Raw genomic sequence first — 72,089 nt, 5'->3', positions numbered from 1 at the left:
ATCAGTATTCTGCTGGTCACAGAGTGTGCAACAACAAAGTCTGTTTACTAAGAGCGATCTAGTTCCCTTTCAATACTTCACTCGTACTGCGTCGAAGACGCATATGGGAAAAACCCCTTTTTTCTCCTGAACTGAAGCCTTATTCAATCACGCAGTGAAACTGCACAGCCATTGGATCGTGCAGTGCTATTAAAACAAACCAATGGCTTGGCAGCGGTGCTGCACGAACCTATGGCAGAGAAGCCCGCCAAAGCCCACCAATATGGGCGGGGCATCTGGCTATATATTGGCCGCTTCGCCACAGGAATTCAGATTATTTCTCCTTCAGCGACGACGTCACATCGCTTCGCTGATCTCCGCTGAACTGCTCGCCGTTGACACGCCTCGCACTGGAACGCGACTGCCGGTCCCCACCGCAGATTCATCGCTTCCCTGCGGCCATCCGGTGAGATATATTGAAAGAGCAAATTTCTCTAAAAGAGCCTTTTTCTACGGCGTTGTTGCAAATGCCGTCTCGTCATTGCAGCTCGTGCAGAGCCCCTCTGCACGCTGATGACGGGCACAGCGAGTGTGTCGCGTGCTTGGGGAAACCCCACGCTGACACAGCAATCGCGGGGAATTCATTTTCTCATTGCGAGAACATGAATATCGCCTCTCTGCGCTCGCGAATCGCTTTCTTTTCAGAGAGCGATCTCGCTCCTCGCGCCCTCCCTTTTTCTTCATCCCGCGAGCCGGCGAGGAAGAAAAGGCGGGGCAGAGGATTAAAGCAGCAGGATGAAAGCGAGCTCACGCCGGCTCAGCCCCCGCGTGCCTCGTTTTCTCCGCCCAGAGGGGATTCCCCAGTCCTCTTTGTACAGCCAGACCAGTGTCCCTCTGCTGCCGCGAGTGATCTGGTTTTGTTTGGAGGGACTGAGGAGGAACTGCTAGAGGACAGCATGTCTCTAGCCGCTTCAGATGCTGAGGAGCTGTCGGGCTCGCCGGACCCCGCCCCCTCGATGTCATCTGAACTTCATCTTCATCTGTCCTCACCTCAATTGACGGCGCTGATGAAAGAGGATACGAACGGCTGCCGCCGCTGGACGAGTCTGTGGCCGTGCATCTCTGCCCGCCAGCAGCTATTGGATGGAAAGCCAAGGCCAACCATCCATCCAAACCCTGCCGTACGACGTCGGCGCTCGCCGGGCGTGCCTACTCATCGGCAGGGCAAGCAGCCGTGGCGCTCCACTCTATGGCGGTGCTTCAAGTCTTCCAGGCCAAACTTCTCGCCGCCACCGACGAGTCTGGCCCAGATGTCGCCACGCTCAGGGAGCTGAGAAGTGCAACAGACTTGGCGCTGCGTGCTACCAAGAGCACCGCCCAGGCCATTGGGCGCTCGATGGCTAACCTGGTCGTCTTGGAGCGCCACTTATGGCTCAACCTTACGGAGATCAAGGATGCTGACAGAGCCCAGTTCCTAGACGCACCGATCTCCCCCAGCGGCCTCTTTGGCCCGGCGATAGAGGGATTCGCCGAGCGTTTCACAGAGGCGCAGAAGTCGTCCCAGGCAATGCGACACTTCCTGCCGAAGCGCGCTTCATCTGCTGCCAGTCGCCCCAAACAGGTGCCGATTCGTCAGCCTCCTAAGCAAGCGCCAGCTGCTACCACCGCAGCCCAGCCGGTGAAACCCGAGCCTCGACACCGTTCTCGCTCGGCCACCAGACGGTATCAGTATCCCAAGCGCATGGGACCCCGGCCCAAGATAGTGCTGGACCCTGCGCCGCCGCCGTCATCCTGATCAACAGGAAAGAAAGAGGAGGGGGCTAAGTCTCGCCACAGCCGGACCACCCCCCAAACTGCCCCGTGTGTTCTGCCGTCCATCTACAGATGTCGACGAAGTTGTTCCTGCTGCAAACAATGGGCCCTTGTTAGCGCCCAGACAGCAAAGCGCTGTTATAGTGCAAAAAAATAAAAAACACACTCCTTCACAAAAAGAGCAGTTTTCCTCACACAACACTCACGAGTGCTATGTCCCCCCACGGCGGTCAATCACTCGAGTTAATACAACCTCTGTCCATCCGGGCCTCACAATGGCAAGCCATTCCCGGGGTATCAGATTGGGTCATGGGAGTAATAAAACACAGCTATTCCCTTCAGTTCGCACGACGGCCACCACGCTTTCACGGGGTGGTCACCACTTCAGTGCACAACGAGAACGCTCACGTTCTTCGTGCCGAAGTGAAAAATCTGCTGGTGAAGGGAGCTATAGAAATCGTTCCCCCAGCACACCGCGACTCAGGGTTTTACAGCCGTTACTTCCTGGTTCCCAAGAAGGATGGTGGGCTGCGCCCCATCCTCGATTTAAGACATCTGAACCGTGCCCTCATGAGACAGCGCTTCAGAATGATCACATTGAAACAAATCCTCCGTTTTTGAGATTTGCCTTCGAGGGTGTGGCTTACCAATACAAGGTCCTCCCCTTTGGGCTGTCTCTGGCGCCTCGCACGTTCACAAAGTGCATGGATGCGGCTCTCTCCCCTCTCAGGCAGAAGGGCATCCGCATTCTCAATTACCTCGACGACTGGCTAGTTCTAGCTCAGTCAGAGGGGGAGGCATTGGGTTACAGAACTGTGCTCCTCAGCCATCTGGAATGCCTGGGGCTCAGGGTGAACTTTGTCAAGAGCTCACTGTCCCCCAGCCGACAGATATCGTTTCTGGGAACAGTGTTAGACTCAGTGACGATGAGGGCAACAATGGTGAAGGAGCGCGCTGCGGCTCTACAGCGACTTGCGGCCTCTTTCGGAATAGGTGCTTCTCGACCCCTAAAGACATTCCAGAAGCTGCTGGGTCTTATGGCGGCGGCATCGCCGGTGCTGGAGCTCGGGCTGCTTCGTATGCGCCCCCTCCAATATTGGCTGAAACCACGTGTTCCACCTCATGCATGGCGTCACGGACGTTTGAATATCAAGGTGAGTCAGGACTGTATTTCGGCCCTGACCCCTTGGAGGGACATGCAATGGATGGAACGGGGTGCTCCACTTGGTATGGTTTGCAGAAGGAAAGTGATCTCCACAGACGCGTCCAACAAGGGTTGGGGCGCGCTGTGCGAAGGGAAACCCGCTTTCGGCCAATGGTCGAAAGAGGAGAGCAGGCTTCACATCAACTGCCTCGAGATGATTGCAGTTCAACGAGCCTGCCAGAGCTTCCTGTCAGACCTAAAGAGTCACCACGTGCTGGTCAGATCGGACAGCATGACGGTGGTCTCTTATATAAATCACCAAGGTGGGCTGTCATCGACGCGTCTCTTCAGACTGACGTCGCGACTGCTGGAATGGACCCAAAGCAATTTGGGGTCCCTGAGAGCAGTGCATCTTCCGGGCAAGCTGAACAAGGGCGCGGATATGTTGTCAAGAAGCGGAGTCTCCTCAGAAGAGTGGAGACTCCACCCGCAGACGGTTCAGAAGATATGGGAGGTCTTTGGCAGAGCGGAAATAGACCTCTTTGCCTCAAAAGACAACTCTCATTGCCCAATATATTTTTCCAAGATCAAGGACGCGTTGTCCCAGGACTGGCCCAACCGTCTTCTTTATGCTTTTCCTCCGGTCCCTCTGATTCCCCAAGTAATCAGGCGGGTCAGGGACCAGAGATGCAGGGTTCTGCTTGTAGCCCCATTCTGGGAAAATCAGCACTGGATAGCCGACCTGTCGCAGATGCTGACTGCAGCCCCATGGCCCGTTCCCCTGAGACGGGACCTCCTTTCTCAGGCGGACGGGACGATTTGGCATCCATACCCAGAGAAGTGGTCTCTGCACCTTTGGTCGCTCGACGGGAGTCCGCGGGACTCCCTGAGCGTGTGCTAGACACAATTTCACAGGCTAGAGCTCCGTCTACACGACGCCTCTATGCCTCCAAATGGTCTGTGTTCTCCACATGGTGTTCAGACCATGGTGAAAGCCCGACCTCTTGTGACGTATCGGTGATACTGTCATTTTTGCAAGAGCTCTTGGAGAAGGGACGATCCCCCTCCACGCTCAAGGTCTATGTAGCAACTATAGCGGCGTCACACGCCCTTATAGCAGGCCAGTCGGTGGGCAGAAACGACTTAGTCGTCCGATTTATGAGAGGTGCCAGACGGCTTCATCCGCCTTGCCCTCCCACCGTCCCTTCTTGGGACCTGCCCACGGTGCTGAGAGCCCTGAAAGGGGCCCCCTTTGAACCGCTACAGTCCATAGGCCTTAAAGCCCTGTCGCTAAAGACCGCTCTGCTGTTGGCACTAGCGTCTGTTAAGCGTGTGGGTGATTTGCAAGCACTTTCGATAAGCCCTAATTGCCTAGAATTCGGGCCTAACGACTCGAGGGTCGTCCTGAAACCGAGGCATGGCTATGTGCCAAAGGTGCTCTCCACACCTTTTAGAGCACAAGTGGTCACCCTCTCTGCGTTACAAAACACAGAGGAGGATCCAGGGCTGAATCTACTTTGCCCAGTAAGGGCTCTAAAAGTCTACATAGAGCGTTCTGCGCCAATAAGACGATCAGAACAGCTCTTCATATGCTTTGGAAACCGCACCAGAGGGTTACCGGTCTCTAAGCAAAGACTTTCAAGGTGGATTGTTGATGCAATCCAGCTAGCCTACTCTTCTTTGGGCCTGCAGAGCCCAATTGGAGTAAGAGCCCATTCGACGAGAGCAGTGTCCTCGTCTTGGGCATGGTCTAATGGTGTGACTATTGCAGAAATTTGTGAGGCGGCTGGCTGGAGTTCGCCGTCCACATTTGCTAGATTTTACAATCTAGACGTCCCGGCGCTTCATGCTAGGGTACTTTCTGTGTGAAGGTCACCTTCTTGTTCCTCATTTGCATGCTCTTGGCCATTCTTGCCCAAGGCTCAAATCTACTCGTATGCACTCGGTCCCTTGGCTACTGAGGCGATACGAACACGGGATGATCAGGCTAGGCCAGACGTAACCTCATTGAGCTTATTCTGCCCCTAGTTGCTATTATCATATCTTGGTTTAACAAATCAAGTTTGATTGCGTTGGTCGTCCTCCCTTCTTAGCATGGCGTGATTGAACTGGGTTCCCATATGCGTCTTCGACGCAGTACGAGTGAAGTATTGAAAGGGAACGTACTCGGTTACTAACGTAACCTCCGTTCCCTGAAATACGGGAACGAGTACTGCGTTCCTTGCCATGATAAAAAGGGCTGCACAACTCAGTCGTCGCTTCAGTCGAAGTAACCTGAATTCCTGTGGCGAAGCGGCCAATATATAGCCAGATGCCCCGCCCATATTGGCGGGCTTTGGCGGGCTTCTCTGCCATAGGTTCGTGCAGCACCGCTGCCAAGCCATTGGTTTGTTTTAATAGCACTGCACGATCCAATGGCTGTGCAGTTTCACTGCGTGATTGAATAAGGCTTCAGTTCAGGAGAAAAAAGGGGTTTTTCCCATATGCATCTTCGACGCAGTACTCGTTCCCGTATTTCAGGGAACCGAGGTTACGTTAGTAACCGAGTACGTTTTCCACACCAAAGCTGTGCAGATAACAGGGCTCTTCAACATCAGCTTCTAGATTAGCCGTTAGTTTGGCCCTTCCATTGCTCACGCAGGAGCATGTAGTTTTTAAAACACACTGTACTTTTAACAGCTCGGTTTTGATTTGTTCTGTTATCCACCTGTAAAACATATTGCCTGAATAATAAAGAAATAGTTCACCCCCAAAAAATTAATTCTGTCCTTATTTATTAACTCTCGTGTCCTTCAAAACCTGTATGACTTTCTTTCCTAGTCAGGTCCATATTTAACTGGGTTAGAGGCCGTACAATGCATGGTAAATGGTAACAGAATCTATGAGAGTAAAAAAAAAACACATGAAAAGACAAATCTGTATTAGAGCCTGTGGCTTGTGACGATACACTAATCTGTAAACACACAAAATGATTGTTATGTGCATATATATATATATATATATATATATATATATATATATATATATATATATATATATATATATATATATATACACCTCTGATTCACACGATGTCCGAACTTTTAGAACTCTTGTTAACATGGTTCACAGCAGCAGGCACGTGAGGCATTCTTCTTCTTGCATTATGGCGGATCGCAGACTTAAAAGTGCATTACCACCAACTATCTCTCAGGTGGACCCAATTGACATTGTAGATAGAGTGTCAATGTTCCATTTGAGAGATATTTGGTGGTAATGCATTATAAGTCTGTAATCCGACATTTCATGAATCAGAGGTTAAAACAACAACAACAACAACAACAAAAAACTATATAAATTCTGTTCAGTTTCTTGCACAGACCAATCATTTTGTGTCTTTACACATCAATGTATTTGTCACGAGCAGCAGGGTTTAATATGGACTTGCCTATGCATGTTTTTTTACTCTCATAGATTCTGTGAACATTTGACATGCATTGTACGGCTGAGAGACTGCAACGTCTGGAGCTACAAATCATAATTTATGTTCAAGACACCTACCATCTTGAATGCCCTGGGGGTAAACAGATAAACATCAAATTTTAATTTTGTGGGTGAACTATCACTTTAAGCAGGTAAAATGTCTGGAGTTGATTCTAAGTGTGCCATTTGCATTTGGAAGCTTTTGCTGTAAACCCACATCATGTAGTCAAAGGATCTCTCCATACAAGCAAAACAATTTTTAAGCTTCAAAATCAAAACAAATCCATGAGAGAGATAGCAGGAACATTAGGAGTGGCTAAATCAACAGTCTGGTACATTCTGACAAATAAAAAAAAATGCACTCGAGAGCTCAGCAACATAAAAACATGACTATATAAAATGATAGGTCATTTGGGCAAAAAGTGTAAAAAATATTTGTTTTGGGTCATGTTTTGGCACAGTATGTGTCAACCCAACTAAAATCCCAGAATACTATATGGCTTATATGGCTTAAGGCCTTCATCAAGTCCACCTTCATTTTTGTTGTGTGTTTCAAAGCGAAGCGCACAGATTGTACATGTGATCAATCTTGTGATCCGGTGTTTCCCATACCTCAGAACGACTTCGTTTACATTGAATGAATGCAGTGAACTTGTTTATTGCACATGCAGTGAGTTTAGCGTCATTTGGGAACGCAATGGCAGCAGTTCTGCTTTATTTTCACGGAAGACGATTACAGCATTTCTCTAGGTTCAGGGACGGCGCTAGCTATAGGCAGAGCAGGTGATTGCCTAGGGCCATCTTCAATTAAACAAATGAATTTTGCAGTTTCAAAGCGGGTCCCACCTTCTGAAAATTTGTGTAACAAACAGATCCTTCAGGTAGGGTTAGGTACCGAAACACAGTACCAATATGGCTATGGTACCGGTATGCACCGAACCGAATCAGCACGCAGATTTCGGTGCCTCATTTCGTTGCCTCTTAAATGCCTGAGCGATTGATTGAAATATTTGTCTTTGTTCTCTGAGATGTACTGTTGCAAAAATTTCACTTCCTGAACACACAACTAAACATAGAAAGACCCACAAAGAAACAGTAACTGAAGTCAGCTAAAAGGTCTGGCAAAGCATCACAAAGTAGGTAACCCAGTCTCTGGTGATGTCCATGAGTTCCAGACTTTCCAGGCAATCGTTGCGTGCAAAGGATTCTAAACAATATATATACTTTAATTCCTAAGCAGTTTATGTTATAATTTTGTTCAGTCCTTTGACTTGAATTCTGCACTTCAATTTAATCTTGATTGTTTCATTTTAATTCTATTCTGGTGGCATACAGAGCCCAAATTATGAAAATTGTGTCAGTGTCTAAATATATATGGGCCTAACTGGATATAATTTATTCATAATAGTTTTAGTATGCTAATGGATATGACAGTGTTAATGTATTTTGTCTTGTTGGACTAGATCTGCTACGCAAGCTGTTGCTGCTGCTCAGAAAGTATGGACTTGCTGATGCCAGTAGATTCAACTGAGCTCTTCTGTGAAAATATAAGAAATAAAGCTGTTACATGAATGGGCAAACAGAAATCCCATAACAGTTCTAGACAGGTGGAGCTGGGGGAGGTGGAGGTTTCAGAGCATACCGTATCGAGTATATTGTTAGGGTATATTGTTTTATTTTTTATTTTTTTACTTTAGTGTAATTTATAAAAATGGAGAAAAACATCCAATCCCAGTGGATGAAATAAAGCTCTACCACGTTTCCTACTGAATATTCTGTTTCAGACAGAGATTTTTTATGTTTTAGAATGTACTTGGCTATGAAAGCTATTTTATGCTTTAGCCGGTATGAAAACAATTGTTTGTTTTCTCTGTTGTGTGTGTTGCTTTACTCACCACTGTTTCTCTTGAGTCCACTTACTGAAGAAGTCTAGTAGCCTTTCTTCTCTTTGACTCATTTGTGAGTGCACTGAAGCTCAGATAATGTGGTGTAAATTCTCTTGCTCAGTAGCGGAAATGTCTCAAGCTTACTGACAACAATGTTTAATAACAGTGTTGATATACATAGAACAATGAATAATTGCAATCTTAAATCAAAAGTTTTCCTAAAACTCAGGGAAAACACTAAGACTTTCTCTGAGGCAGACTAAAAGGACAAGTGAAAATTGGTTTCCAGGGAGCTCTGTGAGCACTGAACTGAGAATGAGACAATCCAGAACTTTTCATTTGAACAGTGTCAATTATCAAAAACAGCAGAAAGACTCTGACCGCTGCTGTCAAATGGAGAGGCTTTACTGAGTTATTTTAAATGAACGGGAAACTAGAATATGACTCAGTTAAAGACACTGTTGTTTGCCTACAATGACGACGAGGCACTTTTGCTATAAAACACAAGAAAAGCAAGGGAAGCTATCATGATGTTTTGAGTGTTTTGTCTTCTGTGGTTGATGAGGAGAAAATGAACACATTAGAACATCCATGCTGAGATATTAAAGGAAAACACTGTTTATTTTTATTCAGATGAAACACATTTGATATCTGGATGCATTTTATAGTGGTCATCACTATCAAAGCTGGAGATATGGCATATTGGTTTTAGCATGAAGTCTCATGGCATTCACGCTCAGTCAGTAGCGCATCTAACCGCAGTGCCACACCTCGAGGTCAGAATGAGCAGCAGCGCTGTGGTAGGGAGAAAGAGCTGCGATTTAAGTCGGAGAGGTGTTATACACAGGGGAGCATTTAAACTGTAAAATGTTTTGCAAGCACTTTACTGCTGAGACCAAACAGCCAGTGGCGTGTTGCAGGCTTTTGAAATGAGAAGACAGTATTCTCTCTCGTTTTATATGTGTGTGTGTGTGTGTGTGTGTGAGAGAGAAATCATAGATGTATAATCACAAATATAATGATTAATATGATGTTTAGACAACTATTGGGTTTCAGAAGCTAATGCTATAATATTTAATACTATACAATTTCAATACTATTATGTTTTATGTTTATATTTATATTAGGGTTGTCAAAAATAGCGCGTTAACGACGTTAATTAGTTGTTTGTCGTTAATTACGTCAAATTTTTTAACACATTTCACGCATGCGCAGTGTGACATATTATTCAGGTCAGGAAAGTCTCGTCGATCTCTGAATTCTCAAGATAGTAAAAAAACATCGGCGAGCGCCGCGACGAAAACACAGAAGAAGCTTAAGGTTTTACCCCAGTTACTCTCAAATACATTCATGCCAAGCTCGATAAACAGAGACGACTTTGGTAGTTGATACACTGGAGCTTCTTCCTGTTATAGCATCCTGTGTTTCACACTGCGCATGCGCAGAACGCCTACATGCAATGCAGCGAAAATTACAGCTGTTTGGAAAAGCATGTGCATTTTTACTTGGTTTTACTGGCGCTTGAAGCCTTCAGAACGTGAAAATATCGATCCTAAAGTACTGTGGCAGAGCAAATGAACACCTCCCAAAAACAAGAGTGCCCAGAGTGCAGAGGGCACATGTTTGTGTTTCTGAGTTCATTCTTTCGAGTTTCTCTATGCATAATTTCATAGATATGTGGCTATATTTAACCACTGGTTCACCTAAAACTCTTACACTACCTGTAGTTAAATGGCATGGTTTGATATAGTGCTCAGGTAAAATTGATCTAAGTAAATGTTAAACTTTTGAAATTCAGAAAAAAAGAACCACATATTAATGAATCAATACATGAAAATTATGTATCTGTGTCCTGTTATTTATCTTTTGGTATGCATTTCAGAAAAAAAAAATGGTTACGATTCAGGTGTAATTGCAAATAGTGATTAATCCTGATTAATCCACTGAAAATTCTGATTAATTTGATTAAAAATTTTAATCATTTGACAGCCCTAATTTATATATGAAATATTTATACAGAACAGACCAAAAGTTTGGACACACCTTCTCATTCAAAGAGTTTTCTTTATTTTCATGACTATAAAAATTGTAGAGTCACACTGAAGGCATCAAGGGCTATTTGACCCAGAAGGAGAGTGATGGGGTGCTGCGCCAGATGACCTGGCCTCCACAGTCACCGGACCTGAACCCAATCAAGATGGTTTAGGGGTGAGCTGGACTGCAGACAGAAGGCAAAAGGGCCAACAAGTGCTAAGCATCTCTCGGGGAACTCCTTCAAGACTGTTGGAAGACCATTTCAGGAGACTACCTCTTGAAGCTTATCAAGAGAATGCCAAGAGTGTGCAAAGCAGTAATCAAAGCGAAAGAAGAACCTAGAATATGACATATTTTCAGTTGTTTCACACTTTTTTGTTATGTATCTAATTCCACATGTGTTAATTCATAGTTTTGATGCCTTCAGTGTGAATCTACAATTTTCATAGTCATGAAAATAAAGAAATCTCTTTGAATGAGAAGGTGTGTCCAAACTTTTGGTCTGTACTGTCTATATATATATATATATATATATATATATATATATATATATACTGTATATATATATATATATATATATATATATATATATATATATATATATATACTGTATATATATATATATATATATATACTGTATATATATATATATATATATATATATATATATATATATATATATATATATATATATATAATCCTGATCTGTGTGTCCTAGTTTTCACAAAAAATATTTTCCACATTTCGTAAGGTTATGATGCAGCATTATTAATAAGAAGAAAAAAAGATATTGGTTCTTTAGAGAATATGTTTTAGAAAAAAATGCATTATAAACCCAATTAGATTTTTTGTTATGCAAATCTCTAGTTTTATTTGTGTACTGTTGATTATTTTCTCATCCAGGTTTTTGAGGAAGCACTGCTTCTTAATGTCTCTTTTTAGAAAACGCCCCTGCAAACAACAGCCTTTAGATATTCAGCCAGTGTTTGTACAACTAAATGTCTTTATGTAATGTCTCTATGAAACTTTCAGACCTTCAGAACTTGCAGAAAGTTCTGTCTAACCGGATAGAATAATTTCTCAAACGGCTTCATTCTAGTTGAAGTAGACACATCTTCTGCACTGATCGTGCTTTACCTTTGATCTCAAGGGCCAATCCAAAAATTATAAGCATTGACGTGATTCACATTCAGAATCATCATAGCATGAAACTGCTGATCCAGAGTTGCTTCTACATGGCAGTCATGGTCATAATCACAATGACAGGTGAAGCAGAAGCTGATTACAGACTGACATTATTCATGACTGAGTTGAGCTCAAATCCCAGTGCTTCATAGATTGTATTCGTTTCTGTGTGTTCACTACAACAAGATCACAAATCTAGCTTTAATGAGCCTCTCGTTCTCCCAGAAGAATTAGATGGAAGTGTTATAGTTCAATTCTCTCTGCTTTGTAATCAACTCAGACTTTGTGTTGTTGCTGTCAATTCAACACATGCCATTTATTATTATTATCAAATATATGCTCAACATATGCCATAAATACCACTGCAATAAAGTTTAATATTAATGGAAACACTTTAGTGTAGGGACCAATTCACACTATTAACTAGTTGCTCATTTCTAATATATTGGCTGTTTATTAGTACTTATAAAGCACATATTCTGCATGACCATATTCTACATCCCTAATCCAACCAAATACCTAAACTTAACAACCAATGATAACTATTAATAAGCAGCAACTTAGGAGTTAATACAGGCAAACGTCATAGTCAATGGTTTGTTAATAGCAAGAATTGGACCTTAAAATACAGTAGTACTATATTTTATATTAAGATAAAAATGTATATATATTTATATTTATATGTGTGTGTGTGTGTGTGTGTGTGTGTGTTTGTGTGTGTGTATGGAAAAATATTTACCCTATATATATTGCATTTATCTAAAATGGTTTGCCATGTAAAGGTTAAGCATTTTTATGGGTTGTTATATAGATGTGCAGGGTTTGAAATAAACAAATCTGTGGAAGGTAATGCTGTCAAATCCCTAGCCAATTTGGCAGGTTACTTTTGTGAATTATGTTCATTAATAATTTTGGGAAGTTCATGTAAGCCAAATCTGCCCAGATTTAGAGCAAATACTGATCCTGTGACTCATCGTGATATCTTAAATACAGCCTAATTCGGAAGAGCAGGATCAGTCTCCTGCACAGCACTGTGTTTCGCCAATTTTTATAAGAGATATACGGCGCAAATTGCTTAATCCATTCAGGAGTGAATAGGAATTGTGTTATTCAGTTGTGTGATATGAGAACATTAAAGGTAGTGGGTGAAAACAGTCATGAAATGGTAAACATTGGTTTTTGTTTTTTTATCCCATTTTATTTATTTACTCCAATTGAAGGCCCTATAATGCAGCAAAACATTCACATTCACTCGTGGGCTGGATAGGCTGAATTTGTACAGGGCTGAATTGTAACTCCAGTCCAGCCCTGTTACCCATTACCTATATGCATCATAAATATTTATAAACCTGGATAAATTTGCTTTTATGTAACAACTATTATATCTGTTAAGCTAAAATGTTATTTTGACAAGTCAAAAACAGTTTTTGAAATAAAAAGGTGCTGCCTTCCATTCCCCCAATTTATTTTTCCTTTTCACAGTCTGGCCAAAATGATGGTTGGTTCCAAAATACATGGTCACATGACAGTAAAATTGTACAGTTGCCAAGATACAGAACTGATGCCTCATTCAATTTATGATGTAGGTCTACCGTCTGACATAAAGTACAAAATATTTGCCATTTACTTTTTTTTTTTTTTTTGGCTAGTAGAAGTTATGAATGTCCGGTAACTTAAAAATTTGGGAGCCAAATTGGCTGGTGTGTTCAAACCCTGTAGATAAATATTATAAATAATATATAAATGTTATGTAATGTAATATTACAACTATAAAAAATCAGGTAGGAAACAAATAAGTCAAAATTAATGAAGGAATGAACAAACAAATGAATGCACAAATGAAAAAACAAACAAACATACATATGAATAAATGAACAAACGAACGAACGAATGAAAGAATGAATGAATTAATTAATTAATGAATTAATGAATGAATCATATATAATTTGGGGACTTTGTTTATTACATTAAATGGTTTCAATATAACATTAAATAATAATAGTAATATTAATAATACCCAGGGAATAGGGAAAACAAAGTTTGGGTCAATTTGAATAATAGTTTTAAATATTTTAACTTCTACAACTTTTAAAACTTTTAAAAATATTTTAACTTTCTCTCTCTCTCTCTCTCTCTCTTTCTTTCTTTTTTCTTTCTTTCTTTCTTTCTTTCTTTCTTTCTTTCTTTCTTTCTTTCTTTCTTTCTTTCTTTCTTTCTTCTTTCTCTATAGGACAGTGCAACCATGCAGTTCTGTGCCAACAAATTGGACAAGAAGGATTTTTTTGGGAAATCCGATCCCTTCATGGTCTTCTACAGAAGTAATGAAGATGGCACGTAAGTGACTTAACTTGATTTAAAACAACACAACTGTGTGTTAATCATAGGTACAGTAAAAGGTACATCTACCATAATACCCAGCACCCACCATCACCCTCATATTATGAGACTGGCAAAACATTTAAATGCTCTGTGGGACATTTATGGGCTGAAAATGACTCTCTCTCTGTGTACAGAGGGACAGGAAAAGGCCTTCTATCCTCAGAGTTTTCCATCAAAGCCTCTTTACTTAAGTGACTGTGGTTTCATGTTTTCAAGAGCTGTGATATAGTTTGCTCATTTTGTTTTTCAGAGCAAAAATACTCAACAGAGCAGCTAAAATAGCTGTGCTGAGGCTCAGATTGTGCTTTAGCAGGTTTAGGATGTTTTAATGATGCTCTTTGTCACAGATGAAGGGCTAATTATCAAATGTTAAATACTCTCTGGTATAGAATGGAAGGATATTACATTTTATGGTTTGATAATTGCTCTACAATGCAATTTCAAATACCTTTGGAAACCATATTATTTATACAGCATATGTCATTTTCAAAGTTAAAAAAACTCCCCCAAAAGCAATGCGATGTGTAAACTGATGCTGTAGTCATCATTTTATGGTTTGTCGTCTTTGATCACCATGAAATAAACACAGCAGGTGGTTGATGTCAGTCATGTTCAAGTCTCCTTTTGTTCTCTCAACATGAAGGTTTACAATCTGCCATAAGACTGAGGTGGTGAAGAACACCCTCAACCCTGTTTGGCAGCCGTTCACCATTCCAGTCAGAGCTCTCTGTAATGGAGACTATGACAGGTAAGACACGCAGACCAGCACTGGCTTTCTTACATAACACCATTAGGTCTCTTAAACCTTTTAACTTTCACAGCTAAAAGAAGAAAAAAAAAATCTATCTATTTATCCATCCATCCCCAATCTATCTATCTATCCATGCCTTTTTTTCTCACAGATAAGTGTAGTTGGTTACCAAGGAAACAGCAGAAGAAGAGCTTGATGATGAAATATTATATATATATATATATATATATATATATATATATATATAAAGCTCATTAGAAATGCATGCCTCTACCTACATACCTGCACTACACAATTAATTGCAGTTCCCTTTCAGTTGGTCACTCTCGACGCCACGTCGGTGACCGACGAATATGGGATATCGCTTCTATAGACCAATCTACTTCGAGTGTAAACTAAACAAGCCAATGCACATTGGCATGCAATTATTGCATCCAGCTGCCGCTGATCACTGCGTGAGCATAAGAGGGCAGCAGGTGCAATGCATACCAGCTTTTCGCTTTGGAGCCGAGTGTTAGTATCGCTCTGCTCAACTGTGTCTGCTATGAACTACGTGTTCAGCACGCTCACGGAAGCTTAGTGTGTTGGCGAGACGGCGCTTCAGCGGCGGTCGTTCCTGTGTCGAGTGTCCTGTTCCTCATCCTCCTCCTTCGCCAGATGGCAGCAGCGGGCGGTTCGAGAGCGTCAACAAAGGCCCTACTCACGCACCCTCTGCCAACCCATGGAACCAGGTGAGCCCTGCACCCCACACTCGCACCACACTCCGGCCTGCTCACAAGCCGCCCGAGTTGGGTCCTTGTGTTCCACCTCGCTACCCCACTGCAGGTACGGGTGTGGTTCCGCTGGTCCCGCTTGTACGGTTCTTAAGCGCCTGGTCAGCGCTACCCAGCCAGTCTCGCTGGCTTCTGCGAACCATCAGCCTTGGCTATGCGATTCAGATCGCCTGGCATCCCCCCAAGCTCTGCGGTGTCCGCTTTACTACAGTGAAAGTGCCCTTGTCTTGCGGGAACAAGAGGAACGTGCGCGGTCGGTGCTAGCCTGCTTGAATAAGTTCAAGAGCAGGACAGCGGTCCCACTGAAACTCTTTCAGAGGCTCCTGGGGCATATGGTGGCCGCGGCGTCACTTACACTGATCGGCCTATTACATATGAGACCGCTCCAGCACTGGCTTTATGGCCAAGTCCCGAGGTGGGCGTGGAAGCGCGGCACTCACCGGGTCCAAGTTACACCGGCCTGTTGCCAAACCCTCACTCTGTGGTCAGATCTTGCATTTCTCTGGGCAGGAGTGCCCCTAAAGGAGATCTCCAGGCATGCTGTGGTTTACAAGGATGCCTCCACCACCGGCTGGGGGGCCACGTACAACGGGCATGCAGTCTCAGGGGTTTGGACGAGCCCGCAGCTACAGTGGCACATCAATTGCCTAGAGTTGTTAGCAGCGCACCTTGCCTTGAACCGTCTCAAAGGTCTCTTACGAGGCAAACATGTGCTGGTCCGAATGGACAACACTGCAACTGTTGCGTACATCAACCGACAAGGTGGTCTGTGCTCTCGTCGCATCTTGCAACTTGCCCGCCACCTCCTCCTTTGGAGTCAGAAGGTTCTGAGGTCACTTTCTTGCCGTTCACATTCCAGGCCTGCTCAGTCGTACAACCCACGAGCTGTCTAGAGCAATGCTCCCGGGAGAATGGCGACTCCATTCCCTGATGGTCCGGCTGATTTGGAGGCGGTTCAGAGCTGCTCAGGTAGACCTGTTTGCTGCTCCAGAAACCTCTCACTGCCAGTTTTTCTACTCCCTGCCCGAGGGAACTGTCGGCACGGACGGGACCTACGCAAGTATACATTTCCCCCAGTGAGCCTTCTCGCACAGACACTGTGCAGAGACCAGGAGGACGAGGAGCAGGTCTTGCTAGTAGCGCCATATTGGCCCACGCGGACCTGGTTCCCCGAACTAGTGCTCCTTGCGACATCCCCTCCTTGGCCAATTCCTCTGACGAAGGATCTACTGACTCAGAGATGGGGCACCATTTGGCACCTGCGTCCAGACCTTTGGAAACTCCATGTCTGGTCCCTGGACAGGACACGGAGGTTCTAGGTGACCTACCCCAAGAGGTAGCGAACACCATCACCGCCACGTCCCGTCGCCATGGTTGCTGTACCACCGCTGAGCTGCCGGGTCCCCGGCTCGGCTTCTCAGCGAAAAGCTGGTATGCATTGCACCTGCTGCCCTCTTATACTCACACAGTGATCAGTAGCAGCTGGATGCAATAATTGAATGCCAATGTGCATTGGCTCATTTAGTTTACACTCGAAGTAGATTGGTCTATCGAAGCGATATCCCATATTTGTCGGTCACAGACGTGGCGTTTCCTCCTTCAGGGGACGAGGGTTACCATACGTAACCGAGACGTTTCTAGTTGTAATAAATGTTAGTGGCAGTAAAGCACTAACACATTTGAACTATTACCATAGTACATGGTTTATGATGTAAAACATTTTGTAGTAGCAACTTGCTCATTGCTCACCTGGTACAGCATAACACTTGCAATGCAGAGTGCTTGGGTTCAAGTCCCTTGAGGCTCAAATATTTGTAGATGCAAAGTAAAATGCCACAGCTCACATTTGCCGTATTTTAAGAAACAACAATATACCCACAGTATGTAAGAAAAAGTATGTATATATTGTTTTTGATGTTACATTTTTCTATGCAAAAAGAGAAATTTAAAAACAGTTTTCCCCCATGCCATCTCCAGTTTAAACAGCTAATATATGAATCATCACCCGTGTTCTGAAATTAATTTCCGTAAATCACTCTGCATCTTAAATGATTGCCTTTCTCAAGTATTATGTAAATACAGTACATATGCATATCTCTTTATTTATACAGTTCTATATAGACTAAAATTGCACAAATCTGTAAATAATTCAATCTGCTTTTCCAGATTCATACATTATTTATTGCTAAGTCTGACTAATTCTATTATATTTTTTTTCTGTTCTCATGTCAGATGTGTATGTATGCATATATGTATGTATGTACAAGGAGCAGCCTCTGATTCTGATTCTGATTCCAGGGGTAACAGTAAAAATATTGTAGTTATTTTAGTATTATTTATAAAATATTATGGTATTTATAAAATATATATATATTAGTTATTTTAAATATATATATAAGTTATTTTACAAGGCAAGATTTCTATTTTTTTTAATGTGCCACAAGTTAAAACTAGCTATGCTCTGTGCAGTGCAATATTTAAAAATGGTAAAAATTTTATATATATTTCAGTTAATAACATAGTCATCTTTATTTATCCTAGTTTATTTTGTATTTTGTGCTTTTAATTTATTTATTCGTTTATTTATGATGGTATGATGAGTCGTGCGGATTTGACCATGTAAGCATGATGTGAACAATAGGCCAACCAACATTTGCCTTTTAGAAAGCTTGTTCAAGAATGTTTGCATACAAAGATGACTGAACATTAGATATAATGATTAATAATATAACTCAAATATGTACAGTGTGTTAAATGAGATCTTTATAACTGCTTTTACAAAGCTGTTTTAGAGATTCCAGCAGATCATCTCCATGGTTACCACAGAGGAACTGTTGAACTTGACCCTTGCCTACATGTTCTAGAATGCTATAAGCATTCTACATTTATTATACATCAGTTCAAAAATAGAGATACCGTAGAGATAATATAGGACTTGGTGTGACGTGCCTGAGAAACTATAGTAGTACATGCTCTGCCCACTCCTCACATTTGACACAGTGAGGGTTATAGGGCTGCCCCCAAATAGTCGACTAAATGTTAGTCGATATGAAGAGGGCTTGGTCGAATAAATTTTCATTAGTTGGTTAGTGGCAAAACATTTTTTTTTTAAAAATCACGTGAACAAAATTACGCAATCAGGGGCTGCGCAGACATCAAAGCAACGAGAGATCAACGAGATCTCGTGCCTCACGGTATACCAAAGCGCACTTGATGAGGAGGAGCTAAAAATGTACTTGGCAGATAAAACAAAGGTTGATTCGGGACCATTGGCATGGTGGCAAAAAAATTAACTTCGATATCCAAAGCTGGTTAAAGCAGCTAAATGCCTCCACTGTATCCCTTCCACATCCACTCCATCAGAGCGCAACTTTTCAAAGGCCGGCTTCATTGTGAACAAGTCGAGAAGCTCCCTTCTTCCCAACAATGTAGACAAGCTGGTGTTCCTCTCACATAATATGAAAAAAATAAAATCGAATTGAAAGCTTAGGTAAGAATGCTTAATTTCCTTTTTGTAGTGTTTCTGTTTGCTATCTGTCAGGCTATGTATAAAAACACGGGTATTTTTATAACTGTTGCAATTTGGTGTTTTAGGTCAAGACTCGTCGTCTTAATGGCAGTTTACGGCTTTGCTCTAATATTTTTGATTGGTATTAGTGTTCTTTAAATTATTTGTTAAAAATTTTGTCTTAAATATAGTTGTTCTAAACAATTTAGTTTTGGCGTTGTGTGATGTGCCATGTGCATTTATTAAATTGTCGTTTTTGTTAATTTTCCTTTTGAACAATATAAAAATTATATTAATTTTCCACTGTAATTTTATACCAAACAGCGTTTTTGCTACAGTATTTATTTAAATTTTTTTGCTTTGTTTTGTACTAGGCCTAAGTTACTAATACGTTTATTTAATTTATTTTAAAGAACGAATTTTAGTTTATTTTATTCAAACAGTTTCTTTTTTTTTTTTTTTTTTTTGACAAGTAACTGTTACAGTTTGTATTTTTTATAATAAATTATTAAAATGCACAGGCAGTGTGATTGCTGTTTTTATGTTAATTAGCCTATAACGTTCCAGCCACTGATTTATTTGTCCATAAGCGCTGTATACTTTAAACGCTTTACCATTCTGTTTTAAGCGCTTCATTTTCATTTTGAACGCGCTAATATCATGCTTAGCATATTCTGTCATATGGAAGTGTTAAACTTCAACTTGGACTATACCTTTCCTTGTATATACGCAAGTTTTTTATAATAATATCATAAATTAAAGATTATTCGACTAATTGCTAAATTGGAGGTGTGTTAGTCGACTAGGAATATCTTTAGTCGGGGGCAGCCCTAGAGGGTTACCACCCTGTCCCGACCAATCAGCTTGGGGAACCAAAACTGCAGAAAATTATGATGTTGCTTGTGTGTGCTCTAGCTGCTTTCCAGGTTTAATCTTTCATGACAGGCACCACGCTACAGTGCGTCCTGAATTGTGACACATGCCACACCAAATCGAGAAGTGGAGCATTTTGACGAAATTTCATTGTCTTTATTAAAAACTGAGGATCAGATATCTTCAACAGTGGTCGTTGATGGTAAAGATTAGGGGTGGGACTATCTGGAAATGACACTTCAGGTTCCATCAACCCAAAGTCATTTTTTTTTTTTTTTTTTTTGCCAAATACCTCGGATAAGACATGAGGTAAAAAAAAAAACCTTAATATATATTGTAAGTTTTATTCTACAACATAAAGTAAATAATACTTTTTATTAAATTGGAAATTGGATGCAACATTTACTTTTTTACCTGGTGTTACAACTGAAATGTGTCTTGGCAGTGTGTGAAGTAAGCTGTAAACAGCAGTGTTGGGGAGTATCTAGCTACAAGTAGAGATGCTACTAATATAACTACATTTTCAGTAGCGTGATAGTAGCTCAGTTTCTTTTAAAACAGTGTAGTTTTTCCAGTAGCTACAGTAACTAATTTTTCCAGGAGGTAGCAGTTTATCATGACCATAAAACTACATTCCGTTTTGCATTCTGAGTCACGAGCCTTTAATGCATTGAAAAACCACTGCGTCTTCTTCTGACTAGTTCCCAAACAAAAATTGTTCATTATTGCCATCTGTTTTGATCACGCATCTTGCGGCTTTAAAGTCTGTCCACCGGCAAGAGATCGTATGATGATTTGCCATAGGATGCACAGGAGTGGATATTTCACATGAATCAGCTGTAATTTATGCAAAACAAACATAAAAATGTGGGCTACGTCAAAGGTTTAAAGAAGATACAGAATAGCCTTTTTAAACTGATTCATTATTACTGTTTTATTGCACTGTATATTAAATGTCTATTTTTCAATGATGAACCATCATAATATAATTTCCCCCCACTGTTTTTTAATGAACACTAATCGAACAGAAAATAAAATCATGAAATAATAGTGTGCTTATTATTTGGCAAAGGATGTTGTGGCAGGATTTCATGCAAAAGGCAGTGTTCAATCTACCCCTGATCTACCTAAATGCATTTTGTATGCACAATACATTTTACACCAGGCTGCTTTGTAAACACTGTTCGTGACCCAGCTTCACCTCCAGAAGAGAATCTTTGCAAGTTGCCTTTCCTAATAATGTGCTAGTTAGCAAGTTTCACAACGAATGCAGCTAAAGTAAAGATGCGAGCGGTGCTGCGTGACAAAATACTGGAGAACTCATTATGATCAGTGATGCTCTCTACACTGAACACGATTGGGCTTGTTTTGGTTGTGAGTGGGCTACGTTTGAGTCGGAATTGGGCTGGTTTGGTTACATAGACTTGGCAAACATCAATTGGTCTGTGCAGCACAAACAATGTCAAAACCTTGATATTTTAGGCAATATAGAAATACTGGCCAGGATGTGTCCATCAAAAAGGGTATGTATGGTTGTATGATCAACGTAATTTGATCATATAAACTCATCTACTCACTAGTCAATTTTCACTGTCTTGTTGTTATTAACCATGCTCTTGTCATGTGACTGTGGTCTAGTTAGTTTATATAGCCGTTTACCCTTGTGTTAATTTGTGAAGATTTTCATGATAAACAAATTGTGTAAGAATCAGAAACTGTAATTGGCCGCAGAGCTCATTTACTGCAATAACCCTTAAGCCAATGGAAAAATTGTGTTGGGTTTTTGAAGATATTTCAAAGAATACTTCTATTGTCCACATATAGTGTTTTATATACATATGTATACAAGGTAGCACAAATCCTGAAATACCCTGTTTCATTTATAAATATACAAATTATTTCAGCACATCTCTTTCTGTATCCAGCTGACTTCTCTGGCTCACCATACTGCAGAGCCCTGGCACTCCACCTACAGTATAAGGCATGGCTGTATCTTTGACAGGACATACTGTACACATCATGAAAGAGCATCAACAGTATATGCAACATAAATTACATGGTGTTGCAGTGTCACCACAGGCGATTGTCTCCTAGGGAACTGTGCTGATCTTTGTGAATGAAGTTCCCAAAAAGGACAACGTCAATACATCACCCATGCCATTTATGCAGACGTAATAAATTGTAGCTCCAGAGCCCATTACAATAGATGTCAGTGTGCATCCATTCTATTCCAAGCTTCAAAAGAGCAGATACGAAACATCCCACACATAGTCCTCCATAGTATTATTCTGATCTCAATTAATTTGAGATGGTAATGAAATGAATCACAGCTCTGCTTTAGACTAAGAATAAACATTTGGGAGAATATATGCCTTGTGTTATCTACAAAAACCTTTGGCTACATTTTTTTTCGAAATTTCCAGAGGAATCAAATTTTCAGTAGAAAATGACGACTGTCTAGCAGAGTTTGAAAATGCAGCTCAAAATATATGAATGCTTTATCAAGAGACTAACACAGTTTTGTAATAAACACTGGTGTTGACATCCAATGTGTCTTTTCAATCCTACACTATGCGTTTTTAACGCAACACCTGAAGCGATAAGAAGCTCAGATCAACATTTTGGTTTGAGGTCAGTGCATGGGAATTAAAACAATCTCTGGATTTTTACCTTCAACCTTCAATGTCTTCTGCACAACTCATTCCCTGCCTCCAATCCTCGCTGTTTGGGCTCAGAGCGCAATCTATTTTCTTCTCCTCTGTTGTGAGGCTTGATAGACAGCTGCCTAGGGAGCCGTCTTGGCAGCTGCACTCTCTTTCTGTTAGGGAAAATGACGCCCAGGTGACAGATGCTCAGAAAGGCACTGACTCACTACTTTGAAGATAACGAACGTCAAAGGACGCTACCTCCCACAATTCCACAGAGGAAGCGTGTTTTTGTTGCTTTCTCGACTACAGGAGATTTTCTGATACATTGTGTTTCCTTTGCCTTACTGGTGAGGTGTGCAAAACTTTTGCCTACAAGTCAAATGGCAACGTTGAGGTGAAAAGTTTTTCAGATAGAGTTTCTCTTTGTCAGTATAGCGGTTGCCCTCTTAAAGTGATGGTTCCCAAGTTGGAGGTTCTCAAAAATTTTAATTCTCTCATCATTCTCATGTTGTTCCAAACCTGCATTTGGAAACATTTCAGATAACGTGTTGTCCATATACGTTTACCAAAAAAAGTACAAAAACTGTAACTGGGGCAGTAATTTTTCAAAAGGTACAAATACTGTATGTGCAATCCAGGTACTAATATGCACCTTTAATGTATTTATATGGTTATATATGGTAAATATATATGGTAAATAAGATACAAAGGTGCAGTATTGGGGGTAATGCATTACAAGCAATTTGAGTTAAAGGTGCTGTAGGGAACTTTTGTAAAAAAAATATTTTTTACATATTTGTTAAACCTGTAAAAAAGTAAAATATGAGACAGATAAGCTGTGAAAAAAATCAAGCTCCTCTGGCTCCTCCCAGTGTCCTATTGCCATTTGCAGAAACTCCATCGCTCCCGGTAAAAAATAACCAATCAGAGCTGCGGTCCGTAACTTTGTTTGTGTTCAAAATGTAGAAAAATGTATATAATAAGCGAGTACACCATGAATCCATTTTCCAAACCGTGTTTTTAGCTTGTCCTGAATCACTAGGGTACACCTATAATAAGTGTTTATATTCGGACTATTTCAGATTGCTTCGGGGATACCATGGCGGAGTAACCCAGTACCTTTGTGATTCTTCATAGACATAAACAGAGAGAAGTAGTTCCGGCTGCGATGTTCTTCCGCAAGACGCAAGCAGTTCTGTTTATTATCCGCTAGAGCGTCAAAAGTTCCCTACCGCAGCTTTAAGTAATCAGTACCAAAGTACTTTTTTTTTCTCTGAGAGTGTACAATGAATGTCAGTGGGGTCCAAAGCACCCCTGGACTATGTGTTCAACATAACAAACAAAAGGCTTGCAGGTTTGTAACAACATGAAAGATATAAACTGCTCACGGCATGCTTTTTTCGAATTTATGGCTATCGAGGGACATATTAGCCCACTCATTTGTTTACCCCAAAGTAAACATCAAGACAACTCAGCAGAAATGAGCGAGCAACCCCATGACATTCATTTGTGCTTTTATTTCAGAAACACTGTGCCCTCTGGGTATTGACTCAATGTAATCATGAGAATTATTCACTTTCTCCGTGAACGTCTGTAATGATTTGCGTGGGAGTTCTGGACTGTTTGCAGACAGGAAGTAAACAGGAACAGATTTTCTTTGCTGGTCTATAGAGTTTTCTGTAAAGCCTCTCAGTTGTGCTAATGAGCAAGCTTTAAGAAACTGTGTATTATCCTCATTAATATGGGCAGTAGCTAGCTTTATTTTTTCAGCAAATCTTGTTGATGTAAGCCGTTGAGCGAACACCTGCCACAGGATGCATTCACCAACATACACTTTTGTTTAATTGTGACTGATGACTCAATTTAGGCCTTAGCAGCAAGAGACCAATCAAAGCATGGTGAAAGAAATTCTGTCCAAGTCTAGCACAGGATTCTAAATTGATTAGCTGTGAAATCCACCTAAATCAGCACAATATAATCTTTACTATTTTCCTGGAACAGACTTTGATTTTGTCACTTTTATGTGTTGTACGCAAAAGTGTTAAATAGGTTACAATGACCTCTTTAACTTTTAATCACCTTTCTGATCATAGACCCAAATGTTCATAAATGTTCAATCAATTAAGATATATACCGTAGTTAGAATATGGTTGAATTAAAATATTTTACATCAACATGTGATATTTTTTCCAACAGGTTTGAACTTAAATAATTCTTTCTCATCTGTACATTTGTCCAATGTGTAACTTTATACATGTATTATGCTGGATTTTCATTTTTATGTTAATTTGTAAAATTAATTAAATTAATACAGTTTTAATCACAGGATTATATTATTTGATAAAAATTCTCAACCATTCTAACAATTTTATTGTTTTGTATTTACTGATATTTTTTTAGCTATAACATTGACAAATGTGTCCATTTATTTATTTTCCATATGTTAGGTTATGCATTCATTACCCTGTATGCATGCTAAACTCATCTCTGTTACAATTTATATGTAAATTTCATGTAAATTAGGCTCATTATACAGTAAATAAGAAACCTGCCACTATTTTCCTGATGCAATTAATGTTGCACTATTCCTGCATGAAAAGCAAGTGGTAAACTGAGTTGTATATAAAAAAGCATATTCTATCTAATTTTCATAATTATTTTAGTAAATCTGGTGCTAAAACGTGCATGGCTTTTTTTTCTGTTTTCCAGAACAATCAAAGTGGAAGTGTATGACTGGGATCGGGATGGCAGGTAAGCTGATGACTGGCTTTTGATGTGATAACAAAGGAAGAGTTTAAGTGATATTTCATTGTATTTCAATCTGTGTATCTTCTTATGTTTTTAGCCATGATTTCATTGGTGAATTCACCACCAGCTACAGAGAGTTAGCCCGAGGTCAGAGCCAGTTCAACATTTATGAGGTGAGATATCAACCACACACACACACACAAAAAAAAAAAAAAAAAAAAAAAAAAAATATATATATATATATATATATATATATATATATATATATATATATATATATATATATATATATATATATACACATTAGAGGCCAATGGCTTATATATCAAAATTATTGATATAAATATAATAACTGTATGATTCAAAAGGTGTTATGAGATAAAAAAAAAAAAAAACACTCAAAATTATGTACAGTATCAAATATTCTAAGCCATACGGATGCTTTTAATTTTTCAGATGACACATAAATCACCTATGATATATTATTATAGTATAGTATAAATTCTCTATACCCTCAATATTTTCATTTTCAGTTTAAAACTGATTCCTCAGTCTAGGAGATACAGTAACAAATGTTATATGCATGAATCATATGTGTGTGTGTGTTTTAGCTTCTAACTCGAAAATAAGATTATTTTTATGGATATTTCACACTCCTTCTCTAGCCACCTCCATCCATATTCAGTGTTGCAGGTATCTACAAGTCTCCTCTTTGTTTTTCTCTGGTAATTGCTTGGACAGTACAGTCATTAAAGCCCTTGGGAAGCATGCAATTGGGGATTACTATAAGAGCGTTCCTGGTATTCTGAATTATTGCAGTGATATACCATCTCCTCTGCAAATGAGGTTGTCTAATACCGCAAGCATTCCCACCTCTCCTACCTTCTAATGTGTTGATGCCAACATTTCACTAACACATTATAAAATATCTCATGGCAGACGAAGCAGTGATTCAGGTGGCCTGTGAAAATGTTGTTGGGAGCTGTGTATTCAGAGCTGATAAAACATTAATAGTGTCTCTTTGGGAGTTAGCACTTGAGGCTTAAACAAAAGCGTCAAGTTGGTTTATTGTCCTTGGAATGAGTTGTGGTGTTTTATTTAGGGTACAGATATTACTGAACAAAAGAGGTTGTTTTCCTTGGAGCATTTTTAGGAAATTTTGTAATTATAGTGTAATAAAGAAGTTGTTATAGTGTAATAAAGAACATTTATAAGACGTAAATCTAAAGACTCCTTGATGTATACAGTGTAATAAAATGTTTTATTGCAGCACATGACCTTTTTATACATCAAGTCTTTAGATTTACAGCTTATACATTTGTTTTTGTGAACCTGAAGGGGTGATGGGTCATGAGTCTACAGCGAGCATGTTCAAATACTCTTTTCATGTCCAGATCCTTGCAACCATCTAAGCACAAAGAGTCTATTTGAGCTATTGATTACTTTGTGTTAGGAGATGAATGGAAGACGACCAGGGGTTGCCAGTCCTTTCTTCTGTACTTCACCCCTTACAGAGGTCACCTGGGTGGTTCTACTTTCATTTGGGTGTTTTACAGCATCATTATCTGTATTTTTCTCTCTCGCTCTCTCTCGCTCCCCCCCCCACTCTCTCTCTTGCTTTCATTCCTTCTTCTAGAGACATCAATAATATGGATACCCTTAATTCTTCAAAATATCAATCAAAATATATGTGGGATGTAATATATAGTTAAGAATCATTGCTTACACAGTTCAGAAATTAAAGAACCACATAAAGTTACACTTGCAAAACAGAAAACTCACTGTAAGCTGTCTATCAAAGTGTTAAATAACTCCCACTTTGTATTATATATCATATTATAGTATAGATAACGGATATATTTTAAGCAATAGCCCAAAATACTTCTATAGGTCAACATTATTGACTTTACTCTTACGCCAAAAATCATTAGGATATTAAGTAAAGATCATGTTCCATGAAGATAATTTGTAGATTTCCTACCATAAATATATTAACGGTAATGTTTTATTAGTAATATGCATTGCTAGGGACTTTATTAGGACAGCTTTATAGGCACTCTAGACACTCTATAGACACTCTAGGGCTGTGCAAAAAATCGAATGCGATTTTCATGCACATCTCATCAGTAAAGACGCTCCTGTAGTTAGACGTATATCTCCAGCACGTGCGTTCAGATCATGGTTGCCAGGTTTTCACAACAAATCCTGCCCAGGTGCTTCTCAAAACTAGTCCAAAACTAGCCCAATCGCATTTCCAGGAGGTTCGCTGATAAAAAATAGTTTTCCAGGGTAAAAATGTAAGTTTTATGGCATGGTTGCCTTGGTAAAATTCGCATTTTAGGGGCTAAATATCACGTTATTTGTATTGTCGCTTCGACCTGCGGACATGAAAAACAACCACAGACTTGGCAACATTGGTTGGCATTTACTAAACAGAGCCATAATTCACTGACAATCTACACAAAATCGATTTTGAAATCGGTGGCGATTCTTTGTCGATTTTGAAATCGATTTTGTGTTAGCTGTCGGTAGACTACGGATCTGTTTAGTAACTGCCGCTCCACCTGAACTAGTGTTGCCAAGTGTTTTTTGTTTTTCGTGTTTTTCGTGTCTGCGGGTTGAAGCAACCCCAATAACACTAACGTGATATTTAGCCCCTAAAATGCGAATTTTACCAAGACAACCATGCCAAAAAAAAAAAAAAAAAACGTATATTTTAACCCTGGGAAGCATTTTTTTTTTTTTTTATCTGGGAACCTCCTGGAATCACGATTAGTTTTGGACTAGTTTTGAGAGGCAACAGGGCAGGATTTGTTGTGAAAACCTGGCAACCCTGATCTGAACACACGTGCTGGAGATAATACTTCTAATTAAAGGAGCGTCTTTACTGATGAGATGTGCATGAAAATCGCATTCGAATTTTTGCACAGCCCTAACACACTCAGATTCCAGATATCTGATACTCACCCAATTTTTTTTTTTTCTTTTTTAGATTTTAGGTTGGTGCAGTCAGCTCTAAAATATTGTATTTCTTTAAAATGTGGTACGTTTTAGAGCTGAGAAGTGGAGAATTCAATGTGAAATCACATTTAACTCAGAACAAGACACATCTTCTGCAGGTGGTGGCATTTCTGAATGAATATAATTGATTTGCTTGTTTTTTTTTTGAGGCACCATCCTGTGAGAGGAAAGGCTATTTGATATACATTTAATGTATCTATATCCCACTTCCGTCCAATCTCATCTGAACATATTTTGATTTCTGATTTGTTTTCCAATGGCTCTTAGGTGATCAATCCAAAGAAGAAGATGAAGAAGAAGAAATATGTAAATTCCGGCACGGTGAGTGGTGGCTCAGAGATTAATTTATGAAACAAATTTCACTATTGTGAGCATGTATGCGCATGTGTATCAGAGCATACGCTCAAACACGCATGTATGCGCACACAGACAAAGCCTTTAATTAAAACCGTTTCCTGTGTTCTATTATGTGTCGGGAAAGGGAACGACATGCACAGTAGCTTTCAAATGTCTTCCCGCATTAATGAGTATCCCTTTTACACCCATGCTAATTAAAACAAGTGGTAAAAACAAGAGAGAGCTTTGCTTCATAGCTGCATGGAGATGCTGTTTTCCTTTGATGGGTATTATAAAGCATTCTGTTTAAGCCTTTTTGTGTGTGGCTCATTGTAATCAACAAATATTGGAAGCTGACTTTAAAATGGGGAAAATAGCCCAGCCAGGATGTGCATTAAACCAAATGTCATACCACACTGAACATCTATATACGCGCGTGTGTGTGTGTGTAAGAGAAAGGGAGTGTGGGTAGATAAAGATCATGGAAGTGAATATAAAAGTAGGAATTTGTAGCACAACAGATATAATCTGATATGAGCATCAGGCTTTGATTGATGAATGTGCCAAAGTCACCTTATTGCTCTATATTACGAGATCAGTCTGAGAGTGACGCTTCCCAGAGGGTCCGACACTTTGCCTGCATCATTCACTGCCTCATCTGAAACAAGTTGTATTAGAACAATTTCTAATATCACTGAATCGCATCATGAGGCATCATATTTTTCTCTTGCTGTTTTGTTGTAGATTCAGTTGTTGTCTTTTGATCTGTTTTTGATGCAGGTGACACTGCTGTCATTCTCAGTGGAATCAGAGTCAACTTTCCTCGATTACATCAAAGGAGGGTGAGTAGAGAGACAAAAGCTCCTGCACAGTTGCTGTGAATCCCTCCCATTACTGTGCATTAATGTTCTGACAATAGCAGGGTTGCTCGCATGACTTTGCAATTACACACAAACTGATTTCTTGCTGTTACAATGACCAGTGTTTGTTCTAGTTTTATTTATATTCTGTTAAAGCGTTTTGAATTAGCTTTTGTTTTTATATTTTCCATTTGCATTTTTAAAGGTGCCATATGCAAAAATTGAGGTAAAAATATCCATAACATGACCTACACGCATCAAAAGAATGAGAAGAAATAAGGGCGATGATGTCATTAAAAAAATGTCAAGTTATAGTGCTGCAGGCCATGGGAGGCGGTATGCGGGCAACATAACCACCAGCCAACCTGCAATACACGAATAACTCGCAGGGCGTACCTGAACCTGATGTCAATCGTGTGGAAAGTACAGCCCACTACTTTCAGTTCAGGGAAGAGAGCGGAAGGAAAGCTGAAGCCCTTGGCAAGAGACCAACACCCGCTACAGGGAAACAACCGCGCTCGGAATCACAAATCAAATCCGATAAGAATACCAGAGTAAACATCGGTACTGCTTTTAATCGCTGGAGATAACTGATGGACCTGAAAGAAATGAGGTTCGACTCCGAACTTGCAAGTTAGATGCTGTTAGTATTTCTCCAGAAGTTTGTTTTATATGTTTGTGTATTTGTTTTCGGGAAGTTATAACATAGAAATGTATCGAAGGCTGTTCGATAAACGTGCTAAAGTTAGCGATGGCTAACCGTAGCTGCGTTTGATAATTAGCTAGCTATAACTTAACGTTACCCATTTTATTATATAGGGCTGTGCATGTCTTTACTCATGTACATCTCATCAGTAAAGACGCTCCTGTAATTAGGAGTATATCATCAGCACGTGTGTTCAGATCAGGATTGCCAGGTTTTCACAACAAATCCAGCCCAGTTGCTTCTCAAAACTAGCCCAATCTCGCTTCCAGAAGGTTCCCCGATAAAACATTGCTTCCCGGGGTTAAAATATACGTTTTTTTTAGCAGGGTTGCCTTGGTATAATTCGCATTTTAGGGGCTAAATATCACGTTATTTGTATTGGGGTCGCTGTGACCAGCGGACATGAAAAACAACCACCACAGACTTGGCAACACTGGTTGTCATTTACTACACAGAGTCGTAATTCACTGACAATCTACACAAAATCGATGTTAAAATCGCAGGCGATTCTTTGACGATTTTTGAAAGCAATTTTGTGTTAGTTGTTGGTAGACTACGGCTCTGTGTAGTAACTGCCGCTCCACCTGAACCAGTGTTGCCAAGTCTGCGGTTGTTTTTCATGTCCGCGGTTTGAAGCAATCCCAATACCAACAACATGATATTTAGCCCTTAAAATGCTAATTTTACCAGGGAAACCCTTCCCAAAAATTTATATTTTAACCCCGGGAAGCAATTTTTGTCGGGGAACCTCCCGGAAACGCAATTGGGCTAGTTTTGGACTAGTTTTAAGAAGCAACTGGGCAGGATTTGTTGTGAAAACCTGGCAACCCTGATCTGAATGCACATGCTGGAGATATACTTCTAATTACAGGAGCGTCTTTACTGATGAGAGGTGCATGAAAATCGCATTCGATTTTTTGCACAGCCCTATATATCATAACTAACCTGCTCTGTCTAGTCTGTTGGTCTCCGCTTCCTCTTTGCTTCGTGGTTTTTCTGTGCGTGAAAAAATTGATGTGTGGCGTGAAAGCGTGTGAAAAAAGTCAATTGCGTGTGTCTCACGGTGAATGCTTGAGAGTTGGCACATTTGTTCTCAAGCAGAATAAAGGACAGGTAGATTATTGCTGTTTAGCATTTGTATTAATCTATGATGTGTCCCTGTTTGCGTACAGGGACATAAAAATAAATGAAAAGTGATATGTGGACCAAGGTGTCTGAGATTGTTCATTTTAAGTAAAGGATCCTAATATTTCGTCCACAACAATATTTAATGAGGTTATAACTCCTTGTGGTTAGTCTGCATGACATCAACAAGCTTGTTTGCTTTGCGGCCGCTTTAAATACAAAATAAGCATTCGATCTACGTTAGAGCATCTGAGCGCTCACAAATCTTTCTGCAGCATCGTGAGCAGAGCGGCAAGAGCGATTTTTGACGCTCTAGACGCCGGCGGTGTGAACGCACAGTTAGGCTTCGGCTATGGCTGTAGTGTTGTTGTGAAAGTAGGGGCGGAGCATAGAGACAATGCCGTTTCTCGTTTGTTACTCTAGAGTAGACCAATTCACTTTATTGAGGCATACTGCCCCCATCTGGTATGGAATGTGGAGTATGACTTGATTTTTTTGCCAAACATTACAGATGGCACCTTTAATGTTAGTGTAAGTATTAGTAATTTTAAAGTTTAAACTAAACTGATTGACTAATTAATTCATTTCATTTTAGTTTGAGCCATTTTATATCAGTTTGAATTTATTTAATTTAATTGCCAAGACAAAAATATTTAATTTCAGCTTTATTTTAGTTAACAAAAATTAACTTTGTGGCTTTTGTGCAATTTTATGGCTGCTGTGATCATGAGATCACTACTGCCACACCCCTTTTGATGCGTATGCAAAATAATGTGATCATCAAACATTAAACTCCATATAAATCAAAACTGCCTGACATCGACCCAGGAAGTGGTATTGGACTGTGCAAGATTTTTGGGGTGTTGACGGAAGTGATCCTTCTATAGTATGTTTTGATCATGAATCTGATCCAGATGTAGTCTTTGAGAAAAAAATATGTTTTTTCTCAGCTTTTTGCTCAAATTTGCTTTTTTCTTTAAAATTCAAGTGAAAAAAAATAAAAAATAAAAAAACAGCATGACGCTAGAAAAAAGTTTTTTGTTTGTTTGTTTAAAGGCAGAGGCTCTGTTCTTCCTTTTGACATATTGCATGTTCAGGTATTCATACAACAAAATATTCTGGGTTCTATGAAATTTTTGTAAAAATGTAAAAAAAAATGCTGGTTGTGGCTATCAATGCTGACGAAGAAAGAGTTAATGAATTAGTTATTAATACATAATTTTTATTTAATGTATTATGTAAATATGGTGTCTTGATGTATATTTAAAAAAGAGATCATTGACATTATGCGTTAACCCCTCATTTACATTCACAACCATTTAATGCTTGAATCGACCCTCTTACCCCTGTAGTGTGGTGTAGGGATAAACATCATCTTAAAAAGGAACATCTGAAAGGCTTGATGATCTGACAATCAGAGCTGTGATCACTAAACTGGAGTATGCAGTGATTGGCTGTTCTCTTAAACTGTCTGGTATTTTACAAAAAGGAGTCATATTTTTGCATTCATCTGCTTAAAGCTCTCCAATGCTTTTTGAATGTCACACTTATAGCTCTCGACCTTGGAGATTGTGTGATGAATATGTTTGAGATTGCAGTGGGTTTTTCTAAGCACTAGCTATGTTATCATTTCACGCAGCCAGATTTCTCACCCTTTTTCAACTTCTGCCCTTGAAGAAAGTGTTTCAGCAGTAGACCAATTTCAGCATAACTTCCATCACATATAGCACATGCATAATAGCTACAGACAAGCATTTTGAATTTGACTGTATAAATTGTATTTTTAGGTTTAATGCAGCTATGATTTTGTCAAGTAGGATGTGTTTCCTATTTTGTTGGTCCTAAAACAATCGTAGGCTAATCCTCACTTTGCCCCAACCTACTATAAACCATTAACTACCTTTCAATTAAAGTAACTTAAGTAAGGCTCATTTTTGCAAAATAATATTAATATTGCTTCTTGCACATTTTGTTGCAATTTCCAGATGAAATGTCCGGTAATTAGTAGGGCCGCTGCTGGCCAAATGGGTGCCTTAAGCAGGAGTGCACCCCTTCCTCAAATATATATCTAAAAGTTCTCGGTGACCAATGAAATTGAAATTGGGATATTGCTTCGATAGATATCACATTGGCATGCAATTATTGCATCGAGCTGCCGCTGATCACAGCGTGAGTATAATAAGGCAGCAGGTGCAATGCATACCAGGTTTTTGCTGAGGAGCTGAGGGGCGGCTCAGCGGTGGTACCTTCAGGGAACAAGGGCTACCATACGTAACCGAGACATTCCCTTTCAGTCGGTCACTCTTGACATCACTTCAGTGACCAATGAAATTGGGATCCCTACCAAAACGCCATGGGTGCTTCCCCTTCCAGTGCCCTGTGCGAGCCGCCTGGGTTCCTATTAGGTGTAGGCTTGGGAAGTAGTTCCACTCACCATTGGCAAAGCACTCCCTCACTAGGTGAGATTGGATAACACTGGGAAAACGTACCCATTCTACTTGGAACAGGGATGCTGCGGAGGCCCCCGAAGGAGTTTTTGGGAGCAAATACACATATACCATCCGTTTAGGTGTATATGGAGAAATCTGAGGTGATTAAATCCCTCTTGGGGAGGCAGAAGTCTTCTGCGAACACACAGGCTCTAATACTCTTCCATGGACTATACACATATTAGTACCGCTTAGGTCTCAATATGGAACCCAGCCTTCTATGGTTCTCATGGATTCATCATGAAGGACTGGCACTGGAGGTTCCGCCACATCCAGTTGCCTAGGGTGATGGAGGATCTCAACAGGGTCTACAGTACGGACACTCTGGAGCAGTTTTAGTAAGCCGACACTAACCGGGGCCTCTCAGTGCCACTACCCATTTGAGGTGAGAACACAGGAGGATACTGGCTCTACACTAAGGCTATAGAACCCAGTGAACGTGTTAGGGGTTGCCCAGCCCGCAACTCTACAAATATCTGTCAGCGAGGCACCATGAGCCAGCGCCCAGGAGGATACAACACATCTAGTTGACATCTAGTTGACAACACATCTAGTTGAGCTTGCAACCTGAACGGGAAGGGCACATCCTGTGCCTGATAAGCCAGGGTTATGGCAACCACAATCCAGTGGGTGATCCTCTGCTTAGAGATGGCAGTCCCCTTCTGCCAGCCTCTGTAACAGACAAAGAGCTGGTCTGAGGTCCTGAAGCTTTGTGTCCAGTCTACGTAGCATCTCAATGCTCGGACAGGACAGAGTAAAACCAGGACTGTGTCTACCTCCTCCAGGGGCAGCGTTTGCAGGTTCACCACTTTGTCTTTGAGGGTGTAGTTGTAACCTTGGGCATATAGCCGGGCTGGGACGTCAGGATTACCAGGGAGTCAGCCGGCCCAAACTCTAGGAACGAATCATTGACCAAAAATGCATGCAGGTCCTCTACCCTCTTGATGGAGACCAGTGCCCTGCTGTAGTGATTTAAAGGAGGGTACAATGGTGTTTTGTGTATTCAGAGTTGTTCACAGTGTTAAAGAGATGGATTCTCATGCTAAACATTGCCAAAGTTTAAAAAAAATAATAATTTAGAAGAATGACTTTCTGTGCCGAAAACCTTACTTCCGGGTTGTTACAAGTTCCGGCTGTTTTTTTTTTTTCGATCGTGGATCTAATGACGTAGACAAGAACAGAACTCCTTATATGAGCATTTCTCTCGGAAAAGCGAGCCCGTGCACACATTGACCAGAGGAGAGTGAGACCGCGCACATCAACGTTCTTCAAAATTGTCGGCAGCACTGTATAGGATTTGTTCGAGAATGCCTCCAAATAAGTGCATTTTTGAATGTGAGGGAAAGTACCGTGTTTAGCTTCCCCAAGAACCCAGCGTTACATGAACAGTGGATGCAGTTTGTTTTTCCGGGGCAGCAATGGAGTGTATCAAGTGCCTTTGTGTGTTCTGGTCATTTAAGTGACGAATGTTTTATAAACAAGGCCCAAGTCGATGCTGGATTTGCACATCATTTGTTATTAAAACATGGAGTGGTCCCAGTGATAAAAGACCCCATTCATATAAGTACAATTGCATCAGATTTCTATGTATCCATGGGGAAGTTGTGGCCTAGTGGTTAGAGAGTTTGACTCCTAACCCTAAGGTTGTGGGTTCGAATCTTGGGCCGGCAATACCACGACTTGGGTGCCCTTGAGCAAGGCACTGAACCCCCAGCTGCTCCTCGGGTGCTCCATCATTAATGGCTGCCCACTGCTCTGTGTGTGTGTTCACAGTGTGTTTGTGTGTTCACTGCTCTGTGTGTGTGCACTTTGGATGGGTTAAATGCAGAGCACAAATTCTGGGTATGGGTCACAGTATTTGGCTGAATGTCACGTCACTCACTTTTCACTTTTATTTTGTTGGAAATCAGCACATAAGTGAATATATGGTAATAGAAACAACACGAAACATCAGTATTATAGCTCAGCTCACAGCATGCCTCCAGGAGCTTGGGTTTTTCCGGAAAGAATCGAAAAGCAGTATTTTTCTTTTATAAATATGATAAAACTAAAGACTTTTTGGATATATGAAGGATTCAGTACTACTCTATAGGTACTCAAGATTAACATGAGATTAGGTGAAACTGTGTATGTTATGTACCCTTTAAGCACTAGAGTCAGGCCCCTCTAAGGAACCTGATGACAATTCATACTTAGCTAAAGACAATCCATTCATGGGGTCATGGTACACAGCAATAGTGGCAACCTGGACTTTGAGGGTGGAAGGAGGCAGCCTTCGCTCTAGCCCTTGCTGCAGAAAGGAAAGCACGACAACATCAGGGATCTTCAGGGGTCTTTTCGGCGAGAAGAACACTACTCGACAAACAGGTTCCACTTCAAGGTGTAAGTGTGTCTCATAGACAGTACTCTTGCCGAAGTGATGGTGTTCACCACCTCCTGAGGTAGGACACCTAGAACCTCTGCCTCCTGTACAGGGACTGGATGCAGGTGCCAAATGGTGCCCCATCTCAGTCAGTAGATCCTTCCTCAGTGGAATCAGCCAAGGAGGGGCTGTAGCGAGAAGCACTAGTTTGGCGAACCGGGTCCGACTGGGCCAATACGGCACAGGCCCGGAATGTGAAAAGCAAGAAGTGACCTCAGAACCTTCTGACTCCAAAGGAGGAGGTGGCGGGCGAGTTGTGACATGCGATAGGAGTGCAGACCAGCTTGTCGGTTGATGTACGCCACGGTCGCTGTACGCCACGGTTGCTGTGTTGTCCGTTTAGACCAGCAAGTGCTTGCCTCGTAAGTGACCTTTGAGACAGTTCAAGGCAAGGCGCACTGCTAACAACTAGCAATTGATGTGCCAATGCAGCTGCAAGCCCATCCAAACTCCTGAGAATGCATGCCCGTTGTACAGCATGCCTGGAAATCTGGTCTAGGGGCACCCCTGCCCAGAGGAACATTAGATCTGAGCACGGGGTGAGGGTTTGGTGAAAGGCCAGTGTAACTTGGACACGGTGAGTGCCGTGCTTCCATGCCCACCTCGTCCATGAAGCAAGTGCTGGAGCTGTCTCATATGTAACAGGCTGGTGACATGCAGAAGATAGCTGTATTTGCCTTGCAGTAGATTGGCCAACCGCCATTAGAAGGAAAAGAAGGCGTTCAAATGTGCCCATTCAGCCAGTGAGGTCTGTTCTAGCATGTCACACACGTTTGAGTTTCTGTGTATAATGTATTTCATGCATACTTTTGTAACAATCACTCATTCATTTATCGGTTACTTTTATCTGAGACGTCATAGCCATAGCGTGTTGCCGAGGGTTGCATCTTGCTTCAGATTTGACTGATAGACTCTCATTCTGGCATCACAAGCTTTGTGCTTTCTAACCATATCTCCACTTTTTTCATTCCTTTATGCTGCAATTATTCTGCTTGTCATTTGTACACATTGCCCTTTTTTTAATTTCCTTTTTTCACACCTCATGTGTATTTGCCACATGGTCTAGGCATTGATTTTCCTTTTATTCACCTCAGAGAACAGTGACAATTGTACACAGATTTTCATACTAAGATAGACACTGTCATAAGTGTGTAGAAATGTGTAAATGTGGCCATTTCTATTTGTACAAATTATGGATTCACAAGAAATATTTTGTTTCATGTAGCTTGAATTAAGCTAACAATAGATTTCCTGCTGGGGTTTAATATAAGCCACAGCGTTCAAAGACAAATAGTGTAATGACCATGAACTGAAGAAGAGAGTGGGGCAGAAGTTTTGAGTCTAATGCAAATTGACATTTAGGTGAATCCCTGTCAGTTTCGACTGACTGCCCCAGCATGGGCAGCCCTGATAGGGTTAGAGGGTTTACTGCCATTGGGTTGTGTAAACATCAGGAGATAGCCCGCAGGTTCATGCTCACATGGAGACAACACAATGAAATGTGAAGAAAACAACAGTGTGCGTGGACGCGTTTTGTGTGCGCATGTGTATTCATGGAGCTGCAGCATTGTGTTTCAGAGCGCACACAGCATGTGGGATTGCTCAGTGGTCTGACAGACCATAAATTGATTAAGTCCTCGTCTAAATGAAAACAGGAAATTGCCACTTACAAGAGGAACCCTCTGCATTATTGACAAATATTGCTTTCTAAGTGACTGAGTTGGGAACAGCAATAGAGATGATGGCTAGAAGATGGAGAGAATTGGAGCACATCGCATCCGAGCTGCTCCAGTTTGGTATTAGATCAGCCACGAGGAGAGCCAATCAAATCTAAGACCTCGCCAATGCTTGATGAAATGACCAGACAGCACTATGTTTACTGAGAGAAATCAAGTATGGCTCAGATAACATATTCTGCACACCCCAAAAGCAAGACAAAACAAAAGATAAAGGAAAAAAATGCATTATAAAAAATTATATACAGTTCAATACTTATTCACTATTGGTCAAAAATACCGTAAAACCGGACATATTGAGAATTATTATTTTAATAAAGATTTTGTGTTTTTGCATATTTTATATTTGATAATTTTTCCTGTGAATTTTCAGTCTTTTTTCAGGATTCTTTAATGAATAGAGAGGTTAAAATAACAGCATTTATTTGAAACAGAAATCTTTTGTAAAATTATAAGTATCTTAGTGTCATTTTTGATTAATTGAATGTATCATCACTGAATAAAAGTACCAGTTTAAAACCAAAGCTTAAAACAATAGAAAACAATTTGCCACTGGGTTAAGACAAATATATTTAAGATTTATTTTTGTAAACTAGCCTCAAAATCTCATGCAGATGTGCTTCTCATGTACATTTATCTTGTAAAGAATGTTATATTCTTAAGATTCTTTTTTCTTTTTTCTTTTTTGCTAGAAACAAAAACAAAACAAAACAGTAACCTTTTAATCATGAGACAGTTGAAGATCTTTTGGCCCTTGCCAATGAAGAACTGCTATGCTGAGCTCTGCATTCATTGCTGTGAGTGTGTGCACCTGATTAGGCGCTGACCTTTACCTCTATGGAAATACTCATGGCTGAGTGGCAGATAACCTGTTATAATGTGCTCCGAGTCTCCGGCCAGCCTGTGCATCCCACGCTGGACCGGTTTTGACATTTCTATTAAGGCAGATGAGATTGTGCTGGCCAGGGTAAGAGTCTATTGTGCAGAAAAAAAGTCAAAGAAGATGTGATTAACATGTCACATTGCTGCACATAAAATTTCAATATATAGAACAAACAGGGCTGTCAGGGCTAGCGGTGGTGACGATTCTGTGGACCCCTGGCTGTTGAGGGCCCAAGGCTACTAGCCCTAGTCAGGCTACAAAAAGCTGTGTTACATTTGCGTGACTGCATTTGTGCAAGCCATTTATGATGTCACATGGGTCATAATGGATCGTGCAACACAAAATACAGCATTATCTGTGCTATGCTTTCCACTCCATTCCATTAGATACAGGTGGGGTTTCTATCACTATGTAGGGCTTCCCTGCCTCCCAGAGCACTGCAGAAAGCATTGCAGTTGACAAATGAGAGGGAGACACATAGTGGCATACATGTCTCTTGAAATCGATTCCTCTTGTCCTTCTGTTTAACCCATCCCAGGAGACGTATGTTGTACTTTACTAAACCCTAATGCAAGGCATCCTTTTTACAGCCTATTAAGTTTCTGGGCCGTGGAAATCCTGTAGTGCTGAAAGTAGCTCAGGATTTGCTCTAATTTGAAATGGCACATTCATGATCTGACAATAGAAAACCAAAAAGAATATTGCTCAGTTTCATTTTCCTCCTCATAAATGTATAATTAAACAGCAATTTATGAAACAGTAATTCTAATTTAGAATGATTTTTTGATGCCGAGATGCATACGCTGGGACCCGAGAGTAAATGGCTTTTAACAAATTAATAAAGAGAATAATTACTCTGCGCTACACAGGGGCATGAGTCATGTATTAGCATGGGATTCTAAAGGTTAATATAATTTTCTTTGCTTTTATTATCGATTTATCGATTTTTTTCTTCTTCTTGTAACCCTCTGAATCACTAATGGCTACTGTGTTAGACTTTTTGAGGAGGGGAGTTGACATGTTTTTTATTAAGAAAATGTAATTCTTATTATTTCTATCATTTGAATTGCTTTGCTTTATGTGTATCTGTTTTATGTTAATGTTGTGGTTTGTTCATTTAGAATATTGTACTTTTACAAAACAGATTTGGCAATAATAACTTCTGTCTTGTTAGTTGGACGTGCATTTTTTTAAACTATATAGTACGTACTTTTAAAGTCTAAAATATTAGCCACGGCTAATTAGCATTGTTTAAAGTTAACCTCTTTTTATTCACTGCATCTTCTGCTAGAAAGCAAGTCATCCTAGAAGGTGCCTGTGGGATTCATTTAGTAGGTATCACTAAAATGCTGCACAATGTGATTTTGTGGCCGATGGGAAATCAGAAACACTGTGTGAAGGGATGCGCTAAAGGCAGGGATGCAGATGGACCTGCTGAGGCTGCATTACCCTGCTGTTTGAGTGCAGTACAACTAGTAATGTGAGCTCAAAGTAATGCCTCTTCCCGATTATCCCAATTAGACTATGCAGCTGGGGTTGACTACACACATTAGCCATCATGTAGCCATGTTCGTGTACATGCTTGTGTGAGCGTGTTAGCATGTGCCCACACAGACCTGTCTCTATGCAAGCTACCAAATCACTGCAGAGAGGATTTTTGCTTACTCTTTTGTTTTCTCATTTCTGCTTCGTTTCCCAGGACCCAGATCAATTTCACTGTGGCCATTGATTTCACCGCCTCTAACGGTAAGTAATTAAGTGGAGAGAATGGTATGTGACCTCTTAAAAGGTTGGGGAATCCAAACCCAATCTCTGGCCTTTCTCTACTGCTTATGTCGCTCAAATACACTCCTATTAGTCGTAGCTGGGCGGCCCCCTGTGCTATGGGACTGAACGGGGAGCTGTGTAAGGGTTTAAGTCATGCTGAGAGGTGGACCAGTTGGATAAAACAGTCTTAAATGGCCGACAGCTACACCAGCCGACAGTGAATGCTACTCCCCATCGTTTTCGACACCGCACTTGCTGCAAGTGTTCAAATAATTAACTTTTTTCATTTTTTTTTTCTTTACGGCTTCCAAACATCTTTGAATTATTCAGCAAATTAACGAGATTTGTTGAGAACAGGGTAGCGAGTAGATGTAAATAGAAGGCATTGTGGAGTTTGCTGAGAGATTTATTGAAGGTACCGTAGCTGCCTGCGGTGCAAGAGAGTTAATTTAGTAACAATGCAGCCATAGCTCAAGAACTGTTTGGATCCCAGCTGTTCTAACCCCAGAACAACATAAAAAAAATTAAACCTTGGAGTGCGCGTTTGTGTTTCTTAAATATATTTCTTGAATTTCTCTGGCAGACAAAGTAACTCTGTTCAAATACCAAATGAAATGTATTGATAATACCACGTCATCTCCGGATGCAAGCACTGCCACACATCAGCTGTACATCTAAACTGTTATATTCAGTGATACTCTCTACACTGGATGTAGCTCGGCAAACAGGACCAGGGGTGTTGACCAGGGGAGGTGAAGGGGATGAGAAAACTGTACAAGGTTTCAAAAAAACATAGCTTAACCAGACAGATGTATTTGAAATGTTTGCTTTGACACATACAGTGTAAAAGGCCTCAAGCTATTGTAGTGGGTCACGACACAAATGAGACAGTGTTCATGCTTGTGAAGACACAGGATAATGCAACATCTTAACCTTCATAGAACCTCATAAGTGACTGATTTGAATGGCTTTACCTTCAAAACCAGAAATAGCATTCTGTAAATTAAACACAAATCAAAACTGATTACAGAGTTTGACGTTAGCATGTTAGCATGTAAGCTAAAAATTCTAATTAGCTTAAAAATACAAAACACACTTATATTGGATAAAATAATATATTTTTTATTTAAACTGAAATAACTATCTTACTCATGAAAGATGGCACAGGCAGATACGTGCAGTCTGGTAGTAATCACATAATTTACTACATGGCACAAGCTGATTGATCTCATTCTCTCATTTGCAAGCTTGCTTTTTCAACATTTAAATAGTCTGGTTCAGTGTTTTTTGTAAGCTGCAGCATGCATTCAGAGTTCCTCTTAAACCCTCCACCTCCTCCAGCTCCACCTGTCTAAACCTGTTATAGGATGTATGTATGTCCATTCATGCAGCAGCTGCATATCTCACAAACTCACAGAAGTGTATCTGTTGGCAGTTGCAAATTTATACTTGCTCAGCAGCAAGTATCCCACTCATAGAAGATCTAATACTTTACATTAACATTGTTTCTTAAATTGGTGTCTTAATATTTTTGTATAACTTTTTGTTTGCTGTTAAATTTTCAGGAAACCCATCCCAGTCCACTTCTCTCCATTACATGAACCCGTACCAGATGAACGCTTACGCTCTGGCACTGAAGGCTGTGGGGGAAATCATCCAGGACTATGACAGTGACAAGATGTTCCCTGCACTGGGATTTGGAGCCAAGCTGCCCCCCGATGGACGGGTGTCTCATGAGTTCCCCCTAGTGAGTAAGCTGATGTTCATCTTCCTGTTGTCTTGAATTTCCTGAAAATCTCTGAGATTAGTCCAAAAGAGTTTGTTTGTGCCAAAAGTATGAGTTTCCTTCAGTTTTTCTCACTTTCCCAGTCGTAAACTTGAGAGTATGAGATGCTAGGCATTGGTGCTCTGGAAGTGGTTTAATGATTCTGAGTTGAGACTGTATGGGAGACATCTATAATTGGCAACTTCTGCTGTCATATTGATTGATACAATCCATGTCTCTCTTCAGCCTTGTTTTTCTGTTGAACTTTGGTCGGCTTTAACAAAGACTCGCATGTGAACCATTGATTTCTGTCTTTCAGAACGGCAATATAGAAAATCCCTACTGTAATGGTATTGAGGGGATATTAGAGGCATACCATCAGAGTCTAAAGACCGTCCAACTATACGGACCTACTAACTTTGCCCCCGTCGTAAATCACGTGGCCAGGTATGTTTTTAAATTACTACATTTTTAAATGCAAAATCTGTTTTATTTTCAACTTATAATAATACTTCACAATAAACACAGTGCACATTAACTATTTATTTATTTATTGTAACTAAAAGTAAGATTGGTTTGATGGCAGGCTCGAAACATTAGAAAGTATTTTATTTTTTATTATTTTCAAGATTTAAGATTTATTAATGTTGTTATGTGCTGTCTTTTATGTTATTTGTTTTAGCATTTTTTTTCTTTAAATATTTATATTCGATTTCAGTTAATATTTATATATCATTTCACATAGTTGATTTTTATTGGCTTTAGTTATGGTTAATAATAACAACACTGTTTGTACAGGAAGTAAGTTTTTTTGACATCTCCAATCCTGAATATGTGGTCAAAGTTTTGAGTAAAAGAATCTAAACACAGCATAAATTTATATTTATTTAACATCTAACCTCGCATTGCCCACTTTTGCATCATTTCAAAATTTACTCCATTAAATTGCCATTCAAATCGATTTTTTGTTTCCATGCAAAATGTCAGCCTCTTTGAGCTTTGCATGCAAATGATAGATTGCCCAGATTTAGTGGAAATGCAATGCAAATCTTATTTTCTCCATGAATAATGAAATTGATCTTTGTTTAGATTTTCAAATGCATAGCATATGAACAACAGACACACTGAGAATCAGAATAACCACGGCATGTTAAACTGCTTGGCTAAGCACCTTGACTGTATCTTTGAAGACACTTGAGATGATTTCCTTGGCTTCAGTTAGTTTGACTCTCTGATGTTCCATCAAAGATCTCTGTCTATCATGTCTGACCACAAAGGCCAAACACTCGGCTTTTGAACCTATATACTGTTTGTGTTAGTCCAAAAACTAATACAAGAAAGATGCTGACATGGAGCAAGTTTGTTATCCCATTGTAAAGCTCACAGCATAGGTGTCATAAAAGACTGACTAAGTACTGACTGCAGCTATTTTTTAATCATCATTTGAAAGGATAGTGGGTGTGTTTCCAGAAAAAAGGAGACAAAGTTATTGTCTGAAGACATCTCCACCCACTCCCTTATGTCACGCCATCACACAACCAAATCATTTCCCATCTGATTACACTGCATCCACTGTGGTAATTAAAAATGCCATCTTATGCAGATTTGAATTAGACTTTCAAAATTGAAGCATGATACACCTCCTCAGGCTCTGGCTCAAGAGTTGGCGGCGGCATAGATTTATTTAAACAAGCAGAATATGTAAAATGCGTAATGTAAAGAAAAATCATCTGTCCTGAAGTATGCATTGTTTTTGATTTTCTTGTCTCTAAAGATATGCAGCTGCTGTCCAGGACGGCTCACAGTATTTCGTGCTCCTCATCATCACAGATGGAGTAATATCAGATATGTCACAGACCAAAGAGGCCATTGTGAATGTGAGTATGACATTGAGTATGTCTCAACAGAACAGGCTGGAGAGGGTCCAGATTGCCACTCGGTTCCACTTTACTTCCTTTTCAGGCTGTATCCTAACTGAAATGAAACCTCATGAGTGAAAAGGCTGCAACTCCACACATACATTATTGAAAATAGATCTGTTCACAAAAAGTGCACAACAGATTGCTTTTGCATTGGCATGTAGCTAAGCTAAAGGCACAGATCTTCAAAAAGAATATTACACACCAAATACACACAAGTACTGGATGAATATTCAATTAGATAATCAATATTTCTCTGATTGTCCACCACTGTGGATTTATTTTCGAGCGAATCACAATGCATTCTGTAATTAATACACAGAATGCTTCCTTAAAATGTAGCCAAAATGAAGAATCTTAGGAGGCAGTGCACCTATAATGCATTCAAATGTGGCCTACAAAGGCACCTATCTAGGTTTCATAACAAAGCTTTTGTCTTCATCTTCAACCTGTACTGAACTATAATACGCTTGAGTACTAAAGCATCTCTTGTGGCTGATATGGGTTTTTATGATATACTGTATACTGTTATAATCTATTTAGGCTAAAACATGCTAAATGGGTGACTTGTGTATTGAGGTCATAATTTACACTTAAAAGGTCAATTTCATCTCTGGCAGTGCATGTCATTCATCTAGCCTATGAACGGGCCCGATTTCCCAGCAGACTGGATTTAAAGGGAATTTGCGACTGTTACTCAGATTTTTAGAACAGCCACACCTTCCTTTTAAGATCTTGCCTGCTGCTCTTTCCCCAACGGCCTGCATCTGTCAAGAAGCCTCACATTTCCATCTCGTGTGACATTTAAGACCTGAATCTGCAAGGTAAAAATGGTGACCTATAGTATGGTGCAAACCTATGATTTTTTTATTTGTGTGTTCAAAGTAATTTTACATTTTTTGAATCTGGGTTGAATTTGGGTGTTTGAATTTAAACCAGGGATTTTCATCAAACCGTAATGAATTTAAGATAATGGATCTTACACTGCAGTGCAGATCTGATTAATGATTTGAGGAGGTTTGAATCTGATACCGGAGATATCAGCATAGAAAGCGATTAATCTAATCAAGGAAGGGGCTGCTTAATCAAATGAAAAGGTCAGGTGGTCTTGGTAACTGATTAGCTATGTGTGCATCAATTCAGTAATTATTATATTGAAATATGGAAATTTTAACTTTTTTATCATTTGGAATCTTTATCTCTATGGAACCCAAACCTGTCATCATATATTTAGCTTCTTCCAACATTCAACAGCTCTTCGATTGACTTTCTTTCTATATTAGCCAGAGTTATCTTATGGTTTCAGCCAACTTAGCGTATTGTTTTGTCATTTTTGAAGACGTAAAAAAAATATAATAATTCACCATGGTTGTGTTCCACAAAAGAAAGACGTTATACACATTTGGATTAGCATGAAAACGAGTAAAGGGTGACATTTTTTAGTGAACTATCCCTTTAAGCAGAAGTTGAAAGAAATTGTCATTCACAATAAACCATGAGAGGTCTCTTCGAATGGTACATTTTGAAGTAATCTTTTTTTTTTTCCGGCTGCGCCGTGTTGATGGAAATGTGTCAGAAATGAAAGCTGTATCTGAAGTGCTAATACAATCTGCGTTTTGCTCTCAAGCACAGTATGATGGTGAACAATGTTCATAAGTGCTAAATCAACTCTAAATCTCATCATAATGCTGCTTGGAAATTCAACGTTGGACGTTTGTTATCGTGTCTCATTGGATCAGGTGTCCCTGCTCTTGTGCTCGGTGGTGCTGACTGGCAGGCATATGTTGGGTTAGTTTCATAACAGTGTGCGAAGTGTTCAGAGAAAACCTTGGAGGAACACTGACCTACTTCTCTCCTCTGCTCTGATTCAGATGCAGACAGATGCATGTATCATTCATGAAAGCTGTTACTCTAAGCAGCTGTTTGCATCTCATCCTTCTTGTTCGTTTAAAAACAGGTCATGGAGGATTGGACATTCGCCCACGCAAGGCCTTTTCGATCTAAGGGTGTTTCGACAACATCTCTTCACGTCCCACAACAGCTGACAGCATCCTGCTGTTAAGCTGTCTCATTAGAGTTTCAGCAGAGATGCGAATGTAGACATGTGGTGTGACATATGCGTATATAGCAATATATTTACAAAGAATGGTTTGGGGGGAAAAGTACATTGTCTTCCTTTTTTATTTGTCAGTTGCACATCAGATGTCGGCTTTATTTAGGGTTTGCAATATAGTTTCCTCTGCAGACGTCTATAATGTTTCACAAACCGTACATGCACTGAAACATTTCGCATTGAAAACAGTTTCCATGCAGAAATTGCTAGTAAATCTCACAATTAATTACAAAGAAACGAACACTGAATTGAAAGACTGAAATAGTTTTTATCTATCTATCTATCTATCTATCTATCTATCTATCTATCTATCTATCTATCTATCTATCTATCTATCTATCTATCTATCTATCTATCTATCTATCTATCTATCTATCTATCTATCTATAGTATATTGAAAATAGCAGAGAACCTAGGACATATCCTTGTGGCACTCCACTACACATCATGTGTGGAGCTTACTGTACTGCAGTCTCTTAAAGAAATTGCTCACCACAAATCTTTAAAAGAAATATATTATACACATTTGGATTGTCATGAGAATGAGTAAATGGGTGAACTATCCCTTTAAGCTGAGTTTGAAACAAATTGTCATTCACAATAATTTGTGAGATGTCTCTGTGAATGGTACATTTTGAAGAAATCTTTTTTTTTTTTCAGCTGTGCTGTGTTGAGGGAAATGTGTAAAGGGACAGTTCACCAAAAAATAGCATCATATAAGTTTGAAAATCAGTTTTGATTTGAAAATATTTCTTTAAGTGTTACAAAATGCAGTAGTTTTGTGTAGGGCTCTGGCAGACTCTAATGAGCCTTGCATATTCATTTTCTGTCATAGATAATTAGCATTGAAAGCTGGAATCCTCCCATCCGTCAGCTGAAGACATGCTGCCTTTTTTTATTTGACATGGTAATTACGAATAACAATAGGCATGGGTGAGGGCTAATCTGGGAATGATAACGAGAAACAACAACATTACGAGCGCATTCATTTGTCATGTTAGACGTGGGCAGGCCTGCAATGATAAGCCAGTCAAGATGCTCGAGCAATAGCAGAGGTCCATTATCTGCCAATCAGATGACGTGCAACATGAAGGATGGTGGGATTAATCAATTAGACAGCTCTTTGTCAGATTGAACTGCCCGCTTGCTGTGTGACTGATGATAGGCTTAATAGAAGTTCCTGTCCTCAGTCACACCCTGACAGTATTTCATGCCATGTCTGACTCAATCCTGCTTTTTCTACCTTTCGTTAGAGCACGGGCATCATTAGTTTAGCCTCAAACTGTCTATCATGGCTCCAAGTAGAAATCTGTACAGTGTATTTTCCTCACTTACAGTAAGTATTCATACAGAAGACCTGGAAGCTCTGCTTGAAGGAATTCTTTTTTGCCAGACAACAGCTCATAGTGAACATCAACTCCATAAACAACAAAAAATAATACAAATATAAATGTTCAAATCTTCATCAATTTCATTTTCGAGGAGCGGGCACTGGAGAATCAGAAGCCCCCTCAGGGCTGGATGAGGGAATCATGGACGGAGGAGGGCTGGACGGGACCAGCGGAGAAACGGAGAGAGGAGTGGGGGCAGTTCGATCTCCAGATTCCAAGTCAGGGAGAACCCCCTCCTCGTTTTTGCCCTTTTGCCACGCCATATTCAGCTCACCCTTAGCCGTGGTGCAGGGGGTGGAGCTCCTCTCCGCACTCACACCGTCCATGGCTCTCTCCCTCATGGCAGGTGGGAGCCGGTGTTGCCGGCTCACACACCTGGACTGACATCATGGCCTCTAGCTTCGCTGCGTTCCTCGGCTCTGATGCTCTCTCTAGCGATGGCTCGTCGGTCGCGGTGGGCCCTGGCTCTCCATCAGCGGTGTGCTCGGGAATGTGCTCTGGGCATCAGGGAGATGGTGGGCTGGTTTCTGGGTCAGGAGTGGCACTGGCAACTAGCTCATGGGAACTGGTGGGGTACGGAGATCCATTTCTTGCCAGTGTCCACTCCACAAAGTAAGTAATGTAATAGAACGCTCAGAGCGTGTCGTCTGGATAGTTGTTGATGCTTGCCAGGACCCAGAACAGTCTGGTGTGGGTCATGAGCGATTTCTCCCCCTGTTCCAGCAGGAGGAGGAGGTATTCCGGACCAAGGAGGGGATCCATAACAACAGAAAAGAAGCAAAAGGACTGAGGGGAACCGGAAAACAAATGGAGGGTAGACACGCAATTTAAACTGCTTAGGTGGGGTCTTCTGTCACACTTGACTGCATGAGGAATGAGGAGACAAGGAGCACGAGTAACAATCTTTTGATTTCTTGAAACACAAGGGTAATCCAGCATAGGAGCAAGGAATATGACAGGTATGGATGGAGTCATGTTATAAACGTGCATGGAATGAGACAATCATCATGGGACACGGAATACATCAAGGGAAAACAACAAAATGAGTCCAGGGGTGACAGTATATAAACAGCAAATAGTAATAAAAATATAAATGTTCAAATTTTCATCAATTTCATTGCAGCAGAATTTAGCTCCAACCATGATCAATCTCACCTACCTGTGGTTTTCTAATGATCCCGAAGACACTGATTAGCTTGTTTGATTAGGGTTAGAGCTTAGGAAAGTGGATCTCGTGGGCCAGATTTGAGGATCCCTGCTATTTATACTGTAAATCTAATTTTTATTTTATTTCCATGTTGAGTCAAAATATAAAAAAATTAAAGTTACTGTTCTGTAACATCTGTTCGATGCTTTTCTCATTTATCTTTAAACAGTATTTTGGTCTTTTAATTTATCATCCCATAATTATGTGCAATTATATTCATGTGCTAATAAAACAAATGATACAAATATGTTAACCCCCCCCCCCCCCCCTCACACACACACCAGAAAGCCCTGCAAATGTTTCTGTATGACCAACAAGTTTTGTTTCTTACATTATCATGAGATTATTAATAAAACTTGTATTGCTGAATCAAGTAATTAATACAAGTTTCAGTGGAGTGTGTCCATGTTAATCATGTCAGTAAAATCACAAGAAAACAAAACATAACAAAACAAACAAACAAACAAAAAATGATTCAGAAATTATCCTTTTGTGTTCCAAAGGGGGAAAAAAATAACAACATGAGGTTTTAAAATTACAAGAGGGTTAATAAATATTGATAGAATTTGTCATTTTTGGCCAAAATGTTCCTTTAATGTCCAAAAGCCAATTATATTCTCCAAACCATGTCTTTCCTTTAGCAGCGTAATGATAATTTCCTACAGCAGCTGGGTGCTGATGACATTACATTAGAATTCTCCCCAGACCAAATAACAATGCTGTAAGCAAGTGAGCGTGCAGCTTTTGTTATAAAGAAACACGGTTCAGGTAATTTGTGGGTTCTCCGAATAATTTTTTCCCCTCCCATTTTGTTTCTAATGTTTGCCTGCTTCTGCGTTCATATAGGCTCGAGTGGGGGTTCAGGACTTTGAAGAGCTGTTGTCAAGGAAACTATGGTGAACTAACAGACACCATTCTCATTTCTTCAAATCTGACCTGTCAGTCATGACAGAAGAAGATGGTACAAATGGGGCAACCGACTTCAATTATTCATAGTGCCCTGCCTCTCTTTTATGACATGCAGGCATGACAGGACTGTCATAATCTCTGCACTGATAATTTAAGATTGTGGAAATGGGCAGCCCCTGTCAGTAACAGTCCATTTGTTGTTATGGTCTTGAAGAGAAAGATGAAGATTTGGTCTCTGATGCTGTCATAAGAGCAGCAGGAAAGTTTTTATTATGGAACATCTCAAAAGGGCAAACTGCATTATTATTTTGTGCTGCTATGACAGGAAGTAGAGCTTGAAAATTATGCTTTTGTGGGGTTTTATTAATTTATACTTACACATAACAATACCACATGCATTAAATAATTATTAGGCAGCATTATTAGGCTTGTTTTCTTTTACTAATAAAATGAGTATGAAAAAAGAAGTTAGTCTGTAATGTTGCTGTTTGAGCATAAAATAGATCTCCAAAGTTACAAAGCTCAAAGTCTACTTCAAAAGGAGATATTTTATAATGAACGATATATGAGTGCTGCCAATCACTACACACGGGCCAAGCTAACCAATCACAGCAGATTTCGTATTTCAGAAGGCGGGCCTTCATTATATACAGGAACATTTTGAGCAGTTCATGCCAGACTGGGGACAGAGGTGTTGTAATAATGTTTTTCGAACATGAGAGCATGTTCTACACCCCCGAAACAAAATCAAGTGTTTGTAAAAGAGCATAATAGGACCCTTTTAACTCAGACTGAGATGTCAAAAATTATTATTATTATTAAATTATTTCCAATGAGAGATATTCAAAACTAATGCAATACAGAAATTGCAATGTTAAGACATGACCATTGGACAGCAAATGCTCACTGGTGCAGTGGGGTCCCATTAACTTTGCAATTTCTGTATTGCATTAGTTTTTAATATTTCTCATGGACATTTAAGTCTTTTTGTTTACTTTTCAGTCTGAGTTAAACCACTTTTTTGACTCATTTTATGAGTAAAAGAAAACATGCCTAATAATTTTGCACACCTAAATATAAGGAGTTTCTCACTTCGAGCATAATAATGAATCATGTGGTGAAGTAATAACTGATTATGTTTGAAATAAAGCAATAAGAAGAGTAACGTGACTACTTTTAAAAGGAGTAATTATTAATCAATAATTTAATTTAGTTTTCAGGTGTATTCAATACTCAGTTCTACAGTAATAGTATTTGTACTCCAAATTTAACAATTATTTTTAAAGATAGCTAGCACACCTCTGTGCTACTTCTGTGATAGTTAGCACACATTCTGCCAAGAGTATGCTATAACTATATAAGGCCATGCTAGCAAAGTTGCATTTAACTGGATACTGTAATTAACATAACATTGTTTATTGATGCTTTCCTGTCAGACATTTATTTTTTTCTGCATACAAGGTTGTAATGGGGGTCAGATTTGATTTAGTCATTTTGTCTGGCTGTTGTGGTGTAAATAGCTGTGCTGTGTGGCCTCTGCTATTAAGACCAAATAGTCACTCTGAAACTACTAGCCTTTAATTTAGCAGGACACATAAATAATGCAAAATTGCATTTGTGGTATATGAGTGTGCTGTATATGAGAGGAGGAATGTTTGGTTGTAATTTTCACAGATATCTGGAGGGGGAGTTGGTGGGAGGGCTGTTAGAGAAGCGGGTGTTGTGGTGATCATACAGGCCCTGCCTCTCTCTCCCTCTGCTCACCCCCTAGAACACCCTCTAGAACTCTTGGGAGTGTTCGGTTCCATCACTATAAACAGCTAAACAACTCTGTGCTGGTAATATGGCATATGTTTACTTATATCTATGTTGACGCCAGCAGCTCCTGATTTATTAAAGGTAAATAATGTGTCCGCAGATATCACTGTAATTTATTTGAAATTACATGTACTATCTATCTATCTATCTATCTATCTATCTATCTATCTATCTATCTATCTATCTATCTATCTATCTATCTATCTATCTATCTATCTATATCTATCTACAGTATGTTGAAAATAGCAGAGAACCTAGGACAGATCCTTGTGGCACTTCATATTTTACTGGTGATAAATGAGATGACTCCCCATTTAAATAAACAAAATGATAGCTATCGGAAAATTTGTGATTTGGTAGTTCCTATCTGTCTGTCTGTCTGTCTGTCTGTCTTACTAAATGAATAGTTGTATGAATGTAATGGGGTTTTACTTCGTAAATGTATACATTCTGCCTGTTTTTCAAGTATATAACAAAGAACATAAATATTGTTTTGCCATCAGGCTGCCAAGCTTCCCATGTCCATCATTATTGTTGGAGTTGGACAAGCTGAATTTGATGGTAAGCTTTTTTTTATTTTTTTATTTAAGGGCTGTCATTTTGATATATTAAAGATGAATATTAATTATTTGTTTCATTTAATCAAATTACCATATTATAATGTATTTATTTATTGGAGAATTCTAACTTTTACTTTTTAGAATAAATCAACATTTAATAAATGCATTTTTTTTTCTCTTTTTTGAATGCCAAGACGTTTATCAAATTAAAATCATCAAATCAAATATTTAAGTTTATTTAGTTGGTGCTCTATAACTCTATTTTCAGCTAAAACTTTTTTATGCATTTTGGTCATTCATTTACCTAATAACCTGAAAATGTAAACTTTTGAAAATGGGTTTCAAATGAACATTTCAAAGTGCACAATAATGTTATCATCTCTGTGTATACTATGAAAACAAGTCATGCATATATGTATGACATGTTCAGTTTTTTCTGTACGTTGTGCAATGATTGTCATGTAAACATACATGATAACACTTTACTTAACACCTTTATACATAATGCATTATAAAATATTTAATGCAGTCATTATGGCTTGTAATGTACCTAATAATGTATCGTGTGATCTTATAAATAATAATGACCACAGTTATAATATGTTATAATGCTTATCTATTCATTGTTACACCTTTATAATGTATAACACATTAAAACATGACATACAAACCTTCAAATTTATTAATGTATTTTAACTTTGGTTTACAATTATTTATGAAAAAAATAATGCATTGCAGTGTACATTGTAAATACCTCCATAATGCACTATTCATAAAGGCTTCAAGTTAGATTTTACCACATACCCTTAATACCAGCTTTGTGCCCCTGAAACTGTTTATAGCAATTAGTCAAATAAGTGCTTTGATAGCAATTAACAGGGTATTTTCTCGGCTGTGTGCACAGTAGACGTAATCTACAGATCATTTAAAGAGACATGGTCTTAGCTAATCACAGAGCGAAAAGTAATTACCAGTTATATTGTGTGGGTATTATTAAGTACATAGCATCATGTCAGGGTATGTAGTGATCCTGTCAGAACATTCAGGAATTTGAGAGATTTTATAGATATTGAAATAGGGCTTTCTCCCAGAATAACAGCATACCTCACATACACAGAGGTGGAAGATCAGCTCCTGTCAGATGAGGTGAGCAGGTCATGTTGAGAGGGCCTGCTGTTTGAGAAGAGTGTAATGAAATTACAGTATCTATGTGCAGTCAAGTTACAAAGATCAATTATATGTGATTTGTGCCAAAGCAGTACTGTACTTGATGATGAAGGAAATGATGGCTTAGTAATTTTGAGACTTAAAATTATTTTTTCAACTGAATGTATCACTGTGAATACAACAAAAGGAGTAGTTCAAAAGATGTTGTCATTATTTACACACCTTTATATAATTTTATAGCAGCATTCATTAAAATAAAAATGAAGAGTAATATTTAATTGTTATTTAAATGAATGTATAAGCACAGGTCCGGTGATGTACTTATACTTCATGTCTTTTCCCACAGCTATGGTTGAGTTGGATGGTGATGACATCAGGATTTCCTCAAGAGGAAAATTAGCGGAGCGAGACATTGTCCAGGTGACATCAGTAGTAGTCTGCTTTTATTGATACAAGCAATGCTCTTTCAAAGCTTGCTTAAACCACAAGTATGCTATGTTAACATTCAGGTTTTAAATAGCTGTGACTTAATGCCTCATGTCTCTTTCTTTCAGCAATTAAATCCATTAAGCATGGGCATTTGAATTACTAATTCAGTCACTGTGGAATCAAGCCCTCGTGTAACCGCTCCACGCCATAAACCACATTATTATAAAGCAATTCATTATGCAGGTCCCCTATGAATGCAACCTGTCATTAGTAGTAATAAGAACATCTCTGGCTACTGAGTCACAGACAAAGTGACAAAGACAAAGTGAAGAGATTTCACTCTTGAGGCACTGTTGAATTTGTTTTACTCAGGAAGAAAGGATGAGTATATTTTGAGAAATTGTTGTCTTTCCCATAAATTCCCACAAATGGAAGAAGGAAGAATGTTTGAATAGATGCTTAAATGGATTAGTGGATTGACCTAATACATAGACAATAGATGGACGAACTGATATGGAAAGGATCTATTACTGAAGGAAAATGTAAATAAACTGAGAATGGATGAGGAAGAATGCAAGAAAGGGTGAATGGATGGTTTGATGGATGGTTGGATGGATGCATTGGGTGGGTGGGTGGTTGGTTGGTTGGTTGGATGGATGGATGGATCGGTAAGAATGCGTTAGGTGGATGGATGGATAGATGGCTGGATGAAAGGATAAAAATTAAGGGATGGCTGAGGAAGAGTGCATTGGGTTGGATGGCTGGATGAAAGGCCACAAATTAAGGGATGGATGAATAAGAATGCATTGGGTGGATAAAATGACGGATGGCCAAAAATCAAGGGATGGATGGATAGATGGTTAAGACTGTAATGTGTGAATGGATGGGTAAGAATGCATTGGGTGGATGGATGGATGGATGGGTGGATGAATGAATAAATTGGGTTGGATTAAGGGCTGGATGCAAGGGGAAGAATGTATTAATGATGAATGGATGTTTGGGAAAAATGCATTACATAGATGAATGAATGGATGGATGGATGGATGGATGAATGAATAAATTGGGTTGGATTAAGGGCTGGATGGATTAATAATTTGGGTTGGATGATTGAACTGGGGAAGGAAGGTGCATTGATGATATAATATGAATGAATACAGTATATTCATATTTATCTATACTTTTTTTCATATCATCAATGCACCTTTCATCCCCATTGTTGGTCTGAAGATGAAAATAATGTGGGATGAAAGGAGGAATGAACAAATAGTGGCATGGATGATTGGGCAAAAATTAAGGAATGGATGAATAAACGTTGAATGGAAGGCAGACTTACAGGTGTGCCACAAGATGACTTAAAATTAATATATTAATAAATAGTGCAGTGTATTAATGCACATAAGCAAATATTATTTTCTAATTGATCGAGAATGTTCCACAATATTAGCTATGTAACTAACATTCAACATTCAGAATAATAAGAAAGATCATAATATTTAAATTAATAATCTAGCACCAACAATAACTGAGGACCAGATCAGCTTTTTAGAATGATTTCTGAAGAATCACTGAGTAAAAACTCTTATATTGAGGGGCCTTTGCATATTGGACACATGGGGATTTGAATCAAGACGCCCCATATAACTGGATGGATGAATAAATGTGCACGTTGCTTCCTGTCTCTTACAGTTTGTACCATTTCGGGATTACATGGACCGTACGGGAAACCACGTGTTGAGTATGGCGCGACTGGCCAAAGACGTTCTGGCTGAGATTCCCGACCAGTTCATTTCTTACATGAAGAGCCGGGGAATCAAACCCAATCCGGCGCCGCCTCCGTACACACCGCCAGGACACACACATCACACACAGATCTGAGCGAACGCTCCCAAACCTGCTTTAACAAAACCGCTCCTCTTTCTGGAGTCATGGGATAGCTGTACCAGAGCTTTTAGGGTTTAGCTCCCAAGACACTCTGAGGTACAGTGGCATTTCTGTCTGTACCATTTATATTTCCTGCCCCGTTCATTTTTTTTTTTTTTTTTTCGGAAGGATGGTGTGATCCACGAATCTGACCCAAGGGCAGCTTTTTTGTTTGTTTTGTTTAAAAATATCTACATCTTGGCCTGTGACTGTTTCTGTTTCTTGTGGATCAGTTGACAAGTGGACAAAGAGCAGGAGGAGGAGAAGGAGGAGGATGTTTGTGGTTTCAACTTGTGCCTGTCTGTGACTGTCTTAGTGTACCAGGACAAGTGTGCCCCAATCTGACATTTGACCTTAATCCACATTGGTATACCAGAGTGTGTGCTTTATAGTAATATTTTTAGATTTGTATCACTTTCATTTCATATAAGATCAGGCCTGTATCCATATCGGTTTATTACGTTAAGCATTGCTTTTGATATTTGATTCTCCGTCTTTATCCATTATGACTGAGGAAAGCATGCATGCGTGAGAAGAGGCTAAATGAATATCACACATGGCACAATTTCACACATGGCACCTGCCTAAAGTGACTGTAGAAGCACAACTTCTTCAATAATCAGCATTACACACGCTCATGTGCTTTTGTAAGAATGCATAGGGGCCATTTTGGCCGACCCTGCGTAAGCGCAGCACAGCCAATATGGTTCCTCTCTCCCTTTCAGGCAGAAATGAGGCCTGGAGTGTGCTCAGAATGGTGTCACCCACTCAACCGTAGTTCATTCACCAATTCAATTTTGTCAAGAGGCTTTTAATCAAAGAAGAGTGCCTGATGTATCTGTACTCTGCCAGTATACGGCTGAATGGAGAAGCTTGTGTCATTGAGCACATTACAGTCCTGTCTGGGTATAATCACCATGAGCATTTAGTCCAGTGACTGTGTATGGGATGTTCATTATCACCAGATGTATTTCTGCCAACCCATAAGGCTTTGACAGAGTATCAAAGCATCAGAGGCTTTGCCGTTACCCAGATGCCGTTAATGTATTTCATTTTCTCTATTTTAAAATTCTAAATAATGTTTTTATTTTTATTTTGTATTATTGTTTTTTTTATTCAAATCAGTTCATTAATTGATTTGTATTTATTCCACACATTTCATTATGCTTTCATGATTTGTCAGTTATTATTTTTTAAATTAACAATGATCATTTTACACACCATATACTACATGAATACACTACACTGTCCTTTCTGATGTCATTAATGCATTTTATTCTGTATATTTGTGTGTTTATCCACGTTGTTGTTTTTTTCAGGTTTAAATCGGTTGACTTTCTTCAGATTAATACATTAAAAAAAAAATTTCAAATACATTTTAGGATTTTACACATCATATACCACATTAATAATCAAATAAAAAAAATCCTTTCCATTTTCCCCAAGATGTCATTAATACATTTTATTCTGTCTGTTTGTGTGTTTTTCCAGCTAAATTCTTAGTTCTAAATAATGTTTAGTTCAGATTTAAATCAGTTGGTTTTCTTAAGTTGAACTGATTTTTATTTAATGCACACACTATTATTTTGTATTTTGCTCTTTAAGTAAATTATAAAATTAATAAATTATTAAAATAAAATAAATAAACAAACAAATAAATAAATAAATAAATAAGCAGGTAAACATTTATCCCAAATGATTACATTAAAATGCTAGTGAGATTCCTGAAATCAGTTTAACTATGCATATCATCATTTTTTCATCATCATCTTCCATTTTAAGATATGTTAATGCAACACTGACACTTTGTATTACAAAACAGTTTTACATTTAACACAAAGTCTAACTGCCTAATTTTGGTTTGGAAAAACAACAAAACATTATAACTGAAATTACCCACAGTCAAAAATGTCAGTTTACACTGCTGCAGTTTCGCCAAAGAAGGCCCAGAGATCATCTTGGTAACTACTGATGTGGGATGAATAGGTTGTTGCGACACTAATTGTATTCCTCCATTTTAATGCATTCAAATTAATTATCTTTTCTCAGTAGCAACCCCACACTATTAAATCTGTTCATCAGTTATTTGTCATTTTTGAAGTCAGTGACATCAATTCCTTTTTTTATTTTTCGGGTAGAAACGTCATTGTTCATGTAATATCTGATCGAAAGCTTGGATCTACTGAATTAGCACAGAGGAGGGCAAATATCCTGTGAGTTTATCTAGAAGTGCACACAAAGGAGGTTCAAGCTTTTTGCATATTCGATAGTGAGAATTTGATAGCGATGCAAACATCTTCAATGCTGTCCATGGCGCACACAGTGGCAAAAAAATAATAAAAAAACACAAAACACAAAACACAAAACAGGGTCTTGCGGCGAATTTCTTTTAACTTCACAAGATTTTTAAATGTTAATTTAACCAGTGCATGTTTACATAGATAAAGACAACTACAGAGTGTTTTTAAAGCAAAAATACAGTCTACACTGAAGTGGTGAATGGGAATTGAGAATATACTGGTATGATATGTTTTCCAGCATGGAACTACAAATGTTTACAGCCTACTGTTTTTCGTAAGCAATTCTCATTTCTCTGAAACATTAAGGGAGCACTTTACTGCAATGTCATAGCCCTGCTCATCTGTTTGTTTCCCTTTCTTGAAATGAAGTTGTAAGAAAATTGATTTATTTTTTTTCCTGCTTGGAATATACGATAAGCCATTAAATACAGTGTTCAGCAAAGAAAATGACCAGTGTTCGTGAGGACTGAATCGCTTCATAAGTGTAGAGGATGTATGTCTACCTGTATTACAGGAAGTGTGGGACGCAGGACCTGTAACACATACATTGAATGCTGTTAACATGTAGAATACTGTAGAGACTGTTTTATTGGAATACTTGTGCATGTATGGCCTGAAATTTAGTGGACTGATTGGGGTTGTTTTCTCTTGCTATTTCTGTAGTTATGTTGGGATGTTTTATATATATATACAGTATATTACAATATATTTTAATAATCATAATTTATTTTCACCTGAGCGCATTGACAGCCAACCAGCATATCATGACCATTGCTATTATAAATCTGTTAAAATACAACTAATAATATACATATAAATCATAAAAATCATGTTCTTTAAATATTTATTTTCATTAATGCAAAATAAAATTTCTCGCATTTCATTGTTATTATTATCATTTGTGTTGCATGTTTGCTCCCAACAAATTCTATTGTACATGATCTTTGTCATACGGTGGGTTGTGAAATGCTTTGTATTGAAATGCCTTAAATAAGAATAAAAAATGAAGTCTTTTACAAACTCTTGTCCATGCACTTTATGCATCTACAGGTGTATGTCAATACATTGGAATGTCGTGGAAAAGTTCATTTATTTCAGTTATTCAACTCAAATTGTGAAACTTGTGTATCATTTTTGTTGTATTTATGCAAAAAGAAAGAAGTATTCTCGTAGCATTGCAAAACTGAAGTTGAGCCATTCATGTCACATAAACTGTTTCTGGACCTGGGAACATTTCAGTTGCATTGCTGTCTATGGAGATTCAGATAGCTCTCAGATTTAATCGAAATTAATACAAACCATGACTAGTCCTTACACCAGGGGTTCTCAAACCTCTCCATGAAGTACCCCCAGCACTGCATGTTTTGTATGTCTCCCTAAATCTGAAACACCCACTTCAGGTCTTGCAGGCTCCAATAATGAGCTGATAAGTTGAATGAGGCATGATAATTGAGGGAGACATACAAAATGTATAGTGCAGGGGGTACTGCCTTAGACAAATTCTAATTGACACCTTTATCAACGAGATTCTCAGTGAATGTGTTGGCACTTTTTTTCTTTCTCTCTCTCTCTCGCTCTCTCTCGTTCTTATGCATACATGCAGTTACTTTCCTTAATGAGAAACTCTGCCTCTGTGCCATCTGGGGGACTCGAGCAACTGTCAGAGCCTCAAATCTGATCTGAGACCAGGCACCTGCCGGCCTCCTGTGCACTCACACAATTAGAAACACATTCTCATAAGGACTCTGTGTGAACTGTGTTCTATCTGACAGATGAATCCAGAGGCCACGGACATCCCTGTGGTCAGACTTAAGTTAAGTGTGTACTATAGTCTTACTTAACAACTGCCTGCTGTTGCCTCTGCTTGCTTTTATATGGAAAAGCTGCCCATAACTTCTGTTTTCTATAGCAAAAATAGATTTGATCTACAGTATAACAAAACAGATTTGGCAATCAATCCAGTGTATTTTCTTCTTTGGAAAGCGACATATGATTTTACAATGCATTTTCACAGAGGTGTGCAATGTAGCCAATCACAGACATGTTTGTTGATTTCTAAAATACCATGGAGGAAACATATAACTATGGGGTGTCTGCCCATTGGCTGGCCACCGAGAGGGGCGTGGTAGGCCGCAATGGCCGACACGTAGACCTTCAGGGTGGAGTGAGTCAACCCTGAGGAGAAACGGGACTGCAGGAATTCCAGTACTACCAACTGGGCAGTTAACTGGGTCAAATTGGCGATCTTCACACCAAGAAGTGAAAAGTTTCCACTTCAAGGCATACAGTTTCCTCGTTGAAGGAAGCTTTGGATTGGAGGAAGGTCTCAACAACCTCGGTTGAGGGACCAGAAGCTACGAGATGTTCCCCCTCAGGGGCCAGAACCGTAACTTCCATAATTCCGGGTGGGAGTGAAATATCATGCCCTCTGAATGCGAGAGGAGATCCCCCCTGATGGGAATCTCCCATGGAGGGCCGTCGAGGAGCGAGATCAGATCTGAGAATCATACTCGGCCCGGCCAGAACGGGGCTACTAATAAAAGACAGACCCCATCCCGGCGCACTCTCGCCAGAACTCCCAGGAGCAGAGCATTTGGGAGAAAAGCATACAGACGAAGCCTCTGCCAAGTCTGCACCATAGCGTACAGTCCCAAATAAACTGGATGAACTAGAAAGAACCAGTGCGATGTCATTTGAGTCACAAACAGATCCACCTGAGCCTGATCAAATATAGTCCATATCTGCTTCACCACCTCGGGGTGAATCCTCCATTCCCCGGGCCTCCGCCCCTGCCTTGACAGGATTTCTGCTCCCACATTCATATGCCCAGGGATATGTACTGCTCTTGGCGAAAGGAGTTTGCCCTGGGACCACACAAGGATCTGGCGTGCCAGCTTTTACAGGGGTCACGAACGCAAACCTCCATGGTGTTTGATGTTATAGACCACCGCTGTGTTGTCGTTGTGCAGCAACACAGGTGACCTCCTAAGTGTGGGAGAAAATGATTCTATGCTCGAAAGGGCATTCCCAAAGCGTTTTCGGATGCAGCTCAAGTTCCTGAAGAGGAATTTGTGTTTATCCTACTTGTCAATTGCTGTCAAGTACGACAATAAAACATGTTTTTCATGCTTGACATGTGGCCATGTACGACACGGAGAAAGCTTACTACACTATATAGAAAAAGATAATAATTTCAGAAGCACAGATGTGATTCTGCAACCAATCTTGTCCAAACCATAGACTGTATAAAAACAGGTCCAAATGAAGGATTTGGGTAAGGAAACAGTTATTTGTTTTTACTGCCAAGCCAACTCATGCACACTTGTCTTTCTGTTTAATTTAACAGTGTTTTTGTGAACATATACAGTATATACTTTATAAACAAACAATTGTAACACTTCACAATAAGGTTTGATTAGTTAATGGTAGTTAATATATATATATATATATATATATATATATATATATATATATATATATATATATATATATATATATTAACGTATTAAATATTGTAAAGTACTACCTAAATAATGCATTTCAAGTGTTCACTTAAATATTAACAACCCCAGACCCCCTCCCCACACCCCCCCACCACACACACTGATTCGGCCCCCCTAAAAACATTACAGCCCCCCCAAGTCATGTGTCCTGGCGCCGGGCCTGATTTACTACATTAATCATTTGTCACAATGAGTAATAAAGTCCCTTTATGAGGGTTAAAGACAGTCACAGATCTTTTCAAATCACATTTTCTTGTAAGGATACACCCATTATGTATTAGTTGTACAGAATGTTATGGTTTTATATGAAAACTACAGCATTAGCTGTCCTTTCATTATTCTCTATTTCAGACAGAAGACTATGGTGACCTCTTCTGAAAGATAGGCTAATGACCTATGAAATACACTGGCGCCCTCTGCTGGACTTTTGAGTGACGATCACAAGCATGACTTAAGAGAGACCAATGGTAGGCACTTCTGGTATCATTTTACCCAAGTGGTGTTCCTGTTCATAATGACATAATGAAAACACGTATAAGTAGTAGCACATATAAATGCCTTATTCTATATGACCTTATTCTACAGCCCTAATCCTATGCCTACATTTAACAACTACCTACTAACTATTAATGATCAGCAAATTATGAATTTATTGAGGGAAAAGTCGAAGATAATAGCGAATAAGTGTTCCCTACACTAAAGTGTTACCATTCACCTTCACCCTTTCGTGGCATCTTCAGTGCATTTATCTCAGTAGTTTTCCATAGTCCAACGTTTGTTTGATTTGTTCGTTATATGCCAGACAGAACTCTTTTGCTGCATTTACACTGCACACGCAAGATCTAAACGGGCCAGCCAGTGTTGTAATAAATAATGCTACCTATCAGATTATTCCACCAACACTGTATTAATCCTACTGTAAGATATAGGTTTAGAGTTGGGGTAGGTATACATCTTAATAAAGCCTCACACCTTATTAATTTCATGCTGGAAGCAAAATCTGTTAGGTAGCACTTGTTGCTATCAAATTATGCTATCATCTGTTTTAATGTGAGGTAGCAAAATCTGACAGGGTAGCACAAATCGTCAGAACTATGACCTTAGAGGCCACAATCAAACAGCATAAACTGGTAGACTATTTATGATTATTTTCACATAGAAGAAGGATGCACATATTGAATGGCGTCTGCACTGATTGGTTTATCACATGGCTACTTTAAACAACTCCATTTTAGCCCCAAAGAGCGCACATTTTGAAAAATAATGATAAATTCATTGTTCACACCGAATTTCTTTTTAGAGGATGATTCTATATTACTTATGTTCCACTAAATTATGCAATCATCTTATGAGTTTGGAGCGCTCTCTCGTCTTACTGCCATTATCGGGGAAGAAATATCATCAACATGATTTTTAATAAAAAATAGCAATTAAATGAGTTTCTGTTTTTAACATATGCCTATGACTTATGACCTATTACAGCTTTTTTTCTCTCAAATATCTGTATGATTGCATATGTACAATAAACAACAACTTAGAGAGTAATTTTCAGACACAAAAATCTGTTTTGCTCCGTCAGAAAGAAAACAGAACAAACAGCAGAACCGCTGCATCACCAAACAACAGTGGATTGATCCTCAGAATTACAATGACCAGTAAATGATTCAATCGGGCAATACAGTCATTTGCAAAGTTAAATAAATCAGCTTTTTAAACAATTCGGTTAATTCAACTCACTCATAAAGACTTGCTGTCACCTACTGCCAGTTGTAGTTTCAAATTTTAAAAAGTAGTTTATTTAATTTTGGCAAAATATTTTTACTAGGGCTGCCCTCAACTAAAGATTTTATCTAGTCGACTAGTAGTCGTTAAGTAGTCAGTTTGAGGCATGATGTATGTTATAATACAGTGTGTATACATTCACTGACAGCTTTTTAGTTGTTATGAGCATTCTTTGCAAGCTTTCTAGTCTATAATCCATTAAAAATGTAGAACTTTGTTTTTCAGTCACATACATGTTGCAAAGTTTCAAGAATGACGTCTACATATTTATGTGGGATTCACTCTCAAAGTAGCAGTGATTTACATAGTGATAACCATAAAATATGTGAAAATGTACATTGAAGGGGTCATATGATGCTATTTCAAGTTTCCCTTTATCTTTGGAGCGTTACAAGCTGTTCCTGAATAGATAACATCCCTAAAGTTGCAAAGACTAAAGTCTATAACCCAAAGAGATATTCTTTTTAAAAGTAGACTCTTTCACACGCCCTCCTTAAAGCGGCTCGTTTAAACATACCCCCACATGTCTACATCACTTTGTGGGAAGATTTTGAATATAACCGCCCAAATGTTCACACAAAGAAAGAAGGCAAAATTTTGATTCTCACTGTAGTATTGTTGCTGCTACTGCCACAACTGTATTTACAATCCCCAATGGATGCAACAAAGCCTTGTTTATAGTGGGTTTTAAAGTTTTGGTCTCATCTCACTGGCCATGACAGTTTGGTCAGGGGTGTAATATTTCCATCACATGATTGAGATATTCAGCCAATCAGAATGAAGCAGATATCTGGCCAATCAGAGCACACCTTGTTACACCAAATACACAAAAATAATGTTTTTTTTAACAACATCATATGACCTTTTTAAGACCAGAGCACCCTCACTAATTTCAAAAGTACCCTCAGTGATTATTTCTGGAACCAGGTTGACATGCTTCTATTGCACAACTATATACAAAAACAACAAAATAGCCTACAAATTCACTTTATAAATAATTTATAAATAATTGAATAAATGCATATGTACATTTTGAGCACTTAACCAAAATAAGTAGACTATTAATAAGATAAATAACTAGAGAATGCTTACAATAATCAGGTTGCTTCCATTTAGTAAAAGAAGTCAAGTCAAGTCACTTTTATTTATATAGCGCTTTAAAAAAAAAAAAAAAAAAGATTGCAGCTGAACAACATTAATTAAGAAAAACAGTGTGTCATTAAAGCAAAATGACAGTTAAAGGCAGTTCATCATTGATTTCAGTGATGTCATCATCTCAGTTCAGTTTAAATAGTGTCAACGATACCGCTGTAAATGAAGTATCTCCAACTAAGCAAGCCAGAGGCGACAGCGGCAAGGAACCAAAACTCAATCGGTGACATAATGGAGAAAAAAACCTTGGGAGAAACCAGGCTCAGTCGGGGGGCCAGTTCTACTCTGTCTAGACGAAACCAGCAGTTCAACTCCAGGCTGCAGATGTCAGAAGTCAGATGCAGAAGTGCAGAAGAATCATCTGTTACCTGTGGTATTGTCCCGGTGGTCATCTGAAAAAAAGGTCTTTACAGGGGAACTGTATCTGAGGTTCTAGTTGTCCTTGTCTCCGCTGTCTTCCAGGGCTGTAGAGGTTCTTTCTAGGTGCTGATCCACCATCTGGTCTATATACAGACTGGATCTGGTGGGTAAGGTGAACTCAGAATAAGATAGAAACAGACTAATATTAGCATAGATGCCATTCTTCTAATGATGTAGCAAGTACATCAGGTGTTATGGGAAGTGTTCCCAGTTCCGGTATACCTAATTAATGCAGTCTAAATGGCTGGATCAGGACATAAATTTAGCATGTATGCTACTCAGAGACCTACCTCGTTTTCAAAGCCTTTTGGCTTCTAATAAACACTTCAATGAGAGACCTTGTTCTGATTTTACGTATGAATTGTCTAAGGAATCATCATGTAATGCTGCTACACGAAGATTGTTGATTGTTTTACATTTACTTATATCTGGCAATGTGCAACCTAATCCTGGCCCTGAGTTGCAATGTATTCAGATGCAATCTGATTGTAAATCCTTGTCTGGTCTAAGTATTGTTCATCTCAATGAAAATTAGAACCTCTGGAGGGTCAACGGGAACCAGACTCGACTCTGGAGGGTCAACGGGAACCTGACTCGACTCTGGAGGGTCAACGGGAAACTGACTCAACTCTGGAGGGTCACTTGTGGCTGTCATCTTGTGTCAGCCCAGCGCCACTGCACAAGATGGCCGCCGGTCCAGCACCACTGCACAAGATGGCCGCCGGTCCAGCGCCACTGCACAAGATGACAGCCACAGGTGACCCTCCAGAGTCGAGTCAGGTTCCCGTTGACCCTCCAGAGTCGGGTCAGGTCACCGTTAACACTCATGAGTTAAGCACTACTACAGTTAGACTTCAGGAGTCAAGTCACCGACTATCTTCATGGGCAAAAGTGTCTCCACTTCTCACGTCCCAGACTGGCTCTCCTCTGTCATCGATCCCACTGTGGTGGTCTTCGGTGCCACCCTGGTGGGCTCCTGTCCCAACCGCACGGCTGTGGTGGTCTTCTGCGCCACCCTGGTGGGCTTCTGTCTCGACCGCACAGATGTGGTGGTCTTCTGCGCCACCCTGGTGGGCTGCTGTCTCGACCGCATGACTGTGGTTGTCTTCTGCGCCGCCCTGGTGAGCTTATGTCTCGACTGCACAGCTGTGGTGGTCTTCTGCACCACCCTGGTGGGCTTCTGTCTCGACCGCACAAATATGGTGGTCTTCTGCGCTGCCCTAGTGAGCGTCTGTCTCAACTGCATGGCTGTGGTGGTCTTCTGCGCCACCCTGGTGGGCTTCTGTCTCGACCGCACAGATGTGGTGGTCTTCTGCGCCACCCTGGTGGGCTGCTGTTTCGACCGCACGGCTCCAGTTCCACCTGATCTACCCGGGATACTTGCCCTGTCAGCTCGGCCTTGGGCCCCGAATTTTCTGTTCCCTCCTGGTCTTATGTTTTGTTTCTTGTTTTTTGTTTTTGTTTTCTCTCTGTTTGCTTCTGTGAACCTGGCCCTCCGTCTCTCCCCCTTGTCCTCCGTCGGTCCTCCTCCCTCCTGGTTTCCTTGTTGTTGTTTTGTTTTTGGAACTTCCTGTCTCTGTTTCCCTCTGTGGACCTGGCCCTCTGTCCCTTCCCTGATCCTCCGCCGGTCCACCTCCCTCCTGGTCTCTTTTTTTGTTTTTGGGGCTTCCTGTCTCTGTTTCCCTCGATGACCTGGCCCTCCATCCCTCCCCCTGGTCCTTGTCTGGTCCACCTCCCTCTTGGTCTCCTTGTTTTTGTTTTTTACACTTCCTGTCTCTGTTTCCCTCTATTACCTGGCCCTCTGTCCCTCCCCCTGGTCCTCTGCCAATCCACCTCCCTCCTGGTCTCCGTGTTCCTTGGTTTGTTCTTGTGTTCGGGTGGAGCATCCGGTAGCTGCTCCGTAGAGGAGGGGGTAATGTCACGGTGTCTGATCAGTATTTCCCTGGGTGTCCACTAGTGGTTTCACTTCCCCATAGGCTCCTCACCACAGGCACTACATTTCCCACAAAGCTTTGTCCCTTCATCATGTTAATTACAATCAGCTGTCTTCAGATTGATCATCATTATCCTGTCTATTTAAACCTGTCTGTTTTCTCTCTGTGTCATTGAGTCCTTATTTTCAATCACCTGGTTTCGTCGTGTTCCCTCTAGTTTCAAGTTTCTTGTATCCTGTTCATTTGGTTCTGGACTGATTTTTGATTATGACCCCCTGCTTTTTTTTATTCAGATTTTTGGATTACCCAATAAAGGTTTTGGTTGCTCTTGACAAGAAACATTACAAGAAGCATTACTCTTTATTGATCTGTCCAAAGCTTTCAACACTGTTGATCATGAAGTTTTGAAACTTAGACTTATTAACTCAGGACTTTCAGAGCAAGCAGTTGCTTGGTTCTCAAACTACCTTAGTGATAGTTCTCAGTGTATTAGATGTGATGGTCTGTGTTCCAATATTGTAGCAGTCACTAAGGGTGTACCACAGGGTTCTGTATAAGGTCCATTTTATTTTTTTTATTTATATGAAGTACAGTATATGGGTCAGAATGTGCTAAATGTTAATCTTCATTTTTATGCTGATGATACTGTCATAAATTGCAGTGCGCCAAGTCTTGTACAAGCTCTTAAATATTTGCAAATTGCATTTATTGAAGTTCAAAACACCCTTATGCAGCTGAAATTAGTTTTGAATGAAGATAAGACCAAACTTATGTTGTTTACTAAATCAAGGACCAGGTCACAAAGCCTCCCTCCAATTGTCACTATGGGGGTAATTGAAATAGAGGATGTTAACTCTTATACATTTCTGGGTCTTTTGATTGATGACTCCCTGACTTTCAAACCACATGTGCTGTACTTGGTCAAAAAGCTGAGGCTAAAACTTGTTTTATATTTTCAAAATAAGTTCTGTTTTTCTTTTAATGAAAAAAGTGACTGGTGGCCACTACATTTTTTTTTATCTGTTTTGGATTATGGTGATATTTTATATATGCATACTTCTGAACAGAATTTTCAAATGCTTGACACAGTTTACCATGCTTTGTTGAGGTTTATTACAAATTGCAAAGCACTGACTCACCACTGTGAGCTATACTCTTGGGTTGGATGGCCTCCTCTAGCCACCTGAAGGCTATGTCATTGGTACACTTTTATATATAAGGCAATTCTTGTTCTACTGCCAAGCTACCTATGTGTCTATATCATACAGAAAAGCAATAAAGACTCAAACGGAATTTGGAAAGAAGGCATTTCTGTATTCTGCACCCTCAGCATGGAATACGTTGCAAAAGGACTTGAAACTAAATTATTTAGTCTTGCTAAACGCATTTAAATCTAAAATGAAAGATGTAGAATCAGATGCCTTAATATGTAAATGTTTTTTATATATTGTAAAAATCATTGCAAATGATTTGAAGTGTTAGTTTTAGTTTTCTGTTTTATTTGTATGTACCTATGTTTTTGTATTATGTTTTATATGCTGCTGCCTGTCTTGACCAGGTCACCCACAGGGATTCTCCTGGTTAAAAAAAAGTTAAAAAAAAATCCTTTAACAGATTTGGATATTATAAGCATATTCATGCTTTATGTAAGCCAGGTTAAAGAGATGGGTCTTTAATCTAGATTTAAACTGCAAGCGTGTGTCTTTACTCCCGGACAATGTTAGGTAGGTTATTCCAGAGTTTAGGCACTAAATAGGAAAAGGATCTGCTGCCCTCGGTTGATCTTCATATTCTAGGTATTATCAAATTGCCTGAGTTTTGAGAACACAGTAGATGGAGAGAATTATAATGTAACAAGAACTTGTTCAAATACTGAGGCGATAAACCATTCAGGGCTTTATAAGCAATAAGAAAGATATTAAAATCTATATGATGTTTGATAGGGAGCCAATGCAGCGATGACAGGACCTGGCTAATATGGTCATACTTCCAGATTCTAGTAAGAACTCTTGCTGGTGCATTTTGGACTAACTGGAGTTTGTTTACTAAGCACCAGAACAACCACCCAAGAAAGCATTACAATAATCTAACCTTGAAGTCATAAATGCATGGATTAACATTTCTGCATTTGATATTGAGAGCATTGGCCGTAATTTAGATATATTTTTGAGATGGAAAAAGTGCAGTTTTACAAATGCTAGAAATGTGGCTTTCTAAGGAAAAATTGCTATCAAATAGCACACCTAGGTTCCTAACTGATGACGAAGAATTGACAGAGCAGCCATCAAGTCTTAGACAGCATTCTAGGATATTACATGCATATTACATGAGTTTTTTGGTCATATAATTAACACCTCTGTTTTTTCTGAATTTAGCATTAAAATATTACTCGTCTTCCAGTTTTTTATATCTATTTTAAATATCTATTTTATATATTTTTATACCTGCAAAATAATTGACTTATACTGTATGTTGATCAAATTATGTAGGGTCCTTTTTTATTTTTATTTTTTGTGATTAATTGCTACTGAAAAAAAAAAATTCTCATTAATAAATGAAGCACACATGTAATGTAAAGTGTTATAAAACTGCTACTAATGCGACTTCGCTTCAGCCCTGGAAAGCTCTAATAAACACCACAGAGTGTTATTGCTCAACAGCCCTTGAGTTACTTCACTCTCTCTGGAGGTTTGGTTTCTTCCATTAGAAACCATTTCTCCTCTTGCTAATACTTTTTTTCTTAATAGATGCCACTTTGTTGGTATGTTTCAAATGAGTTACAATCCAACCTGGTAAGCAGCTTGCAATACCGAGAATCAAGAATGAAAAAAAAATAATTATTAGAGTTGAGTTTATTATTTTATTAGAGCTTCCCAGAAATGAATTGAAACCAAAGGTTTTGTGTGTGTGTCTGTGTGGGCATGTTTTTGTGACATATCAGGACACAACTTTGTATAATGACATGGGTATGACACAGGTATTACAAGGAGAGCATGACTTATGAGGACATAACCCATGTCCCCATTTTTCAAAACACTTATAAATCATACAGAATTAGTTTTTTATTTTTGAGAAAGTAAAAATGCACAAGTTTCCTGTTAGGGTTAGGTTTAGGTGTATGGTTGGTGTAGGGTGATAGAATATAGTTTCTACAGTATAAAAACCATTATGCCTATGGAATGTCTCCACTTTTCACAAAAACACCCCCCCTGTGTGTGTGTGTGTGTGTGTGTGTGTGTGTGTGTGTGCGTGCATGTGTGTGTGTGTGTGTTTCAGTAACAAAGTGTTAACATTCTGGACAGCCTTTGAATGCTGTTATCTCTTCAAGTGACATTTGGTGATGAGATAACAACACTATCAATTAAATACTAATAATCATTATATACACAGAAATATTGCCCTCAATGTGATTCAGTTTGATGATTAAGTAAGAGGTATCACCATTTACATTTGTGACATAATGACTTTAAGCAGACATTTTAAAATTATTTAAAAATATATTTTTATTTCCACATCTGTACCACTGTTTGTTCAACTTACTGCTGTTAAACTCTGTTCCGTGTTTTGTGTGTTTTGCTTCCCATGTGTTCTCATACCCATATTTTGTTATTCCTGTTCCTGTGCCTATTGTGTTAATTTCACTCCAGGTGAGATGGACAATGTGTCTGACATCGTTGCAACTTTATACATAGAGAAATAGACTTAAAGTTGAAGAAGAAGTTTTCACGACTTTTGGCTTGCCATAAGAACCAGCTTCGAGCTTGGGTGAGCCACAGAGGGCGGTGGGTTTTACTTGGGGACGGCCGGCTGATGGGTCCTGGATCGGGATCTGAGACTCTCCAGACACTGGATGAGTGCATCCTTCCAGCCGAGGTTGGTGGTGTCTGGGAGCTTCACAGGATGATGGTATGTGATCCCGATATGGTACAGCATTTCCAGGGTCTTCCCCTCAAGGGAGCTGGCGAGGGCGAGCGGCACAAATGGCCTTGCATTACTGACTGTGACGTGGCTCACTTGAGCATTTTTTAAACAACAGAAACAAAAAAAATGTGGAGAAAAGGCGCAGCTTTCTTTTTCAGTTGGCTGGTCTGTCACGCTACACAGGGAGCAGGAGCAAGGAGACATGTGAGACGCTGGAGATTTATTCAATATGGAATTTTAATATAAGTACAAAGGAAACACATAGGACCTTATAAGACATTTCAGTAGACGTTTAACAGCTGACAGAGGAACTCAAAACTTGAACACTATATATACAAAGGACTAATGAAACAACACCTGGGACATATAAATGCAAATGAAGAACACCTGGAATAGAATACAATGGGACACGAACAAACACAAAACATGGAACAGAGTCTGACAATGACAAACCCCTTCTAATGTGCATCAGTTGTGAATAAATTGTTATAGTAAAAATCCATAACCGGCGCCCCATTTATAAAAAGAGCAAGGAATCCTTGGAACTCTCACAATCACCTTATACTCACAACAAGTGTGACCAGACTTGTACATATTTGAGAATACTACATTTTAGGTGCCAGTGATAAGCCAAATTATTAATTATTAGCTTGCATCACTGAGTCAGGTTGGATTCTTAAAAGGAGAATATTAGCTAGATGACATTCAATTGACCTTGAAGTCGAAACTGACTGCAGACTGCAATTGTAAATGCATATACACGCTCTGTTATTGTGGAGATACAAAACATTATTAGTTGCTTTACCTGCCACATGGCCTCTTGGTTGGTCCTTGCCCAGTTAAATTTGCCATGATTCCTTACCCTTAAGCTGTCAGTCTGGCTACATGAGACTGAGACCTTCTTTTGCAACTTCTAACTTTAATTTCTAATAAAGTTGATATAAAACTAATGATGTAAACAAATTTTGCCAAGGTTTTAAGGGGGGAAAGTACCATTAATATTTATAATGTATTGATAAAAGCAGTAGGAACATAATAAACATACTGGAAACATGCTTTTACTATATTTTGCTTTGTCAACTATACGATTGCAGCAGTTCTCAGCTCAACAAACTAACACATACTGCAACAGCGGTTCTAGAGTCAAGAACTGGTTGCAGAAGTTTTCCACCAGTAAACTTACCAAGAGCTCAACGCAATGCAACTTTAAAATAGTGAACACTTATACAATATTAACTACAACCTTTCCTTCAATAAATTCCTAATTTGTTAAGTTAAATGTAGGTATTGGTTAGGATTAGGGATGTAAAATAAGGTCATGTAGTAAAAGGTATTAATATGCACTTAATCAA

The 72,089-nt window shown here is 39.5% G+C and overlaps 1 protein-coding gene across 1 annotated transcript; it reads left to right on the top strand.

Moving 5' to 3' along the window:
* The first annotated feature begins 13,737 nt into the window (after positions 1-13,737).
* On the top strand, positions 13,738-58,201 carry LOC127968093 (copine-5). Its single transcript, XM_052568988.1, has 13 exons — positions 13,738-13,836; positions 14,525-14,629; positions 25,144-25,185; positions 25,280-25,355; positions 28,471-28,524; positions 29,320-29,381; positions 40,460-40,506; positions 42,093-42,274; positions 42,612-42,739; positions 44,067-44,169; positions 52,153-52,210; positions 53,723-53,796; positions 55,492-58,201. The coding sequence occupies exons 1-13, from the start codon at positions 13,745-13,747 to the stop codon at positions 55,678-55,680; spliced, it is 1,212 nt and encodes a 403-aa protein (XP_052424948.1). The 5' UTR covers positions 13,738-13,744; the 3' UTR covers positions 55,681-58,201.
* The last annotated feature ends 13,888 nt before the right edge of the window (positions 58,202-72,089 follow it).

This window comes from Carassius gibelio, chromosome B11, assembly GCF_023724105.1.
Source record: "Carassius gibelio isolate Cgi1373 ecotype wild population from Czech Republic chromosome B11, carGib1.2-hapl.c, whole genome shotgun sequence".
NCBI lineage: Eukaryota > Metazoa > Chordata > Actinopteri > Cypriniformes > Cyprinidae > Carassius > Carassius gibelio.
The sequence above is the reverse complement of the archived record's forward strand: the minus strand, read 5'-3'. Positions and strand labels throughout refer to the sequence as shown.

Coding starts and splice junctions, on each gene's coding strand:
- LOC127968093 (XM_052568988.1), top strand. CDS start 13,745: ATGCAGTTCTGTGCCAACAAATTGGACAAGAAGGATTTTTTTGGGAAA. Junction 25,356..28,470: donor GCCAGTTCAACATTTATGAG/GTGAGATATCAA, acceptor AATGGCTCTTAG/GTGATCAATCCAAAGAAGAA. Junction 44,170..52,152: donor CCAAAGAGGCCATTGTGAAT/GTGAGTATGACA, acceptor TTTTGCCATCAG/GCTGCCAAGCTTCCCATGTC.